This window comes from Juglans regia, chromosome 10 (assembly GCF_001411555.2).
Source record: "Juglans regia cultivar Chandler chromosome 10, Walnut 2.0, whole genome shotgun sequence".
NCBI lineage: Eukaryota > Viridiplantae > Streptophyta > Magnoliopsida > Fagales > Juglandaceae > Juglans > Juglans regia.
In genome coordinates, this window is record NC_049910.1 from 24078923 (window position 1) to 24151011 (window position 72089).

General features: G+C 37.2%; 4 protein-coding genes, 1 long non-coding RNA gene and 1 other non-coding gene across 8 annotated transcripts; 3 read left to right on the forward strand and 3 right to left on the reverse strand.

Moving 5' to 3' along the window:
- The first annotated feature begins 11641 nt into the window (after positions 1-11641).
- Positions 11642-11747, forward strand: LOC118349810. Its single transcript, XR_004802723.1, has one exon. It is a non-coding gene; the product is annotated as a small nucleolar RNA R71 (small nucleolar RNA).
- Positions 11748-12323: 576 nt separating this feature from the next.
- On the forward strand, positions 12324-17392 carry LOC108987536 (protein LAZ1 homolog 2). 2 transcript variants are annotated; one of them, XM_035694368.1, is made up of 9 exons: positions 12324-12474; positions 13297-13499; positions 14106-14162; positions 14320-14428; positions 14910-15094; positions 15169-15257; positions 15728-15977; positions 16843-17076; positions 17166-17392. In XM_035694368.1, exons 2-9 carry the CDS (start codon positions 13350-13352, stop codon positions 17325-17327), a joined length of 1236 nt encoding a protein of 411 aa, XP_035550261.1. In that variant the 5' UTR covers positions 12324-12474; positions 13297-13349; the 3' UTR covers positions 17328-17392. The 2 variants fall into 2 exon arrangements, with proteins under 2 accessions (XP_035550261.1, XP_035550262.1); XM_035694369.1 differs by lacking the exon at positions 14106-14162.
- An 8622-nt stretch (positions 17393-26014) lies between these two features.
- LOC118349676 lies at positions 26015-26536 on the reverse strand. Its single transcript, XM_035695198.1, has one exon. The coding sequence runs from the start codon at positions 26534-26536 to the stop codon at positions 26015-26017; it is 522 nt and encodes a 173-aa protein (XP_035551091.1).
- Positions 26537-28885: 2349 nt separating this feature from the next.
- LOC108982917 (protein trichome birefringence-like 16) lies at positions 28886-33614 on the reverse strand. Of its 2 annotated transcripts, XR_001994780.2 has the most exons (6): positions 33454-33614; positions 32934-33085; positions 31615-31857; positions 30793-30988; positions 29468-30430; positions 28886-29159 (listed from the first exon to the last, which is right to left on the reverse strand). XR_001994780.2 is itself a non-coding variant. In XM_018954400.2 (5 exons), exons 2-5 carry the CDS (start codon positions 33082-33084, stop codon positions 29602-29604), a joined length of 1419 nt encoding a protein of 472 aa, XP_018809945.2. In that variant the 5' UTR covers position 33085; positions 33454-33614; the 3' UTR covers positions 28886-29601. The 2 variants fall into 2 exon arrangements, 1 of the variants encoding a protein (XP_018809945.2); XM_018954400.2 differs by having other exon boundaries at positions 28886-30430.
- Positions 33615-40115: 6501 nt separating this feature from the next.
- LOC108982916 (protein FAR-RED IMPAIRED RESPONSE 1-like) lies at positions 40116-42584 on the forward strand. Its single transcript, XM_035695199.1, has 5 exons — positions 40116-40632; positions 40824-41752; positions 41996-42148; positions 42336-42401; positions 42537-42584. The coding sequence occupies exons 1-5, from the start codon at positions 40116-40118 to the stop codon at positions 42582-42584; spliced, it is 1713 nt and encodes a 570-aa protein (XP_035551092.1).
- An 898-nt stretch (positions 42585-43482) lies between these two features.
- Positions 43483-46065, reverse strand: LOC108986015. The gene is made up of 3 exons (XR_001995287.2): positions 45211-46065; positions 44535-44630; positions 43483-43874 (listed from the first exon to the last, which is right to left on the reverse strand). It is a non-coding gene; the product is annotated as an uncharacterized LOC108986015 (long non-coding RNA).
- Positions 46066-72089: the final 26024 nt, after the last annotated feature.

Below are 72089 nucleotides of genomic sequence, written 5' to 3' on the forward strand. Positions count from 1 at the left end.
CCTAGATTCCACTTGGGATAGATGGACTCTTAAGCGTCGAGATATTCAGAACAAGGTTACATGTCCCCATTCATGATAAATAATGATGCAATGCACCCAACATGCATAAAAACAATATGCAATATTAACAATGATTAAATTTTTTCTTTGAGTAATACTATGTACCAGATAAGATATATCCCAAATTAACGTAAGCATACTTCAGAAGAGTCAAAAGATAACTGATATCCAATAGGTTACAATACTTTGTCCATAATATCTGCAACATCACTAGTAGTGGACATAGAGCTCCTCATGTACGTAATCAAATGAATATTATAACTATTAGGCTATCCTAAGGAGTAGCTCGCGCAACTCGATCAGGGTAGCCATAATCCTATATACAAATTTGAGAATCGAAGCGATGAGCTCCATGTCGTCACGTCATGGTCTAATCAACCTCCTCAAAGTGATCCTTTGCTGGCTCTCCATGTTCTGACACATGATCTACCATTCCAGGGGGGATGGTAGTTATGACTACCAAATGAGATTTGATTAAGCTAACAACCAACTTAAACTAGCAGTATATAAATGCATGCATGAGAGTAAAAGACATGAATGTTGACATGTACAAAAATGATCATGACATAACTTGGAAAATAGCATGACATGTGCTAACATAACCTTAAGTTAACATGAATTGAAACTGACATGAACTAAACTTGAACTAAACTTGAATTGAAAGTGAAACTGAACATGAACTGAACGTGAACTTGACTGAACTGTATTCTGGTGTCATGGGATTACCACAATGTCCTCATCTCATGGGGTTGCCATGAGGTTCTTGTCTTATGGGATTTCCATGATACTATTTTCTCATGGGGTTACCATGATAGCTTAGTCTTGTCTCAGGGTGTAACACCACGCCTACTTACCCTTATAGATTAACTCTTAGATCCACACTAGAATTTAGAAGACTAGCTCATTAGAGTAGTCCATGACCCTAAGAGCTTTAGAAAGAATTAAATTAAGTTTAGAATCTTGGTTAAGAGCATTGATTGATCACCACACAATTAGTGATCTTGAAACCATGTTTTAAACTTGATTTTTATTCTTATCATTTCTTATCCTTTTGTTCTAAAATTTCCTTGTCTGGTTATCCATTTCCATTACTCTTAGATCATATTATAATTTTATATAAACCTTTACACATGTCATTTAGGGTAATGGCATGTCTGACCCTAAAACCATACCAATTGGCACCCTTGTATACTTTTGTGTGCACAAACTAATGTGCCCCTAGCCCGAATATTTTATACCATTTTTATCAAGGACATTTCAGGCATTTTCCCATCATTTTTATTCATGAATTTCCTACCAAGCTTGATGTTCGAAAAACCTAGCTAAAACCCCAAAATTTTGTCCAATCCAAAATTTGCCCTTGAAGTTTTGGCAACCACCCATGAAATTCTCCATTTATTTGGTTTTAATTGATTACCACTTCACCACCCAATCCCCACCGTCTACCACCTATGGAGGATACTCAAGTGTGCCTTTAACTAGCCACATATTGCCAAGAAGGTAGCCCAAATGAATAAGACAAAAAAAGTTTTGCCTTGTGAAATTCCCCATACTCGGTAGCACAAATAGCCCTTAAGCCTTTGCATTAACTGCACCACCCTTTCACCACTACCACACAGCAGCCCCTCTCTCCCCCATAGCCATTGTAGCCTACTCTAAGGTGCAATGATCACCAAGTGAGCCAACCACCCAAGGAGGATCTAGGCTAGGCGACATCATCACCACAGCCCAAACCCCCCAATGGGAGGTCACCTTGCCAACGCCACTCTCATCCCTTGGAGCCTATATAAACTCCACTCCACCCTCACTTCTTTCTCACTTCATTTCCTTAAACTCCCTTGAGTGTTCTTAAGAGTTCTCATCCTTTAGTTCTTTGAAATTCTTAAGTGTTCTAAGTGAGTTCTTGAGTTTTGAGCTTTGAGTGGGAAGCTTTAAAGGCTACGGAATCTTTGTAAGTTTTCTCTCTAGATCTTGTTTCATATGTTAAGTTGTGTTTTTGAGTGTTAGCATTAATTTTGGGTGAATATAGCATGAGATACCATGTTTATCATCAAAGCATGTATGGTTCAACTTTTAGTCATGCTTCATTTGAGAAAATTAACTTATTTTACTTAGGCTTGAAATATGAATATTTAGAAAACCTTTTAATTGGGATAAGAAGAATGCATAATTTAGTTCTAGCATGTCATTGATAAAAAGTTCATATCATGCATCACTTGAGGTTTAGTTAGAATTTAAGGATTCTATTAGGCATGACTAAGTGTTGGGATGAACATGCTCAAGGTTAAGCTTTTATTTGGTCATTGAGGATTTCTAGTGATCATCTTTTATTGGAGGGATTTTTCATGCATGTAGTCATGAGGATCAATAGTCAAATTTTCATATAGGCATCAACTAGAGAGCATGCCACAAATTGAGGATGAATAGGCTAAGATCCTTTTGAATTTTAGGGCATAGACAGTCTTAAAACGTGCAAGATATGAGGACTATGAATTCTGGTTAACTTTGGACTTTGGAGAGCATTTGCATTAGTAACAATATTTGGAAGTTAGAGGTATTTCCATAATTTCCCTTTATCTAGAAGATTTTATTTTTCCTTAAGATAGTATAGATTATAACTTAGTGCAACTTTTATCACAACCACTACCTCACTTCCAACTTCAACAATTTGTAAGTTGGCCTCGAACTTACACTTTGATGATAATCTATGATTTATTGATAAATGTTGCATTCATTTTATAACTACCATTTTGAGCATGAAAAGTCATATCTTATGTTCCATTTTTTTTTTCATTTCACATACAACTATCATTTTTAAATTGTGCCACATTTATGCATATCATGAAATTCTTTTTCTTTTTTTTTTTTTTATAGTTTTGCATGAAAAATTATTTGATCATGACCTCAAAGGCTAGGATGGGGAAGTATCCTGGTGGAATTAATATGTCCACTCTAGAGTGATTAAATATGGAGTAGTAACTTCTGGGTTGATGAAGAACAGTCAACAAGCTTCATGGGTTTTTTTTAATGAACCTTCGAGTGAAGTCATATGTTTTGACACCTAATATTGGTGAGTGTACATATTATGATTTTTACGATGTTATGTTATATTACAAATGTATTGAGAACGAGTCTATAGACAATGTAGTTTCAACGTGAGTTGTACTATGGTCGCCGGCTATTACTCACAGTGCATATGGGGAATTGTGACGATACCACACGTTATGTTAATTCTATGATTTTATGTGATTCTTGATGAAAGACTAAGTTTTTACGACGGAAGCAAAATTATGTTCTCTGTAAGAAAATGTGCATCAAAAAATCTATATTCTTGAGAAACCTGAATGGGAGACAAATACAGTTTTTTTGTATTGCATGCATTTTATATTTATCATTCTTCATGCATAATCTATCTTTGTGCACGTTGGTTATCTAACTTATTGAGATTTTAAGTAAATCTCACTCTTTGTGGACCCACTATAATTTCGAAATGATAGAAGTTGTAGATGCATATGGACCCAATGGACTAGTGGATCAAGAGGATCGAGGAGGAACCAGACGTCGACAGGAGACTTGATCTTATTTTGATATTTCTAGACTTGACCCTTCGTGCCATAGAGTGCATGAAGCAGCTAGTTTAGATTTTTTTTTTTTTTTTGAAAGCTTTGTATTTTGTACTAAGATTAAGCTACCTAATGATTTGAACTTATGTTTTAATCAATATTATTGGAATGATTTTAGTTATTCTGGCATAAGTTCATTTTCACCCATACTTTCCGTTGCGATTATTGCATACTACAAATTGCATTTCTAGGATGCATTACATATTTACTATAATGTACGGAGGTATGTAACCTTGTGTTGCATGTCCCAACGCTCTAATTCTCCATTACATCCCAAGCGAAGGTTGGGGGCATCACACATGGGGTTATCATCATAACGTAGTCTGTTCTCATGGGATTGCCATGATTCAATAATATTGACTTGAACAATTACTTGACTGTACGTGGATGTGATATGACTAGAATTGGGAAGTATTTCTTGATGGACTTGTATGACTCATATGACGTGACATATTTGTGTGACTAATGACATGACATAATATCGCGTATAACAAATAAACATTTCATGACATGGCATAATATGTAACAGGTGAACATTTTGTGACATAGAATTATGTGCAACAGATAAACATTTTGTGACGTGGCCTAATGTGTAACATATAAAAAAATTCATGACATGGCATGACATAGAATATATATATATATATATATATATATATATATATATATAATCATAACCACATGAATGATGGTTTCTTACCACCATACATATACAATATCCTAAAAGTAAGTTAGAGACTAACTTACAGTGAGTGTAGCATGACGAATAAAATGTGCGAATTAATTGGAAACTATAAGACAACATTTCTAAATGTTAGAAAGTTCTTACTAACAAACTTAGAAACATATCAACACTGACTTAAATTAAATTACCATTTTACCCCTCTACCTGAGGAAAAACAACCATTTTACGCCAAACTTTCACATTATAATTCCAAAACTCACCAGAATTTATATTTCTCATGCAAATTTTATTCTAAATCCAAATAGCTAATTAGAAAATTTTAAAACATAACACAACTAGGTGAGACACGCATAGGATGAAACATGAACATGCCGAAACGCTTTCAAATTCTATCATTCGTGCTAAAACTGAAATATGCAACATACAAAATCCCATCTTATCATTAAATACCATACTAGAACAACCAACAAAACGTACATCATAAAAGCACAAATTTCCTCCATATTCAAAACTTCAAGTATTTTGACCTCAAGAACAACCCTTAACATACTCTCAATATGTTCACAAAACATTCCTAAGAACTATCATGTTTTGAATAATTAAGCCGAAACCACAAAAAGTCCCAAAATCATACTTAACACACTCGGTTTGCACCCATTCACCAAACTATTATATCCAAAACTGTTATGTGGTTTGGTTTCGATCAAACCATTATTTCCAAAGCTTCTATGAAGTAAATAACATCACATGCTTGTCATGCAAGTTCTAAAAGAGATCTTAGCATCAAACCTAAGATCACATGGAAAAATTGCATAAAAACATAGATCCATCTGACAAGCTCAAATATAAGACCTATCTGGACGTTTGCAGGCATAAAAATTCATACCTGAGTCTGAGGAGTAATGACAATAAGAAAAGAAAAGATTATAGGGAAAAACATAGCCTGCAAGACAAATTAGTGAAAAATAAGGGGCAGGAAAAAAAATACAGCAAAGAGAAAAGAAAACAAAATTAAACAAGGTAAGGAGCTAAGTAGTTTCAATGTGAGTGAGATCATGCAAAGGGATGGTGGAGTTTTCTAGTGAAAAATTCCCCAGAACAGGCTTGAGCCTTTGGCCATTTACTTTGAAAGTATTTCCATTTTGAGGGTTCACTACCTCAATAGCACCATGAGAAAAAACTATTTTTACCACATAGGGTCCACTTTATCGAGATCTTAGTTTACCAGGGAACAAATGGTGTCTAGAATTATAAAGTAAAACTTGCTGGTTGGGCTCAAAAGATTTTCTGAGAATACTCTTATCATGCAAGATTTTCATATGTTCCTTGGTTAACTTAGGATTCTCATAAGCAACCCTCCTTAATTCCTCTAGTTCAGAAAGTTGTAGTTTTCTCAAAGATCCAGCCTTTTCCATGTCAAAATTAAACATTTTTACTGCCTAATATGCTTTGTATTTCATCTCAACAAAAAGGTGACATGCCTTACCATAGACTAGTTTATTGGGAGACATGCCAAGAATGGTTTTATAAGCAGTTCTATAAGCCCACAAAGCATCAGTGAACCTTAATGACCAATCTTTTCTGTTTGGGTTGACTGTTTTCTCGAGGATATGTTTAATTTCCCTATTCACTAATTCAGCTTGGTCATTTGTTTGTGAATAGTAAGGGGTGGACACCTTATGATGGATCCCATACTTTTTCAAGAGGGATCCCATTGGTTTATTACATAAACATGTCCCATTGTCACTGATAATAGCTTTTGGCATGCCAAACCTAGATATAATGTTTTCTTTTATGAACTTAAGCACCACTTGATGATCATTCCTTTTCCATGGAATAGCCCCTATCCATTTAGAGACATAATCCACTACAACTAGAATATACACATGCCCAAAGGATGAAGGAAATGGCCCTATGAAGTCAAGATCCCAACAGTAAAAAATCTCAAGAACTAAAACTGGTTGTAAAGGCACCATGTTCCCTCTAGTGGTTCCACCTAATTTCTGACATGGTTCACACATTTTATAGAAATTGTAAGCATTTGTAAACATGTGTGGCTAATACAACCCAGATTGTAGGATTTTGGCAACTGTTTTTTAGCAGAAAAATGTCCACCACAAGCTTCAGTATGACAGGTAGTAAGAACAGAGGGTATGTCAATGTTTGGGACACACTTACAAATAATTTGATTAGAATAACACTTAAACAAGTAAGGATCATCATAAAAGAAATACTTAACCTCTGTTCTGAATCGCTTTAGGTCTTAAGCAGTCCAATGTGAAGGTTTTTGCCTATCATTAGAAATTTAAAATGTCAGCAAACCAAGAGATGGACTCAACTGAAGGAATATGCTCATTAGGAAAAGAGTCAGATATAGAAAAGGAAGGCTTAGTTTCTGTGAAAGTGAGTCTGGACAGGTGGTTTAGCCACTACATTTTCTATCCCCTTTTTGTCTTTAATGGTGATGCTGAACTATTGGAGGAGTTGTACCATCTGATCAATCTTGGTTTGGCATCTTTCTTGGACAAACGGTATTTCAAAGCTTCATGGTCAATGAAAATAACTATAGGAGATCCTAGAATATAAGCTCCAAACTTATCCAAAGCAAAAACAATTGCAAGCAACTCTTTCTCTATGGCAGAGTAATTCTTTTTAGCTCCATTTAAAGTTTTGCTTGCATAATGAATGACACAAGGAAATTTATATCTTCGCTGTCCAAGTACAGCTCCTATGGCAAAATCACTAGCATCGCACATGATTTCAAAAGAAAGAGACCAATCAGGGGGTTGCATGATAAGGGCTATGGTGAGCAAGATTTTAGTTGATCAAATGCATTTTGATGTTCAAAAGTCCATTAAAAAATAGTATCATGTATGAGCAATTGACATAAGGGCTTAGAGATAGAGCTAACGTTCTTTATGAATTTCCTACAGAAACCAGCATGTCCTAAGAATGATCTAATGTCTTTCACTGTTTTGGGAGTAGGAAGCTTAAAAATCAAGTCAATTTTGGCTTTATCGACTTCAATACCCCTAGATGAAACAATATGACCGAGTACTATACCCTGTTGTACCCTAAAATGACATTTTTCCCTGTTAAGCAACAGATTCTTCTCCTCACACCTAGTCAAGATAGCTTGCAAGTTAGTTAAACAATTTTCAAAAGTACTCCAAAAAATAGAGAAATCATCCATGAACACTTCTAAGCTATTCTCAATTAAACCGTTGAAAATACTAAGCATCCATCTTTGAAAGGTTGTTGGAGCATTACACAACCCAAAAGGCATCCTTCTAAATGCACAAGTTCCAATTGGGCACATGAAAGTAGTTTTTTCCTGGTTCTCAGGTGCTATCTCAATTTGATAATAGCTTGAAAACCTATCCAAAGAATAATAAAATGCATGACTAGCAACGTTTTCCAGGACTTGGTCAAGAAATGGCAAGGGGAAGTGGTCCTTTCTTGTGGTTGCATTAAGTTTTTTATAATCTATACACATTCTCCAACCTGTGGTCACTCTTGTGGGAAGTAACTCATTCTCCTCATTTTTTATTACTGTCAGTCCATATTTTTTTTGCACTACTTGGATAGGACTGACTCACCTACTATCTGAGATATGGTAAATAATACCCACATCTAGTAACTTCAGTTCTTCACTTTTCACCACTTCCTTCATTGTGGGATTTAACCTCCTTTGCATCTACCTAGAGGGTTTGGCATCCTCTTCCAAATAGATCTTATGGGTGCAAACTAAAGGGTTGATGCCCTTTCTGTGAGTCAATGTCCATCCAATGGCTTTTTTATGTTTTGTTAGGACCTCTAATAGTTTATGTTCTTGCCTATCAGTTAAATGGGAGAGATTACCACTGGGAAGGTGCTGTGAGGTCCCAAAAAGGCATACTTCAATTCTGATGGTAGGGGCTTGAGATCCAAGATTGGTACCTGTTCCTCTGAAAGTTTTATTGCTACGGCCATTGGAGGGAGTTGTTCAACTTTGGGCTTCCACTGCAACTCTGCTTGGTTCCCTACAAATAAAACAGAGGGAAGTTCATTAGAACTGGTCATTTGCTCAAAATCTTCTTCTAAATCAAATGTTGAATTGTCTGCTCAATAAGATAATGGAAAAGATTATGAAAGGATGCTCTACAACAAGTTCACTTCTTGGACTTCTTCTACCTCTTGGGGCTGCCTGCAGAAGTTAACAATGTTAGCTCCAATGTCATATTTTCAAAACTTAATTTTAGGACTCCATTTCTACAATTTATCAAAACATTTGAAGTGGTAAGAAATGGCCTTCCTAAAATTACAGGAGCGTGAAATATAGAATTGGCTGAAAGTTGCATGTCAAGAATGATAAAATCTACTGGGTAGTAGAACTTATCAACCTGAACTAAAACATCTTCTACTACCCCTTAAGGCATTTTTATAGCAATCCTGCTACAGGAGGGGCGTTGGTACTTTTTGAGGAATTGGCTTACATCAGCGATATTATATTAAAAAAAATCAAAATCAATTTTAAAAGCAAATCAAACCCATCCAGCCAGCGCCAAAAATCTCAAAATTCATAATTACCAGAATAGGCTTGTTGGATTGCCAGGAACTTTTTCTTTGCTTCTTCCACGAATTTTGAGTTCCCCGAAGCTGAACAACAAGAAGAAAAATATGTTTCTTACAGCAAGGTTCTACAATTCACACAGTTTCTTGCATATCCTAGTAAAAATTTATCGTTTCTGAGCCCTTCTCTTTTTCTTTTACAGGAAATCCTGTAAACCAAAATCCTCTTATAGTTAGAAAATTATCATAAAAACAGAAATTTTTTAATGATCCGGAAGGAACCCATATGTTCATTTGAGAAACTAAGCTCAAGAAAAGTTTTGTAGGAGATGTTTTTAGATTTAAAAGAAGACCCATTTGATTGAATCATGAAGAAAAGCCTTTGAGAAAAGCTAACAAGAAAGGATTCCAACGCTAAGCAGTGCAAGTTTCTTATAAGCATTCCTAAGCTCCGACAGAGTGCATTCCTTTTTCATCCCTAGGACTGCATAGAAGTCGTCGATTTTCTCTTCTCTGTTTTCCATTCTCCAATCCACCAAACAAACACACTGAACTCCTAAAGGATACGTATCAAACAATCTCGTAAACTCCAAAAGGATATGTATGCATATTATGAAACTTGGACTACACCTTTGTGGGTTGGAACACGGAACCTTAGCATTTGGTTTTCATGGCAAAGAAAGGGAGAGGAGAGAAGAAAATCAGGCTCAAGAACACTCCAAAAACTAGTCTATTTTTATATAAGCATTCACTTTTACATTTATTGCTTTTTTTTTTTTTTGGTTATTTTCATAAGACTACAATAATTTAATATCCCCATTTTAACAATTAATTTCACTTCATTATCTGTTGACTGTGTGATAAGGACATGGACACGATGTGCGGTTGAGATTGCAGGGTGGATGGTCGTGTACACGGGGGTTCCCCAACCCAGGATGCGAGTAGAGTTTTTATTTTTATATATCTATCTGCTAGCTACAGGGTAATCGAGGTGGGTTTCAACTCTCTTAGGCCAAGCTTTTCATACACAGTATAAGGCAGCAGGTTCACACTAGACCCTAAATCTAACAATGCATGACCAACTTTTGAGTTTCCAATTATGCGGGCAATAATGGGTGACCTGGGTCCTTATACTTGGGTGGGGTATTACTTTGTATGATTGCACTAACCTACTCCGTAAGGATAGCCTTCTTTTTCACAATTAATTTCTTCTTAATAGTGCATAAATCTTTTAAAAAATTTCCATAAGTGGGAATTTGCTAAATAGCATCTAATAGAGGTATGTTCATCCTTACTTGCAACACATCTAAGATCTTAGCATGATTCTTATCTTTGTGCAAAGAAGCTAACCTTGTAGGAAAAGGTGCAGGTGTGGGACAATAACTTTTTTCAGCTTCAATTTGAGGTGGGTTAGAACCAAAGTTTTGAAGTTTGTACCATACCGGCCGGAATGGTCGAAATATACCATTTCTATGGTGTAGCCGGTACAGAGAAGGGTATTGTTTCTTACAGATCAAAATATCGGTCATTTCGGCCCGTACCAGCCTATATATCGGCCTTTACTTTTTTCTTCTATTTTTTTTCATTTCTTAAAACTGCAAGCTCATTTTTTTACCTCCCAATTTAGACCAGACTATTTATAATTAATATATATAATTTATTCATATATAGACTATTCCGAAATGGTAATCGAAACGGTACCAGTACCGAAATAACTTGTTTCAAAGCCTAGACCGGAACGGTCACCAGTACGGTATTCAAAACATTGGTTAGAACTCTTACCAGTGTTGTCTGACCTTGGAGTGTGAGTTTTCAGTACGCTACTACTCCTCAATGTGGTGGCAACTTTGACTAATTTAATGCTTGAACCTTCAACTGCATCAAAACTTGCTAGACTTGGTCTTGTGGATTTGGTTGTGGCTCTGCAGGGAATTTCCCTTTCTCTTGGATACTCAATGTTGTGATCAGTCTTGTAAGGGACCCCCTGATGTCATTGATGGCTTCTGAGTTCTAGTTATTGATTGTGGCTTGTCCTTTCATAAACTGTTGGAAGTTTACTTCCAGCTGCTAGACAGTATCCTCAAGATTTCTCTTCTATAACAAAGGTGCTTGTGCAAGGTATTGAGGAGGCCTTGGTGCTACTGGATTTGTGTTGGTTGCATACTGAGAGGGTCTAGGTGCATGGGGTGTCGAGTGAGCTGCTTGATCATTTCTCCAATTGAAGTTTGGGTGGTTCCTCCAGTTGGGGTTGTAAGTGTTGGAATATGGACCTGAAAAGGGTTTAGAAACCATATTAACAGTGTTGGATTGATCTAAGAGGACTTCTTTAAAATCTGGAATTGTAGGGCAATCATTAGTTGAATGCTCTTGATCCTCACATAGATTGCATTTTTCAGGCACTTTTTGTACAGCTTGTATTTCATTTACTTTTTTCAAATCAATGGTTTCTAATTTCTTAGAAATCATTGATAATCTAACCTGTAGATCATCCACTTCCCTTAGGCTATATTTCCCTCCCACAGTTATGGTCTTTAAAGGATTAGCCCTATCATATACATCTAAAGTGTCCCATGATTGGGCATTTTCAGCCAGATAATCAAAGTACTCAAAGTCTTCTTTAAGTTCTTTGTTAAAGAATTCTCCATTGCACATTATTTCCACAAACTGCCTCATCTTGTGTTATAAACTCTCATAACAAAAACTTGTGATTCTCCAATTTTGACACTCATGATGAGGGCAAGCATTAAGTAAGTCTTTAAATCTCTCCCAGCATTGATAAAAGGTTTCGGTGTCCTTTTGAGCAAAATTCATGACTTGCCTTTTCAGTGCATTTGTTCTATGCATGGAAAAAAGAAATTTTAGGGATTCAGTTTGGATTTCCTGCCACGTTCCTATAGATTTGGCCACAAAGAGTTCAACCATGTTTTGGCTTTGTCTTTCAAGGAGAATGGGAACAATTTTAGCCTGATTACTTCCTCATTGCAAGTCTGATCCATGAAAGTTGAACAAATCTCCTCAAATTCATTAATGTGTAAATAAGGGTTTTCAGATTTCATTCCATGAAAATGAGGTATCAAGGGAATCATGTCAGATTTGAAGTTAAAGTTATTTGCATTCAGAGGTTGGATTATGCACGAGGGTGAGCTGGTCCTAATAGGTTGTAAGTAATCTCTAGGAATTCTATTATGGTTGTAAGTAAATTGAATAAAATATTATTAAATATTATTTTTTAATAATATTTTATTTAATTTTTAATTTTAATTTTAACTTATTTTATCTCATCTGAATTTACTGATTTTTATGAAAAATTACCAGCCGAGTCAGGTCAGCGTGCAATTTCAGGATAAGGAAAAAAGAAGAAGCTATACGTGTCGTAGATTTAACTGCTAAAATTCCCAGACAGTTGAACGTGTCTACCTTGGACGCAACTCTATTCCTTCATAACCTCTGCCTATTTGACATGGAAATGGCCGTTGTTTTGTGCCCAACTCATGTAGTGATTTAGAAGACGCCGTATTCTTCTGCAGCCATTTCAACGGCAAAATCTTTTCAGAGGTCAGCGAGCTTTACGTTTCATGGACTTCAATAATCTTTCTTCCCACCTCTTACCATCCTTTCTTTGTCATTTCTTTTATGAGTACAAATTGAGCATTCTCAAACATTCTAACTGAAGCTTGATGTAATGTTAGGAGAGTTAAATGTGCTCTAAAGTCGGTTTCAATCTACAATTAAAGCATTTTGGAAAAGAAAGCTTAAATTTTCCTTCTCGTGTCGAAGTGTAAGAATCTTTTGTGAGGGTTGTTATTGTGTCTCTTTAAGGTGGATGCTGGTGGGAGGAATGATAGAAACTGTAGAACATAGAATTTTGTGGGTCAGATAGCATCAATCCTATGTCATAAGCTCTTTTCCCCCCTTTTCCTGGTCCGTGAGTTCTTCAAATTGCTTATGGGGGGGGGGGGGGTTCTCGGTTTTTTTATGGTAAATAAGTGAAAATGAAAACAAGAGTGAAAAATTCAATAGAAACAGAATTGAGCGAATAAAATCTGGAAAAAAGTTCGATGATAAGAGAATCGAAACAAGGGGAGTTAAGACGATGGTGTTAGCGGGAAACAAATTGCTGCATAAGGATGCGAGTCCTAATGATTAACATGGTTTTTATGCTACTTGGAAGCATGGGCTTATTGAAGGACAATGGATGTCCATGTTCTGCAATAGTGGCATGCTTTTTTTACGCTCCCCGCCCGCATTTTAATCAAGTTTGACTAAGTTGATGGGTTTTTATTCTTTCTTACTAGGAAGTTTACTATCTAGTGTTTCATATGCAAATTTTTGTGGTAATGTATCTCAGGCTTAGTAATTATATTTATGGATTCACAGCATAAAGCTTCTGTACAAGTTGTAGACTGCTGCAAGTGGAAGATGCACGAGTGATGGCATCAAATTTTATCTCAGCCCATGAAGAAATATATAGAGAGTTTTATCAACCAGCCCTCATAATTGCAGGATGCTCTGTACTTGTAGCATTGATCCTCTCCATCTATCTCATTCTCCAACATCTCAGATCATACACCAATCCTGCTGTTAGTCTGTTTCTGCAATAAGCATCCTAACCATTCTATGCAATGCCCTGCTTTTATATCAATCAACTTGTGTTTCTTCTCATTTCATACTAGCTGTGTGATGCTGAAATTTATGGTTTTTGATCTATTGGTTTTTCTTGAATAAAATTTAAGAAATGGGCAAAATCATTTCATTAAAACTAAACAGCTCTATACAAGAGCATAGCATGTTTATCCGTTAATGCATACTGTTGATAGTATTCCTAAATGCATCCTATTGACTGGATCTGTCGGCACTGATGGTGCTCAAACAGTTTCATCATTTACCCATAAAACATTATTACAATGGTTTTTCATTGCGATTAACATGCTTTTGTGCCCAGAAAGGATCAAAATGTCTTTTAATTTAGAAAAATTCAAGGCTGGGCCCTGCAAATGTCAATTTTGATGTGTATCATGCTTTCATACTCGAGATTCTACAATACTTACGGTCTCAATTTCTCTTTGTCCAACAATATATGCCTTAGTGCTTATGGAAACATTCATAAATCCATAAATTGAGTTTAAGAAAATGGAAGTTATAATTTAGATAAAAGATTTACTCTGTCTTATTTGATTTTTATCCAGGAACAAAAATGGATTGTCGCTATTGTTTTCATGGTTCCCATCTATGCCGATGAGTCAGTGAGGTTCTATCTATCTGAAAGGAAATTTTAACCCGTTATATCGCAATCTGGAAATGGCATTTGCAATTTCATGTCGTGATTCACTTATGTTATTTTGATGACTTTGATTATTTAACCATGTGGCTTTTAATGGTTTCTTATGTTTTACTGTCCAGATAATATCCTTGTTGTTTCCAAGGTTGTCTCTTGCATGTGACATTCTGAGAAACTGCTATGAAGCGTTTGCCTTGTATTCTTTTGGGAGTTATTTGGTTGCTTGCCTGGGTAAGCTACAAATTTCTGTGATGATCTAGGTACATTCATGAAGTCTGACCTCCATGCAATTGTGACATTTTCACTATCTCCTCCTTCTTTATAACTTTAGTATCCTTGTGCATGAATATTTTCCTTAGAGGATTTGATTAATGGTTTATAATATCCAAAAACATTTGGAAAATTCATTGGATTTTAACATATAGCTGTTAGATTTATATTGTTAAGTGCTGTAAGTTCGATGGGATGCATCTTTAACTGTATTGACTAGTGTTGCAATAATTATGTTTCTTTTAGATGCGAAGAGTGTGTGAATAAATATTCTTGAATTTATGTGCATGAATTTATATGTGATGAAAGGAGATTGATCGAAGAGAAAATGTTATCTTTGTGTGATATAACATTAGCATCTTTGCATTAGATCACACTTCGTGAAGTTATATTCTGCCAAGTTTCTAATGAAGATTTTTTCTTGAAATCAAAACTTTGGTAGGTGGTGAAAGTATGGTCATAGAACTACTCGAAAATAATTCAAGGAAACAGCTTGGCAAACGACTGTTAGAAGGGGCAGATGAGAATCATTCAGTGCAGCAAAAGTCCTTCAGAAACTTCTTCTTTCAACCTTGCATTCTTGGGAAAGACTTGCTTGTGATAATTAAATTCGGCCTTGTGCAATATGTGAGTCCCTATATTTTCTTAATGCATGGTTTGAACTGACTATTTAAGATTCTAATGATTTCTCAATAGACCAGATGATTCTGAAGACAGTTTGTGCTTTCTTAGCTTTCTTGTTGGAAATCTTTGGTGTTTATGGTGATGGGGAATTCAAGTGGTTCTATGGGTATGTATTTCTTATGCAAGTCTAACATTGTATCAGTTTTATTATGGTACATCACTAAATATAACCTTGCTGTTAATTCTGTTTTGGGCATTATCTAGTATATTTCATGCATGCACCCTTATGCTAGTCTTATCCTGTTTGGTGTTTGCCAAAATTTTCTCAACTTTTTCATTTGATCCTTAGTAATTTCATGTATTAAAGCATATTGATTTGTTTTTTCATTTTGTTGGTAGAAAGCAATGGTCAAGCCCCAAGAATTTCTAGGATGATTTTGTTCTGTTTTCTCAGTGTTAAAAAATCTTATAGCGGGATAGAATACATTGTTCTGCCTTATGTTTGTTCACTCCGAATGTTGATACACTCATATTTTTTATATCCATATACACAAAGGTATTTTATAGCATGGCAGAATACAATGTTCAACAGGGTTATCCTTTGCTAATTGTTGTTGCGACACTGTCATATCGCAGTTATCCATATATGGCAGTGGTATTAAACTTCAGTCAGATGTGGGCATTGTATTGCCTTGTGAAGTTCTATAATGTAACTCATGAAAGACTTCAGTCAATAAAGCCACTTGCAAAGTTCATCAGCTTCAAGGCCATTGTTTTTGCCACTTGGTGGCAAGGTGTGGGTATCGCACTATTGAGTGCATTTGGAGTGCTGCCAAAGGAGGTGAAAGTACAAGCTGGACTGCAGAATTTCTTGATTTGTATAGAAGTAAGTTGCTTCCATTGCTGTGGTATTCTAAACTCCATTTTATTCCTTAGAAATCATTGTTCTTTATAGATACCCTCTTTTATAAGCAATGCTATATTAATAATGTCAAATTACAAGATGAGGAGTTGGGGGACCCCAACAAATATCTCCATTGCAATTCTCTATGGATAACTTTCCAATAATTCCTAATTGATAATATATAGTACCCAAATCAACTACAATGAGGGCAGTCTAGCATATACTCTTATGTGACCTTCATCAATCCAAAATGGACCTCCATCAATCTAAAGTATTTATTAGTTCCAAACCCTAGGGGTTGGCTCAAGTGGTAAAGGCCTTGGGCTTGGGGGTGTGCTCCCCTTAGGTCTAAGGTTCAAATCTTCTTGGATGCAAACAATCTCTTAGTACCATCGGACTAGAGGATTTTCCCCTTGAATTACCCAAGGTGCACTTGTGGGAAACTCATTGCCGAGGGCCTGTGCATCTCTGGGATTAGTCGGGATGCTGTTCCTGGACAGCCGGTGCCAAATAAAAAAAAAAAAGTATTTATTAGTTCCATTTCTGGCTGTAGTCACCCGTCAGGAATGGAAAATTAGGATCTTAGGAGGAAAGGGGCACACTGATTCATCTACTTGTTAGTCATTAGTTGAGTTCAGATAAGGCACTGTGCTGGGAGGTTATTTCTTTCTAATAAAAGGTACTTTGTTGTATTGTTTTTATTTAGGTTGTTGCTGATCATAACCAGTCCAGTAGGTTGTCCTTGTGCAGCATATACTGTGGTTGAGATAACATAATGAACATAGCATCATATTGGCTTGTTGGTTTTTCTTGCCATGATCATACAGTTATCTCTCTTTCATGGCAGATGGCCATTGCAGCTATCGCTCATGTGTATGTTTTCTCGGCGGAACCATACCAGTTCCTCCCTGTCTCCGAGAATGGGAGAGTCACTACTAAAACATCCAAAGAAGCACTGAAGTTAGAGAAAGGTCCTGAGGAGAAACCAGCCATGCTTGAAAGGACAGAAACTAAGGTCAACGCTCCCGGAACAAGTGTCACCGAGAGTGTTCAGGACATTGTTCTCGAAGGCGGTCAACATGTAAGTTCAGCCTGAGCTATGATCGATCGTCTAATTAATTGTTTTCAACCTGCCTTGAAATCACATTTACACAGACACTCTGAAAGCAGGTTGTCAAAGATGTTGTACTGACCATTAATCAAGCAATAGGGCCAGTGGAAAAGGGTGTGACAAAAATCCAGGAGAGGTTCCACCGCAAATCAGTGAGTTCGGATGGCCAAGAAGAAGAGTCAGAACTAGAAGTAGAGCAACACGTTGACAATAATCTTTAGAGAAATTTAAAAGTTATGTATGCGTCTCCCTCAATTTGAATCTAATCACATTTTCTTCGGTATCACATTCACAGTTTTATTGGCTTAAGAAAAATTACTTTATTAAAAATTAAAAAATTACAAATATTATTCTTCTTTGGGTTAACTTACTTTTCTTGGTCACTTTTTTACTTTTTTTTTCTTTTAAAATAGAAAAGAAAATAAAAGAAATATGGTTACATTATCCATTTGAAAATTGTTAAGAGGTACACTGGACTTCTTTCGTAGTTTGGTGATGATTACCAAAATTGGTAGTTTAGGATTGTGAATCCAAATGATATGGTAGTTTGAGAGGGTCATATATATGTATTTTTCCATTATATGTGACGAGATTGCATTCTCGTACCGGCATAACAATCACATAATATAAATAGAAATAATATTTACAGTTATAGGGATGGCGGGATGAAATTTTCCATAAAGTTATAATATTTTGTACTTAAGTAGTAGTTATGTTATCTAGCAGGCCGTAGAACTGCGAGATGGAAAGAGTGAAAGAATCATGGGTTAGAAGCCAAATGATTCGACAGCCAAATTTGGGTTTTTAATTTTTTTCCTCAGAAAAATATAGGAATTAATCTAACTCGGTTCCATGTGCTTGAGAGCACTGGCATTGCTAAGCCAATAATACCAATGAAAACAAAAATATGCCTCATTTCACACAAAATCGTTGCATTGGATTAACTAAAGGGTGACAAGTGAAGCTTGCTTGGAGCTGCAATAAATCACAGGAGCTTTGCTACACAACCTCCACCACACTCTGTACTTTTTTAAATTTTTTAAATTTTTAATATTTTTTTAAAATTTTTTTTTAAGTTTATTCTTTTTAAATTATTTCAAATTTTTTATTTATTATTCATATAATAAATATTTAATAAAAGAAAAAAATAATAAAAATTAAAAATAATGTGGAATGTAGAGGTTGTGTGAATAGTAAGAGGTTGAGTAGATTTTTTGATAAATCAGACCCACCAATCATATTTGGCATGCACTGCTTAAAAACTAAATGTGTATCCCCGGGGTTTGAGCGATTGTCTCTCTGTTTCTTGCTACAAAATTTTTTTCTTCCGTTCCCTTGAGCGATTTTCTCTCTTCCCTTGAGCGATTTTCTCTCTTCCTTCGACAGCTAGGACAATCGGCAAGGGTTTCCTTCGCACAGTGTGTGCTGATTTCCTTCGCAATCAGCGAGGGTTTCCTTTCTCTCAGTTATATCATTTCCATTGTGTGGCAAGGGTAAAAATTCGTGCTTTGTGTTAATCTCGTTGGTGGTTTTTACTCCATTGTGTGGTGGGTTTTACTCCTTGTTGGTGGTGATTTTGTATGAATTTTAGATTTTAAGATTTGTTCAAATGTTTTTAGTTCAGGTTTCAGTATTTGTACTTCTGGGTTGAGATAGGTTTAATGGTTTGTTCTAAATTTGTGTTAGGGTTTATGGATTTTAGATTCTACGAGTTGCTAACTCTATTGATCAAATACATATACTATGTTGTAGTTGTAATTCTGTTTATACATTAAACATGCATAAAATCAAGTGAATATGACATCTATGATTGTCTTGTAGTTGTTTTTGCTACTTCGAGTAATGTTTGGTTGTTTTTTTTTTTTTTCCTTTCTTGCTTTGATTAATGTTTCTTAATATTGAATGTATGTATATCAAATGAGCTATATATGACACAAGTGGCTGCTACAAATATGGTTTGTGAGTCTAGATTTTGATTTATCGCCAGTTTTTTATTCCTGTTTATAGAATAAAATTGAAAATATTAGGACCTAACTTGCACAAAAATGAATTTGGCAACTGATGTCTGAAGTGTTTACTCAAGGAGCATGTTGTATGCTATAAACTTGATTCATATAATTAATAACTGTAGCAAGTATTGTGAATGTTTGTTGAAAGAACAGTTGTATTTAGTACCTAAATTAATTATTGACAAGGTAGATACACATTCGTTAATTTTGTTTATGCCACAAGCTTGTGTTTGAGCATATCTTATGGTCAGTTGCTGGCTCATTTTGACTATGCTAATGAAAAGTCATTAATGCTATCTGGGCTACGATGTTGAAGTAGAAAAAACTATGCTAAGATGTATTATTTTTGGATTTTTTTACAAAGGAAAACTTTTTGACCATAGCCAAAACTTATGACACAAAAATTTGAAAGAGACCTGGGTGTCCTAAACCAATTCAGATAGTTTTTTATTTTGAACTTTTTAGGCAACCAATTGAGATAGTTTGATTAATATAGCTTTGCTTTTGCTACTTCTTGAACATTGTGGCACCATGCTATCTTGGTTGATTGCTGTATATTTTTTCTCTATTGGTGGAAACCTTCCAAATTTAAGGAAGATTTTATGCTAGTCATAAGTTTTGTGTGATATCTAGGAAAGACTGAAATTTACCTCCCTATCTGAGTGGTTTGGAGTAAAATAATTGAATTTATTTTTCTAATTTAGGGATTATCCACATTGCTCATTGCTGGACAGTTTTATAAGTTAGTATTCAAGTTGTTTGATTCGTTAATAATTATAATTTCTTCAAGGATGGACACACCATTTGGTGATGATCCTTTCTTCACCACTCTCTTATAAAGTGGTGGACAAGGTTGTAACAACACCTCAATGGATAGCTCGTACAATAATGTTGTGTTCCAAGCATCACAAGTCAGCAGTGAAAAAATGCCACCCACTAGGAAATCTCAAAGATGTGCATCCTTCGATGGTGAAGTAGGGTTGGCAAAATGTGTTTGTTAGTTTCAATAATTGTATATATGATTGTTGGATGAAAGGATTGGCAAGAGAAGATAGTTGGAAAATAATATTTTGATTATTAATTAACATATGATCGATAGAATTGTAAAATATATTAAAAAAAATTAGAAAAAAAATATTATTACTAAATTAATAATATTTTATTATTATTTTAACTAATAGATGGATAATCTAATGTTAGAACCTCTCTTGAATGGAATAGGCAAAATGCAAAACATGTGACATTAGCCAAATTTTAGTTTTATCTTTGCCTATTCCAATGCTAATGCTCAATGCCAAATGCCCAAAGCCTAGTATTTGCTTAGGGCCAGACACATGTCATCCCTTAGCCAAATTTACTAATTTGCTCTATATTTTTGTCCATGGATTTGACTGCTCATGTATTTTTTTTTTACTTAATAGTTAAGGAAGTTACTGCTAATATATTTATGTATTTTTTTTAAATATTTAAATATGTTTAAAACATATATGAAATAAAAAAAAATAAAAATATAGACATGTACAACTATGCATGTTGAGTAGAAGGATCCTTTGCCTTAATAACTTATAAGAATGTGTATGTATGTCACAGAATGCGTAAGTGTTGTTGTGATATAATGTTTTAATATAATTTTTATTTTAAGATTCGAAAAAGTTGAATTTTTTTTATTTTTTAATTGAAAGTTTGGAAAAATTGTTGCAAAGGATGTGTTTTACATTACCAATCACTCGAATGACCTGCAATGAATAACTTGGCAGCATTGGGTGCCCATGATAAACTCTTATGCTTAAATTAGAGAAGTAGTCTCAATGTAAAAGATCTCAAGAAGTTCAGAGAAACATTTGTTACCTTCATGCACCATTTATAGAGTCACATGACGTGTCAAGGGAGTCAATAACCATCAGTCTCATGAGTTTATCTCTAATTATCCCTTATTGAAGGGGGAGGGGATAACAACTCTTATTTATAGAAGTTATCCATACTATGATAACTACCTTCATTTATGGGCGTTATCCTCTCGCGCGTAATGTTGGTCTCTTATTGAAACCATGCTCTCGTGGGCCCTTGGGCCATAAGTCTTGTAGGTCAAAGTGGTAAGTTGGGCCTGCCTTTCAGCCTTAGGCTTGGCAGCCAGAGGATCCAAATATCCCCTTCAGTTATTCCGTTAATTTTCTTTGTATCAGTACATAGGAAATTAACTAGTTTTGTGCCTTTTATGCCCACGTGATAACCTTACCTCGTTGGCTTACAATAGATGGGCGGTTAGCCAAATTTCAACTTTTCCTACCCCGCCGAGGGTCAATGTTTGTGGGTTTAAGTTTATACCATTCCTCAAAATGTGGCCCACGTCAGCCATAGCCGTTTGCGCACTTTCAATGTCCTTTATTCGAAAGAAATGGTAACTGCCGACGCAGCCAACCTTTCGGATTCCTAAGAACCCTCATGATTAACTTTTCTGTTCTCATTCTTGATTCACTTCCTTTTGTTTGAACTCTCTCTTTTTGTACCTCTTCTTCCTTCAACCTCCTCCTCTCCTTTTTCGAGCCCTTTGTTAGCGTTATCAAGAGCGTGTTCCGATCGCAATGGCTAGTCGTGGCTCCTCCCGTACTCCCATCCGATCCTCTGACCAAACTCCGACGAGGGCCTCTCCTTCACCTGTCACTGAGTCTTCCCTCAGCTGGATCCCTACTTCCTTTGAGGGCCTTTCTTGGAGTTCCACCCTAACCGAGCAGGACTTAATGAAGCTAAGGTCTACTTATCGAATCCTAGATTCGGTGAAACTCTCTATTCCCGAGGCAAGGTGCATCGATGAAGAATGGTTCGCCACGACTTGGACCTCACAGTGAGTGCCCTGGCGCACGAGCTGCGATTCCCTTTCATATGCCTTACACGTGATGTTCTGGACTTCTTGGGGTTGACCCCCACCCAACTTCACTCGCACGTTTGGCATGTTCTCATATGTTCCTACGTGGTCTTTCGCATGGTTTTGGAGCCCCTGGAGGAGGCTTACCCAGATTTGATGGCGAAAGAATTTCTTTCTTTCTATGGAGTGAAGTCGCTGCCGGGCAACATCTGTAGTTTCCACATTTGGTTGCAGTGCTTGGCGGCCTTCGAGCCTCGCTACTCCAACGTCAAGTAGTGGCAAAACAAGTTCTTTGTTTCTGGTAGGGATTGAGAATTTCCTGGCGACGAGATGAACCTTCAAGATTACCTAGTCCGTGCTAATTGGGGAAGTCCCCGACGACAAAAGCTTATTGTTGGACTTAACTCATAAGGAATGCCCTCGCGTTGACATAATCCTTAATTGGGCGAAGGAGAATGATAAGAGTGGTTTGGCGATGGAGGATCTGCTCTCCGCCACCAATATTGACAGGTTCTTGGTGGTGCCCAGTCGTGCCCATGTCAAGGGATGTAAACGTAAGGTCGTGGTGCCTCCAACAAAGAGACGTGCTGCCCAGCTCGACGGGAAGAGGCATGCTCCTAAATTTGGTGGCTCTTTGCCCAAGCGCCCTCTTAGGGGCGTTGTCGGGGGTGAGTTCGCTGGATCTGCCACTGGGGCGAAAATGGAGGTGGATTAAGGAGTACCTTTTGATTCCAACCTTCTTGTTGGCGAGGGGGCTCCTGATGCTTCCCTTGGAGAGAAGACGCCCAAAGCTTCTCTGGTCAGGGTCTCCTCACTAGTATCGCCAGGTCTCGACGACCTTATTGGACTAATGAGCCAAGCCCTTGCTAACTTGGAAACAACCTTTGATTTTGACTTGCCCGCCAAGGGTACTGAATCAGTGAGCATGCCGCCCTTCGAGTTTCCTTCTCACCTCTCTCCGACTTCAATTTCTAGTGTCAGCGAGGCTTTTGCGGATATGTTTTATGCATTCTCCATGGGTGTGTCTAGGGTGGCCACGCCTGAAGTTGTTGAAGCATGTGGTCGGCAGGATTCCACGCCCAAGTCCCTCCCAGCAACTATCTCGAGGGATGAAACCACCCACAGATCAAGAGAGGGTCTATATTCCCTCCCCTTCCCCTTCATTTCTTGGCGGTGATGGAGACTCTTCAACTCCCCTAGAGGGGGTTGGCTCATCCTTGGAAGAGGAGAAATGGAAGAGAGATGAGGTTAGTTCAATTAGAATTGGCGGCAGAGGCCTTGGCGACTATGGCGAGAGGGACCAAAGTGAAGGTCGGAGTGCGTTTGTGTCTTGCCAGAAGTTCCAGCCGCCCCTCTCGCGCCTTTAGTGTATTCCTTCTTGGAGAGAACTCAAGCGGAAACTAGAGCAAGCGAGGCCAAGGGGGTGGAGCCCAGGTGTCCCCTTACTTCCTCCAGGCTCGTGGCGGAGATGTCTCGATATTTGAAGAGTTTCTTGTCCACGGTATTGTCATGCCTTATATATGTTCTTCTTATTTGGTTGTTGTATTTGGTTGTGTTTGGCCTTTGTGCTTGGTTGCTGGATGGTTCTTGTTTATAATGGCTACCTTGTTTGGCCTTTGTATTGCGTAGGGAGTGGACGACTTGGTAGCTTGGATTGTGAATGACCGTGCCCACTTGGAAAATGAGGTGCGGGAGAGGCGAATTCAAGGGTTCTTTGCCAAAAGAGAGAGAGAGAGAAAATCCTTTGGTTGAGAAGACTGAGATCAAGGGCTATATGGATCAAGCCGATGGGCACATTTGTGCCTTAGAAGTCGACCTCGAGTCTCTCCATGAAGAGTCATATGAATTGAGAGGAGAATTGCTTCGTGCAAAGTCCCTCCAAGCCCGCGATAGTTTTGCTCTACAGCTAGCGAAGTCAGAGTGGGTGTCTGCCAAAGCACAAGTATCCTACCTGAGTGAGGCGCTAACATCCTCTCGAAATTCGCAGGCGGAGGCTAAGCAGCATTCCCAAGAATCCGCTTAAGCTTGTCTTCCTCTAAGGAGGAGCGGAAAAAACTTGCCCATGAGCTATCGAAGGTGAAAGTATCACATATAGAGGAGCGCAGGCAGCTCAACCTCCAACTGTCAGAGGCCCAGGGGAATTACAAAATGTTGGAGGCACAATTTGCTGCCTATAAGAAAAGCCAAGAGGATGCCGATGCCCATTTGGAGAAGACGAACAAAACTATGATACGCTTGGACTCTACAAACAAATAGCAGAGGCAAAGATAAGGGAGTTGGATTCTGAATTGGCTTCTACCAATTGTGAGATGGTTCGTCTGCATCCTCAAGTGGCCCCGCCATGGCTATTAGAGACCGGGCCTTTGAGTTTGGCTATAGGGCTGTGTTGGCTCTTCTATGTGCCCATCTGTTGGCAAACCCTTGGGTCAACCTGGGGAGGCTGGACTTGACCGCTTTCCAACCTGATGTGGTGTCGTGCCAGTTTGTGGACGCCTTAGGGCGCAATACCAAGCCTGAGGCCTTTCTTGGCTCCCCCTCTTCTTCCAGACCAAGTGGGACTCCATCGGCGCAAAAGTAGCATCTGCCCACTTACACCTTGGTTGATAATATTGGCCCTTGATTTTGCCCTTTTTGTAATTGATAACTTTCTCCTTTGGTTTTTTAAATAGAACATTTGATGTGTTTTGTAAATGCAATGTGGATGTATCTCTTTTGTGGATTATATCTGTTGTGGATTATGCAAGTCCTTTGGACTTGCACGAGGTCATAACCAAGTGAGGGGGTCGTGGGGTTTTGTGCCCTCTACTGACCTTCCCGCTTGTTGGTCGCACCACTAGCTTTTGGACTTGGAACTAATGGTTAACAATTGTGGTCGTAGGGTCTGGTGACCTCCACGCCTGTTGGTTTGCACTGCGAGTATTGACTCGACACTAGTGGCTAAACTGTTGGTGGGTTGTGGGGTCTTTTGACCTCCACGCCTGTTTGCTTGCACCACGAGTTAGACTCGACACCGGTGGCAAACTTTTGGTGGGTCGTGGGGTCTTTCGACCTCCATGCTCGTTTGCTTGCACTACGAGTTAGACTCAACACCGGTGGCTAACTGTTGGTGGGCCATGGGGTCTTTTGACCTCCATGCTTATTTGCTTACACCGCAAGTTAGACTCGCACCAGTGGCTAGCTGTTGGTGGGTCGTGGGGTATTTTGACCTCCATGCCCGTTTGCTTACACCTCAAGTTAGACTCGACACCTGTGGCTAACTTTTGGTGGGTCGTGGGGTCTTTTGACCTCCATGCTCATTTGCTTACATCGCAAGTTAGACTCGCAACAATGGCTAGTTGTTGGTGGGTTGTGGGGTCTTTCAACCTCCACGCCCATTTGACCGCGAGTTAGACTCAACACTGGTGGCTAGTTATTGGTGAGTCGTGGGGTCTTTCGACCTCCATGCCCGTTTGCTTGCACTGCAAGTTAGACTCGACATCGGTGCCTTACTGTTGGTGGGTTGTGGGGTCTTTCGACCTCCATGCTCGTTTGCTTGCATCGTGAGTTAGACTCGACACTGGTCGCTAACTACTGGTGGGTTGTGGGGTCTTTCGACCTCCATGCATGTTTGCTTGCACTGCGAGTTAGACTCAACATTGGTGGCTGACTCGAACCTCAATCCACTTTATTGATTTCTCTTATTGAAAATGTACATCCAGGAAAGAAAAAATAAGTGCGTAGAAGTAACTTCTTAGGGATAAAGCCTATTTTAAGTGCTTGACGTTCCATGGGTGCTGCAACTCCTTTCCTTGACTGTCCTTGAGATAGTAGGAACCTGGCCAGTTGCAGGCCATGACTATGTGGGACTTCCCATTGTGGGCCGAGCTTTCCCTCGCCCTGGGTTGTCACGTCTATCTCCCTTAGCACCAAGTCACCAACCCTGAAAGACCTGGGCTTGACCTGTTGGTTGAAATAGTGTTCGGTCTTGCTTTTGTTGAGGATGTTTTGGCCTTGCGAGGTATAGGGCCACAATTTATAGAGGCTCATTTGCTTCAGCCTAAACTAGGTAGTCTTCATTCCTCGCTTTTATTTTTTGGCTATCTTCGACCAAGGGCGGGGGTGGCGACTGTTTGCTCCCATTGTCCACTGTGCACACAATAGGCGCACCCACCTTAAGCTCTTGAACGTAGCACTCCCGTGCCAGGATTTGCTCACCACGGACCTCGTTTAGGCTCGTTTCAGTTGGGAGTTTCATCTTCAGATGGTAAGTGGAGGTGACTACCTTCAAGTCATTGAGGGTCGGCCTTCCTAATATGGTGCTATAGGACAATGGAGTTTTAACCACCAAGAAATTCGTCATTGTGGTGGCCATGTGGGCGCCTTGGCCAATTGTGAATGGCATCGCAATGGAGCCCACAAGTTGAACAGTTTCTCCCGAGAACCCCTTCAGTGGATATGGTGATGGACGCAGCTTACCAGGGCTAATGCCCATCCTGGTGAAAAAGTCCCTAAATAAGATGTCGGCTAAGCTTCCATTGTCTATCAAAATCTGTCTGATCGTGTAGTTGGCTATCAGCATGGTGACAACTAGGGCGTCATCGTGGGGGTACAAAATCCTTGGCAGTCTTTGTCTCCAAATGAGATAGTAGGGGTTGCATTTAACCTAGGATGCTTGGGAGGTTTATCCACCATGTAAACTTCATGATATCTTGCTCTACGGGCGTGAGCCTTTCTGCTGGATGTTGTTACACCCCTACCGGCAAACTCTCCTGCTATGGTACGAATCTCTCCAATGGGTGCCTGGTCCTGGCCCCGTGGTTATCGAGGGTGTTATTTCTTAGTTCCTCCTCCAGCCTTTGGCGTTTGGGGCTTCTGCTTCGCCTACTTTCACAATTACGACCTTATTCCTTCTTCAGCTTGAGATAGTTGACCAGCATTCTTTCGAGCTCCCCGCATCCTGCAAGGCTAGCAAGCCTCTTCTTTAATGTAAAGAATTCATCAATCCAATGAGTATCCGATTGGTGGTACTTGTAGTAACGGTGTCCCCTTATAGGAGGATATTCTTCCTCTCTTGCTATCTTATTATTTTCCTGTACACTCAGGTTATTGTGAACGAGGCAGCGCCCCTGGTCTTGTTGATTGGAATACCTTTCTCGTCTTTCATCCTGATGACCCTACCCAGTCTTCTTGTCTTTGGAACTATTCTAGTTCTTGGCTTTCGACTTGATCTCCTGCTTCCTTGGCTCTAGGAGAGCCTGTAGCGTGTCCTCAGCATTTACGATGTTTTCTGCTTTGTCCATAAACTCCCTCAGGATGGAGGGGGTATTTTTGGCCAACTCAGCTATGAACGGGCTCCAAGGCCAAATGCCCCCCAAAAAAGCAACTAACGTGATCTTTTCGTCCTAATCGTCTGTGGTCAGCCTCTCCTTAGTTAAACGGGTCAAATACGCTTTCAAGCTCTCTTCTTCGTTTTGCTTGATGGTCAACAGGTAGGCGATTGGTCTGCAGCGCCTCCTACTCACCATGAATTGTGTAACGAACTATTTGGCCAGTTTCTCAAAGCTGCTAATGGATCCTAGGCGCAAAGTCCTGAACCAGCCTCGCGTTATTCCTTTCAACGTCAATGGAAAAGCACAGCAAGCCACCTCCCCGGGAAACCCGTGGAGGGTCATGTGTGCTTTGAAGTTTTCATGGTGATCCACAGGGTCTCGTGACCCGTCATATAAATCAAACTGAGGAGCTTTAAACCTCGATGGGAGGGGCACTACCATTACTTCCTCGTTATAAGGAAGGTCAGTACGGGTGAGCAACTGTTTCACTGAAGAGGATCTCTCATCCTTCTTGCCATCTCTTCATATTTGTCAACAAGGATGCATACTTCATCGTGTAGCCTCGTCTTTTCCAGGTCTTCCATGTTCATACCTCCCGCATTGTGTGCATCTCATTCCACTTGCCCATTATTGACAGGTGGTACGACGATGTTTTGCCACTTCAATTCTTCGTTCTCCTTTTGTAATTGCTCCACTACCATCACAACCTCTCTCAACTTCTACTCGGCCTCTGCCAGCCTCGCTTCTATATCTATCACATTCATCTCTTGATCACGGGTTGCTTAAGATCCCATAATAGTTGGCATGTGAAAATCATGATGAAGTCTGCAAAGATCTCACAGACGGTGCCACTGTAAAGGACGTGTTTCACACCACCAACCACTCAAATGACCTGCAATGAATAACTTGGTGGCACGTGGTCATGCCCTCCTTGTCTCTCATTTCTCTCTCTTCATTTGTCTTTTAGTGATAACCATTTGGTAGACATACGTTTGGGTAGTGAGAATACCTGATAAGTGTTGAGAATGTTTGTGAATAGTTATGAGTAGAGATTGAAGTGGGTTTGTCGATCCCATTGAGAGTATTTTGAATTGTTTGGATGTATGAAATATATTGAGTTGACTTTTGGATAGATAATTGAAAAAGGTGTGAGTCTTTAATGATGATTTTATTTATATATAATAGTAATAAATATTATAGTGATTTTATTTTTTATTTAGTAATAAATATTATAGTGATTTTATTTTTTATTTATATTTAATAGTGATAAATATTATAGTGATTTTTTAAAAAACTTTGGTACAAAAATGGTTTACTGTATTTGGCATGTGGGGTATTTTCATCTGTACAAGAATACTTAAAAAGTGTTGAGATATCTTGGCCTGCCTAGGCTTGGGATATATTTTATCCCCTTCATTGAGATTTTATTTGTTTTTTTTTTTTAACCCTATTCGATAATTTTAGATTTTCACAATTGTTTTCGGCTTTCTAAACTACCATACGTTATTATTTTACAATCATTTATGAGGCGTGAAAATTTGTTGCGTGGCATACCGCCTTGACTCGAATCAACCGTTTGCCAACTTTGAACACAGAAATTAAGGATTAACGAATCAAATTTATGAAGCTAGTCACCATTTTTCAAAAAGCTACAAATGTGTAAAGAACAAAAACAATGTCTTTTGTATTGGCCAAAGAAACACAGATTTGATCACCAATAGAGACGGTACATCACCAAGCTTAGGATTCCATGATACTTTTCGCCTTGAATTCAAGCACATAATTCAAGTCCAACGATCTCTGTTCTTTGCTCTACTGTAGCCTGTAATTCTTTTTTTGTTTCTCCACTGTAAGGATTTGACATCGACGAATCTGTCCAAAAAAGTCCAAGACTCACTTCAAAGGAAAGGCCTTCTTACACTTAAAAGTGGCATTCTCAGGCAAACTTCTCAATGCAACATCCAAAGACAGAATAAATAATGAAATAAAATACAAACAGAAGAACCAGCATCTACAAACATGAAGATTGCAGGAACTTACAAGGTCCCCAAAAAGAAGAAACCTAGGAATAATTTGGATGCAAGTTCGTCAACAGATCAAAAGTATTTATTTTTATTTTTTAATCAGTGAGATCAAAAGTCTTTAATATGGAACTCAGTTGGGAGATATGTCCCACTCACCTTGCTGCATCCCGTGGTGTAGTGTGGGATTCAGAATCTTCAAATGGTGATCTTTACCCGGGCCACAGAAAGGAAGAGCCAAACCTTTTCAAGCACACTTGCAGAGTTCTTCATTCGGCACCTATTATGCCAGACTAAATTTGTGTAAAGAGCATTTCATTCCATGTATCAGGAACACCAGGTAGGCACCAATGCAGGCAATCCTGCACTCCTGGTCCGGTGTTTCTCCGGAACCGGGATATATGACCCTCATCTCTAAGCTGTGAAATAGCTGTTATGTCCAAAAGCTTAACCCCAGTTCCCTTCACCGCACCTGCAGCACTTTGATCACTAGACTCATCATTTGATAATTCCTTTCCCACTGACATAGGGGTAGTATTGTCACAGCTCCCACCCGTATTCCATTCCCCACCAACAAAATGCCTAGGTGAGATGGTTCTGTAGAAGGCTTTCAACCCTGGATATCTTGGAAGCTGTAAGTTTACCCAATTGACAATGCTATGAACTGTGAAATTTTTGGCCTTCCAAATCATTGCTAACTTCCTATCAGTATTTCTCACACCCCCAACATGCATAACCCACTTATTAGCCTTAAGCTTTCCTCTATTCCAATGGTGTCCTGTATTGAGTACTAGAACATCAAATTTGTGAAGAAATTGATGCAAGAATGCTGGTGGTCGATCAAGATGCATGGCATAATCAGTGGTGGTGTTTGTCTTGTCAATTGGTTCCACATCACAGAGGCATGTTGACCAGTAGTAGAGTATGGTTGTATTGGTGCCTGGGAACCGATACACCCAGCCACCAGGGCGAGCATCACCACGAGCTTGGACTAGTCCATACTCCTTTCCCACATCTATGACATCATGTCTCTCCTTGCCACCTGTAATCATGCACATTAAGGATTGGAACTGCTGCCTGCCCAATGAATCTCCAACAAAAGCTAAAGTTTTGTCTTGCATCCTGTATAGATACACATCATCGCCTTGTTAAAGATATCTGAACTATACCCTAGAAGAGCAAAATATAAAGCACCGATTCCTATAAACTGTGACTAAAAGTGGAAGGAGATTGGTGAAATCACATTACTTCCTGCCAAGTGTCAACCCAGGCAAAGACTACCCTTTATCCACCAAAACTTGATATTTAAAAATGGTGTTTCAGCAAGAATTGATTGAATCTACAGGGAATAGGTCATAACAGATTGGCTTCTTCTGCATTTGTTAATGTGGTTAGGCAAGACATGAAAAAAAATTACCTCCAAAAAAAAAGTTCATTTTTGTAACCTATCGTATTAAAGTGTTTCAGTAAAAATCACAACATACTTTCTCAAGAATTTCGATCCTTCAAATTCTTCCATTTTACAATTTTTAGGCTGCCACCGAAGCTTCTCGTAGGCAAAATCTGTCCGCTGCATCAACCGGCAGGCCCACATTGCTGATAGCCATTGCTTACAACCAAACCCAGAATAAAAGGGCCGGTTGTTGTCTGGAACCCATTTTCCTTTTGCATGGTTACAATCTAGAGTAAGGTCAGGAAAGGCACAATCATGAATCAGTAATACTGGCAAATAAATATTTTTCTTTGTTCAACAAATATGAGCATGAAAACTGTCAGCGCAGAAGAATTACATTGATTGATTCCTTCTTCTATGGAGCCAAGTAAAAGCTTTTACATAGAATGGAACGAGAAAGGTCTTTATGTCGTGATTTGTAAGAGAGCCAATGGTAGAATTATGTAAACTTGTGTAGCAGAAAAGTGTCAACACCTGGGCATCAAGGTCAAGTACATTGCTCTACTCTAATGATTTATTTGCTTCCCTCATATTCTGCTGTTGTTACATGGAAGTCAACTGATAAATCAAGCTTTCAAAACGACGCAGAAAAAAATTTTCCATATTGGGGTCAATCAATTATCTCACATATATCTCTAGGTTACGGTTAGCTACACTCATCTATTGCCGCATTCAATGGAGCCCCAAACAGCGTCAATGCTAACAACAAAGTTTCCGAAAGGTAACACACCTACAACAAACTACTCATTGTATATCTCTTGATCAAGTTTTCTGTAAACATATGAGGAAAGCAGGAACTGGATTTCACAAAAACAAAGCAATTACTATAATAAATATAAATAGAATATTCCACCTTGTTTTTCTATAGGTAATGTTAAATTCCAGTCATCTTTACCCCTAACAGGGGAGCTTGTACGTGGGGAACTTGCAGGTGCTGCCATATCGACTTCTGTTAGGTTTGAAACTAGTTCTACCGACTTTTTATTATCTCCTTCAACTCCTATTAGACTTGTAGGACCTTGTGCACCAACATCTGTTTTTGCTTCCTGAATCTGTTTGTCTTTTGTTTTTTCTTCTGATGGACTTGTGAGGGTTTCTGCATGAGCAAAATAAAATATAAAGATTAAATAGCAGCTAAAAGGTAAGGATGGGGAACGTGAAACCAAGAGAACAAGAAAAGAAGAAAAAACTAAAAGATTTCAAACTAAAACAAATTCATTTTCCGAGTAAAAACATTTTTTTTTTAAATATTAATTAAGAATACAAAGCATGAAAAGTCTCGAGAAAAAAAGAGATTTTGGTAACTACCGATCATGCCGAAGAGATGGCCATAATAGTATGATAATAAAAGACATACAGAGATATCCAATCGGGAAAGAAATGCCAAGTCTATCTCTCCAGAAAGGGCATATCACAAAGAGGATAAAACAAGTAAAATAAACAGTGAACGTTAGACCTTAGATCAAATTTTTATCCCACCAAAAAGAAGAATAGAAAAATCTTGCCTACATTCTGATCTGTGTTGGTCACAAAATTGCTCTTAATCAAACAACTATGAGTAGAGTTTTGTGCAGAACTAATGCGATTTGTTTGGGCATTTACAATCACCTTCTCCACAAATAATGGCCCACCTTCGCCCACATATATTTTTTATGCAGAATCCAACAAGCTATCTACTGGTTTTACTCACAAGAATATCTACAGAACAGTTGGAGGACCGTAAAAATAAAACAAAATTGTGAAAAAATAAAAAAAATAAAAATAGCATAATTGCTAGTCAATGTAACCTTGCTAATCATTCCATGCAAAGAAGAACAATGACCAGAGACTACTCCAGTTTAACAAGGATCACCTAGTATTCTCAAATTCAGTCAGATTTCTTCGTTCTTTAACAAGATCCATCGACAAAGCTTCAATCACTACAGCTCAACGATAGAATCCATATGTATAGCCATGCGGCTGTAGTTCTAAAGGCTACCATCAAGCACATATGTATGGCACCAACCTTCCACACATCTCGACGATTTTTTTGCAACAAGCCCTTGACAGGTTCATTCAAATTCGAATTTGTGTGATTTTATTATGCATTAGTGTATTAACATGTCTATTTCATCGCCAGTAATTACAAGAACAACAACGACAACAATGTTTACAAGTAAACTGAAGGGAAACCTGAAGACAGCTTCAAGCCGGTTTGCGGTGGCATCAAGCTAGGAACAGACGGGGTTTTCTTCCATGCCCAAATAAAATATGTTATGCACAATAGAAAAATAGTAATTAGAGCAAGTTGTCTGGCCCTCAATCCATAGAAACCTCCTTTCATCCTATATCATCAAAGATTCAAAATACAGTTAAAAATCATCCAAAAAATGCACTTTCTTTTCTAAGTAAACATGTGATTAACTCTGAATTTAGAAATTCATAAAGTTGAGCAAAAAAGAATTTATTCTCAGTGTAATTTTCCCAGAAAACTCGGCATCTTTATTAGCATGCAAAAGCAGAACAATACAAATAAAATGGGACAAAAAAATAAAAGAAAACCAAAATCAGAATCTGAAGTTTGAAGCTAACGGTGAGATAAAAAAAGAGTTATGCCAAATTAATTTGGGGACGATCTAGCATATGTAAACGGGGAAAAATAAAAATAAAACTACTTTTATTTCTGGATGATTTAGGGCAGGGAGAGATTTACCTTTGGAAGAGTGACAGTCACCCAGAATTCCCGAATACAAGAACAAACATTCACCCCCAAAAAGAAAAGAATCTCTGAAGAAACACCTTAGCATCTTTGAAGACGACGACTTGGAGTCTTCCGCGTAGCCTCCGTTTCTTTTTTGAAAAATTTTCATTAGTTTTTTTTACTGTTTCTCATTCTTTAGTTTTCTTGTATAAAATGAGTAATATTGAAGAAAAAAGCTTGCATGCCCACCATAGTTGACCGATACAGTATACCGCTCTGAATTTATTTATTTAGTTTTTAAATTATAATTAAAGAAGTAATTTTAAGTATATTGTTATATTTTTTTAATTTTTTAAAAGTATTAAAATATATTAAAAAATGTGAAAAGAAAAATAAAAATACATAAAAAGTGACTAACGATATAAACGAGCAGTACTACTCAGGCGGCAGAGTAGCACCGCTCAATATTATATATCACATTTTCTTTCTATTATAAAAAATGTGACATATTTATTATTATTAGATAATAAAAAATTATCTATTAAAAGATTATTCTATAATAATAAATATATCATATCTTATATAATGTCATAAAAGTATGATAATAGTGTTGTATAAAATTTTTTAGATTAAATACTAAACCGATCTTTAAACATTTCTTGTAATTAAATTACTCTTTATTTCTTTAATTTTAATTTAAATTGATTCAGATAAGATCTCGTCAAGATTCGGTAAAGCGAAATTGGTTACAAGTCTAATAAGTTTCGTATAGATTTTTATAAAAATGTGAATTCTATTAAAAAAATATATATTTCCCTTTTTTTTATATAGAGTTCACTTCCAAAAAAAAAAAAAAAAATTGGGTGAGATTTATCTGTGCAAAATTTATAGAAATCATTTAACTTGTTAAAACCTTACACGTCACCGATCAAAAAAATTTCTAAAGGGGTTGCCTTGCTTGATCTTGAAAGTGACAAGGATTTTTTTTTCTTTTTGATAAAGAAAACTAGTGTTAATTGATTTGCATTAAAAATACAAGAAATTGAATTATTCAGGAGCAATTTTAGTTTTTACTTAAGCACTGCTTGTTTATAGAATTTGTAGGACGGCTACAAACATAATAAGATCTCACCCAAAAAAAATTAATAATATTCTTACCATCCAAATACTATCTATCTACTACTTAAGCCCACGTGTTATTATTTTTTTTCCTTATGTGTGAAATCCTCACCGAGCAATTCTATATATAATTGTAAAATACATAAACATAATGTAAGTAATTTAAAAAAGAATAAAATCTATTATTAAGAAATTAATTTTTTCATATAGATATCATTTTTTATTCATTTTTTTAAAGCGATTACACAGACAAATCACAGTTACAAATATCTATTTAAAAACAAATCTAAACTCGCACCTTTCCCCTACTCCCTACTCCCTCCTCCCTCCCCTCCTTCACGTCGCACCTCTCCCCTCCTCCGTCCTCATCCCTCAGATCTCGGTGAGGACTCGCCTCACTCTCCCCTCTCCAACTTCAATTCCAGTCGCATACGCCCAACCGGCAACCAACTCCTCTGCAACTTGCCACCTACCCAACAGTCCAATCACTGTCCACCACCACTCCACCTCAAGCAAATTCTCTCACTGTCATAGCAGTGCATTTGGTGGTCACTCGAGTTACTAGAATCATTAAATCAAGCTAAGGCAGATTTCTATTGAGTTGGCATGAAGAGGGATACTAAAGGGTTCATTACGGAGTGCACAACATGTCAAAGGTGTAAAGTGGAGGATTTGCAGCTTGCTAGGTTGTTATAGTCTTTACCAATTCCTACTAAATCTTCAAGTGAGATCTCCGTGGATTTTATTGAGCCTCTCCCACTATCATAGGGATTTTTAGTAATTTTGGTGGTAGTCATCGATTTACTAATTAGGCCCATTTTTTTCCATTGTCCCACACCTACACTGCTGCTAAAGTGGTTAAGCTATTTATTTCCCAAGTTATTAACGTACATGGGATACCATCCACAATTGTTATAGATCGTGATGTTACATTTACCAGTAGCTTTTGGAAGGAGTTGTTTAGAGCACATGTGACATAATTGAACTTCAGCTCTGCATACCATCCTTAGTCAGATGGTTAGATTGAAATTTTCAATAAATCAATACAGTCGTATATGAGATGTTTTATGCGTGACAGGCCAAAACAGTGGGCTCATTGGCTTCCATGGGTAGAATGGTGGTACAATACCACTCTTCATTCCTCTACTAAGATCACCCCTTTTAAGGCTTTTTATGGCATTTCCCCTCCATCATTTCTTCAATATGTTTCAAGTACAACAAACAAGGTTACGGTAGACTCTAAGCTTAAGTCCAAAGAGGAGATATTTGCCTTCCTAAGGAAAAATTTGTTAGCTGCTCAATTAGCTATGAAACAGCAGTATGATGAGCACCATACACCAAGAGAATTTGAAGTAGGGGATTTGGTGTACTTGAAGTTGCAGAAGTATAAGCAAATCAGTGTAGCCTCTCTTGCTAACTCAAAACTGGCTCCAAGTTATTGTGGGGTTTTTAAAGTTTTACAGCGTATTGGGAGTGTAGCTTACAAGATAGAGTTGCCACCAGGTTCTTCCGTGCATCCAGTCTTTCATGTGTCAAAATTGAAGAAACACATTGGGCCATCAGCTAATGTTTCACAAACATTACCAATTACAGACTCTCGTGGCGCCTTTAGAAGTGAACCTGAGTCTATACTGCAAAGGAGGATGGTGAATTTTAACAATAGACCTTTGATTGAGTTGCTAGTCAAATGGAGGGTGCACTTGAAGAGGATTCTTCTTGGGTCTCCGTGGATCAGTTGAGGTTGCAGTGTCTAGACCTTGTGGGCAAGGTCTTTTGAAGGGGAGTGAATTGCTAAGAGTTCAAGGGTGAAAGGAGGAGGAAGCATTTTAAGTAAAAAGTAATGTTAGAGAGAAGCCACTATAGTAGTGCACACTTTGCACTCACTGTGTGACTGCTTCTAGTTGATTATTTTCAACACTTACTTAAGGAGATGTGTGATCTAGATGATGCCATATGATATGTGCAAAATGGATGCTCCCAATAGTAGCTTCTATCTATATTTATTCTTAAGTAAAATGGGTGGAGGATTGGAAAAAGAGTTGCATTAGTTGAAGGGAAGCCTGAAGCACGTGATCTGAGCGTGACCTTTTAATGAGGATGAATTTACGAGAGAGTCCTTAACTAATGAAGTGTAATTACTAGATTGTCGTTGGGTGGGTAGCAACCTGCAGAGGAGCTAGTTGACAGCTTGACGTGTGTAGCTTGAATTGGAGTTGGAGGAGGGGAGAGATTGTACGACGCGAAGGAGAGGAGGGATGAGGGATGAGGGATGAGGTGCGGGTTTAGATTTGGTTTTTGAATTTCAGTGGTAAGAGTAACCAGGTAACTCAGTGAGGGTTTCACAGTCAGAAAAAATAGAAAAAGAAGCCACGTGTGTTTGGGCAAATTATTATCCAAGATTTTTTTGTCATTTTACCCCTCCCTTTCCCAAACCCCAAGGGCCCAAACCCCTCCAAAATCCCATATGAGCAGCCCAGTGTTACCACCCATTATTTTTAAGAAAAAATTTACACAACTTCTTACTATTTATATAATCTTTATACATTATATATTTTTTTAATTTTTTTATTAAATATTTAATATATAAATAATGAATAATATAAATAATGAATAAAAATTTTAAATTATTTTAAAAAGAATAAACTCAAAAAAATTTTTAAAAAATATTAAAAAATATTAAAAATTAAAAAAATGTAGTGTGTGGAGGTTAGAGAGGTTATGTAGCATTGCTCTATTTTTAATCATGTACCGTACTGGCTATTGAACCGGTATATGTATCATATATATTTCGTACCGGCAAAAATATCGGTACCGGCCATATCGGCCAATATTTCGGCCTGTACCGGCCAATATTTCGATTTTTATTTTATTTTTTCATTTTTTCAAACTGCAAACTTATCTTTTTGCCATCAATTAGAATTAAACTATTTATAATTTATATATATGTATTTATATATAATTTATTCATATATAAACTATTATTTTAAAATATAATTTATATATATAATTTATTCATATATCGATTATTCTGAAACGGTATAAGAAACGATACTAATATCGAAATATTTTATTTCAATATCTTGATATGTACGAAATCGGTATTCAAAACATTGCCACCACCATTTCATGTTGACACCAACATTGTTGCCAGCCATCTTCCCCACCCACCAGGTATCTCTCTCTCCACTTTCGATCTTGTTAGTACTCAGTAGATCAGTGTTGGTACTCAGTAAATCAATGAGCAAACAAGTGGCATCAATGTAAATAAGTTCCAGTCGACATCGATACAGGAACTGCCCCCTTTTCGAGCAGAAGTCCTCCTCCTAGAAGAACGACCCCGATGCAACGCTAAGTGCAAAAGCAAACCCAGAAAGAGCAGCTAGCAGATAAGCTCAGTGGTAATAATAATAAAACACACATTTTGCTTTATCAACAATGAGCCAGCAATTCAAGGAATATAAACCCAAAAGATTCTTCCTTGTTATATTCCTTCATGTTGTAGCATCGGATTTTTTTCTCTTTATTTCCTTTTTTTTTTTAATCTGCAAACATAATTTTCTGCAGGAGTAATGCTACGTTTCCCACTTATTTCTACCGTTTAATCTTCCCGCTGTACGTGGCGTGCCAGGTGTATTAAAAAAAAAAAAAAACACAAGTTATCCCCCCCCCCCCCCCCCCCCTTTCTCTCCCCTGCTACTCAACCCAACATCCCCCTGCTACTCATTTTCTCTGCAGAGTTAGAACTCAAAAATCCCCAACCCCGATGAAGAAAGCTTGTGCCTTCATTTCCTCCGAAGAACCTGTCAGAAGTCCACTAGCATCCAGTCCGCGAGGCATTTTCGGTGCCGTCTTCCGGCTCTCCTCCGTCCAACCTCCAATCCGAGAGGTACATTTTCCTAATTTTTTCTATCTTTTGGGATTTCCTTCTTTCCATGGCCATAGCCTTTAGTACTCTTAGCTAATTAGTGTTAGAGTTAGATATTGGGACAAACTCTGGTTTATTTTGAATGAAAAACCATGCATGTGATAACAGAGCATGGTGGAGTGAGAGAGCTTCATGCTTAATCCAAGCCTCAAGTAGCAAAAGTCCAAAAAAGTTATTGTTTTAACATGTAAAAAGACACTGATAATGCATTTGAACCAACTTTATGAAAAAAACGAAATGCATAAACCCACTTCCTTACATTGGTCTTCTGCAAAATGATAAGCGATACTTGAAAAGCATGCTCCTTTATACCTTTCTCTTGAGCTCCTTCATACAAAACATCATTATATAAGCATGCTTCTTTATACAAAAGATAGGAATGATTATTTCTGTAGCATGTAGAAAGATAGAATTAAATATTTATATATTTTTATAAGTAATAAAATTAAGAAATTAAGATCGGTACGAATTAAATATTTATTTTTAAATGTTTCAACTCATGAGTAGTGGGTTTGGCTATTACTGGATCATATAGGATTTCATATAGTGTAGACTCATGCAACAACATCAAAGAAAAGTTAGTTCAACAAACTTACAGTGAAATAAGTGCTTTGCTAATGTATCATTAGGCATGTATTCTGCAACAAGTAACCTCTCATCACCTTCAAAGCAACAACCAAATAGAATAATGCATTGGTCACAAATTATATATTGGACTGAACACAAGTATTTCTCAAGATAATGAGCAGAATGGTTACAAAAAATTATCTTGTATCAAACAGTTTGAAAATAGTTTGTATATGTTAATACAATACATGTTTTAATTATCTTGACCAAAACATTATCCAATGAGTCTTTCATCATATTCATCTGCATGTTTACCATTTCTGTAGGCATATATATCTCATTTAAATTGAATTGCATTATTATATTATTTGAATTGTAAGCATATAGTAATATGTGATTAATAATATATTTTGTTTTGGTACAATAACCAAAACAACACTTCAAAACATCCACACTTACGGTCCCAGACTAAGGCTTGCTTCTTCCACATATATGTGCTATTGGCCAAGAAGAACAAGGGTAGATCCTCACCTAAGCATCTGGATGTGGTGCTCTAAACAACCAAATGAAGCCCAATGGTCATAAATTCCTATGCAATGATTGCAAATGAGACATAACTTCTCTTCGAATTTGGTCTCTTTTTATTTTCCTAGTTGTGAGTGGAAACTGTATCTCCCATAAAATGAACATCTTGGCCACATATCAATGACAATGCCAATTATCCCAAGATGTTGTAATAGGATTGCCTCCACCTAGTCAAAACAGACACCTTTACTTTTAGTGGCCACATATCAATTACAGTTTGAAAATTTTAAAGAAACTGAATGTTATGACCCATTTTTTGCTTCTCTGATCACCTCACCATTCCATAAGTAGATTGTTTATTAGATATGGATTTTTGACCCGCAAATTTTAAGTTGATATCTTTTATGATTTATCTAAGAAGTTGATTTCTGATACTAATTGATTTTCTAATTTCAAACTATATTTGCTTGTTCTGACAGTAGTAGTATTTTTTTCTATATCTTTTTGTATCATTGTAGGCAATTCGAACGGAAGTACAATGGATGTCGACATAGAACATTTTGATCGTGAGTGTGATGAGGTAGGAATTGATAATGACATTGAATGTGATGAAACTATTGAACAACCTACGGTTGGAATGAACTTTTCATCTGTAGAACAAGTTTTGTCTTACCATATGAAGTATGGTAAGCAGAAGGACTTTAGAGTGTGTAAAAGAAATTCTAGACAAGATGACGATGGGAACATCAGATGGATTTGCTTGGCATGTGTGCGAGGAGACACATCAAAGAGTAAGGCTGCCAATGTTATGAAACCAAGACAGACAGAGAAGATAGGGTGTATGGCTAGGATTAACGCGATACTGAATAATGAAGGTGGATATACCCTATCTAAGGTAATCTTGGATCACACACACGTTTGTAGTCTGAGAAAAGCAAGGCATTTCAGATGCTTTAAGAAGGTTGATCCTCGGGTGGCTAAAAGGCTTGAAATTAATGATGAAGCAGGAATACGGTTGTCCAAAAATTTCAAGGTTGTGGTTGTTGAAGCGGGGGGTACGAGAATGTGCCAATCGGGGAGAAGGAGTGTCGAAACTATATTGACAAAGCTAGACAACTTCGCCTCGGGGTTGGAGGTTCTACAGCTCTATGTAACTATTTTCAAGATATGCAAAAAAGAAACCCAAATTTTTATTATAAGATAGATGTTGACAATGGCATGCGATTAAATAATGTGTTTTGGGCAGATGCCAGAAGTAGAGCTGCGTATGAATCATTCGGGGATGTCATTACATTTGACACAACATATCTGACTAATGTGTATAAGATGCCTTTTGCACCGTTTGTGGGTGTTAACCACCATGGACAATCAATTCTATTCGGATGCGGATTGATATCCAATGAGGATGCAAATACATTCGAGTGGTTGTTTGAGTCATGGTTGAAGTGTATGAATGACCAACCACCAAAGGCAATCATTACAGACCAAGATAAGGCCATGAAAATTACAATTTCAAGGGTGTTTCCAACGTCTAGGCATCGTTTCTGCTTGTGGCGTATAATGAAAAAGCTTCCTGAAAAATTTGGATCACATTCTCAATATGAGGAAATTAAGAGTACTCTACATAAGTACGTTTATGACTCTTTCAGTGAGACTGAATTCGAATCACATTGGCATGATATGCTCGATACCTATGATCTACATGAGAATGCATGGTTGGTATCACTATATAGTGATCGCCGTTTTTGGGTGCCAGCGTATGTTAAAGACACATTTTGGGCTGGTATGTCAACGACACAACAGAGTGAAAGTATGAATATATTTTTTGATGACTACATTAACTCTAAAACAACTTTGAAACAATTTGTTGACCAGTACGATTCAGCCCTAAGGAGGAAGGTAGAGAATGAAGCAATTGCTGACTTTAATTCATTTAATACGGAGATTCCTTGCATCGGTCGCTATCCTCTTGAGAAGCAATTTCAGAAAGCATATACAATTGCTAAATTCAAAGAAGTGCAAGAGGAATTGCGAGGATTTTTATATTTGACTACTTCATTAGTGGGATGTGAGAGTGGTAGAAATACGTTTGTAGTTGCCGATGAAGTTCAAGTTGGTGATGACTTGTTAAAACGTGCAACTTTCACTGTCAAAGTTGATGAAGATCCCCTTGATGTTAAATGCAGTTGTAAATTATTTGAGTTTAGGGGCATATTATGCAGACATGTTCTTTGTATCTTGACCCAACTAGGCAAGCATACAATACCATCAAAGTACATCTTAGATCGGTGGAGAAAGAATGTAAAGCGAAAATACACCTTCGTGAAAAGTAGTTATGACACTAGTAGCATCGATGATACCCGAAGGTATGATAGGATCTAGAATTGTTTCTATGAACTGTGTTCCAATGCTTCAAAGGCCGAGAGCAGTACTTTGAAATTGATTAGCCAGATAGAACAGTTGAAGGTACAGTACCCTGGTACTCCTGATCCAGCTACTTCCATGGGAGGCACGACAGTTCATCCAGCTACTTCCATGGGAGACATGACAGATAGAGTGCTTAGTCCGTTGGTAGTTCGAAGTAAAGGAAGACCATCATCTAAGAGAAAAGAACATCCTATTGAGAAGAGTCTTAGAAAATCTCGTACAAGAAGACGATTACACCACGACTAACCTGAGGTTCCTTTTTTATTAATGTTGTATATAAAATATTATATTTCTTATGATGATAAATTATTATTTTCATTCCAATGAACAGCGGAGTAGTCACGCTCCAGATGAATGCATTGTCCGTGGCACACATCATGAGGCTCCTCAAAGCCAGGTACTTTTTTTGCTTTTCACAATTCTATGATTTGTAATTAATATAAACACGTTAAAAATAATGTACTTTTGCTATAGGATATACAAAGTCAAGTTTAGACAGATGGTCCAGATTTTTTTGCTACTCCTTCGACAGGTGCGGATTATTCTGGCATTGGACGGACTGCTCTTCCCTCACAGGTAATTCAAACTACATTATGATGCAGAAATTGTTAATACAATACATTTAACAATTTTATGCCACTCACAGTACACTCCTCATCAAGTATACACTACAAATTTTTTTGGTATTGGACAGACTGCTTCTCCCTCACAGGTAATTCAAACTACATTATCCATTACACACATTTTTAACACGGTTTATTTAACAATTTTATGCCACGACCAGTACACATCTCATCAAATATACTCGGAATTTTTTGGTATTGGACAGACTGCTCCTCCCTCACAGGTAATTCACACTACATATTATATATTTTTGGTATTATTTTATAAAAAGTGTGTTACCACTTTTAACATGTTTTTTATGCCCCCCTTAGGACACAACTGATGAAGTATACACTTGTCTATTTTTGTGACTTTAGATGCAATGGAAAGGATTGCATGTCTCGGACCAAGATAATGATCCAAAAAATTAATCATACATGATACAAATGTGATGATTGGAAGAGGGCATGCTTCTGGAAGAATGCTGATTGCTTTTGTATATTTTGAAAGGGGCCAATGATATATTTTATATATTTTGGGAGGGACCAATGGTATATTTGCTCATATATTTTGTAATTAAATTATAGTTTTATGGGAGGGACCAATAGTATATTTGTACTCCATTTTTCTGGTTCCTTTATATTTTGTAATGAAACACCATTTTCTGGTTGATTAATGAAAGGAGGGACTACATGGTCTAATTCTGGTTGATTAATGAACTATGATTCTTTCTTATTCCTTTTTATTAATTTTGAAATGAGATACTGTTATTTGGAAGAAAGTTTAGAAGTGCAAAATTTGGGCAATAACACAAAGTCTATTCCCACTTGACTTTCAGCTTGCAGGAACTGGTTAACTTGAGCCAATGCCAAATTTATAAATCCTTTAACCATCCAAAATTTAAATAACATCTACTCCAACAGATTTATACATCATTCAGTTTTTACTATTACAAAAAATAACCAACCAACCAACCAAGCATAGTCATATATTACATCTACCAAGCAACCAACATCTTTTTTCAGAATTTCCCAAAAACCATGCCTAAACAAAGTACCCACGACATTAAAATTACTAAAACTACACTGAACCTCTCAAACTTTCTCTTGCGCCTCTCAGTCTCTATTTCTAGTTGATGTCGATTTGTTTAGATATCCATTGCAAGTTGTATCTTTTGAATTTCGGTTTTTAAATGGTTGATTATATTCTCGCCATATGGTAGAATTTCCGGGTCATACCAACAAAAAAACCCGGAAGAATGCCCAACCTACAAAATCAATGAACATATATTAGCAAACAAAGCTTACCCATATGATTTTCCAAAAACAAACCATATTTCGGTATGAATAAGCATAATATTTCTTTTGAAAAAGATTTCAAATCATTCGTGGCAATCAGAAAACAACATTCTGAGTGCATTAGCTAAACTTCCATCCAAAAATTCACTATCAGTATTTAAAAAATACCCACAATAAAACAAACTCCCTATAGTGATAAGAATGCCATAAACAACTACAACATTCATAAATTTGGAAAACTGAATGGAATGCCAAAATTTGATCCAAGTAGGGAAGGCAAAGCAAAAAAGAGAGCTACAAAACTGTTAAACAAGCATATAGGTGGGTATAAAATGCCACATGAGAACATTATACTGGTTAATGTATTCCATTATGGTACCTTACTTTCATATTTTAACACAAACTTTTTGAATTGTTTTCACTTATGTAATAGAAAGCTCACCACCAAAAAACCAAGTTTAGATTTTAAAGATTATGCACTAGGTTGCACACAGACAATCTAAAGTTAAGACTCCGGCATAAGAATTGACAAACCCAAAGAGACAACTTGCTCTTCAACCTCCAACAAACTAAAAATATATTTACAAGAAAAAAGAAAAAATATCAGACCACCATGCATTAAGAAGTACCTGGTTAGCATCATCTCGCAAAGCGGTCAAATGCAAAGAACCTTCCCTAGTCATTTGCTTTGAATCATCAATCCCAGACAAGCATTTGCCATAGGTCTATTAATGAAATACGAACCCATCTCAACATTTTTATTTTGCCAAAAACCATAGCTGAGAATTTTGGGCAGCATAAAAAAAAATCATTATTTAAATTTAAAAAAATAAAGCTTATACAGATTAGGCATTAGCATGCCTAGAGAACTTGTTGATTCAAAAGACCTAGAACTCCAATCCAAGTCCTTCGCCTGGTCAAAATTGCTGACCGTGGTTAGTGTCCTTGCACTTTTCCCTTCTAGAACCATGTTTAGACTCAATTCCCAGAAATTAGGCATACTCAACTTGTGGATTGAATGCTACTTCCCAGAGTTAATATCAAGAGAAAGCTATGAGTTGGTAGGAAATTATTTTCACACGACTCTTTCTTCACCGATAAATATGCTTCGTGTTATATTCAAATTTCTAATTATCTGACATATATTTTCAATTTCTAACTATTAACCAATTTATGCAGAGCAATAGCATATTGCTAACAAGATTACAACCAAATTTTGGAATTTTGGAAGAGCAACCGCTTCACTTAAATTTACAATCAATATTACAAAGATTTCAAATAAAATGTTAGCTAGAATGTCCTTACCCCTTTTGGCGTGACAATGGTGAGTCGACGGAAGCTTTTCGAACTGGGATCGAGGCTTGAACGGGAGGCCACAGAATGGGTCTGAAGGGGTGGCGACCGAAGGGCGAGTCGACGGAAGCATGGGTTTCTCGAACTGGGAAGGAGGCTATTTGAAGGAGGTGACGGAATCGGTTCTGAAACTGAAGGTTTGAAGACAAAAATGGAGGCTTGGCTTGAAGATGAAATGAGAAATGGATTCTCTTTGGTGGGCAGAGTGGGTTTCTCTGAACGCTTGAAGATGAAACAAAAGCTTGCCTTGAAGTGTTATGCGAAGACGAAATTTGAAATGGGTTCCTCTGGCTTGAAGACGAAGCTGACGAAGACAGACGAAGCTGACAAAGATGAAATTTGGACTGGGTTCCGGTTGGCTTCTAATTTTTATATTTGAAATGGGTTTCTCTGAAAAAAAAAGACGAAGCTCGAATACGTCGGTTGGCTCGAAGACGAAGGAGGTTATAATTTTTAAATTTGAGATGGATTCCTCTGGCTTGAAGACGAAGGTGACGCAGACAAAAGTTGAAAGTTGAAATGGGTTTCGGTTGGCTTGAAGACCAAGCTTGAAGACGAAGACTGTTCTAATTTAAAAAAAAAAAAAAAGCTTTACTTTTTTAATTTTTAAAAACAACAACCACATATAGCGGGAAGGGATAACGGGACGTTCTGAGCGGTGGGCATAGTATTTCCCTTTTCTACAGAAGCCAGAGAGAAATATATGTACCTTCCGGTTGTTGTTTGCTGACACTGGCTCTGACAAATGACAACCTCTGTTTTGCTGGGGACGGGGAATCAAATGTAGGGGGATGCTTTTCCATACCTCCTAATCCTCTTGGCCTACACATTCGCGCACAGTGTCATCATACACCTTAGCAATGGACTTAAAAGAGAAATGCTAAACATCGTAAATTCGGACTCAAAAAGTGTCTCGAATGTTGTTATTATTTTTTTATTCTTTTTATTTTGGTGATTAAAGAAGTATTTTTTAATAATATTATAAATTTTTTTATTTTTTAAAAAATATTTATGATGATTAAAAAAATATATAAAAAATAAAAAAAATAAAAAACTGAAATGTGCTATTTGGAAAGTACATTCAAAAACTTTTTTCGAAAAATGTAGCAGTGCTTTGGACTTAAAAGCCTAAAGGATAATTCCAATCTCTAACTTCATATAAAATAGTAAATAGAACTTTTCACATAATATAATAACTTGATATAATTAGCACATTAAAACTCTCCAAAATCCGTGGCCTTTAATCTCACACTCGATTTATGAAAAATATTCAACTCATGATCTTTAAGAATTTATAGTTCACAATAATCCTCCAAAAGCCGAAAGTTCATAGCCACGAGCTTTACGTCCCAAGTGACCTCAAGTTAACTAATTTTCAGTCCTCCAGAAGTTTATTCTCAAACTATCATATTATAAAAAACCATGCTTCCGTTGCACACTCATACAACTTTGTTAGCAACCGACTTCTTATCTCCCAACCGACTTTTTTACGATGAAGAAATCTCAATTACAAGTTAATGCACGTTGAAACCCGACTAGAAGAAATTTCATGAGTACGTCCCAATTAGAATTAAATGAGCTCAAAAGTTCTATCACTATCCCAACAAACGCATTTATAGATTCAACCCAACAGCATATACTCAGGAACTCATCATCCCAATTCCAACTCGCATTTAAGCTTGTGGCAACACACATCAATCTCAACGACCACTAAGGTCTAGTCATAACAAAACCAACTTGGATAAAGGCTAATCTACCTAATTTAATACTCTACATAGCTTGACAATATCCAACAACCTATCAAAACAAATGAATCAGTTTCAATGGTTTGCTGGAACTATGTCTTGTGCACCTACAAAAAAAAATTATTTCATGAACTTTGTACAATCTATAACTTCAATCTAAAAAGATCCATTTCTTAGAGATCACATAATCTAATATGTCATAACAATCATTTCTTAAAAACCAGTTGAAATTTAAACCTTGGATTTTGTAGGACACATTCCTTAATGCCTGTAAATTCTAAAACCTTAAATCTAAACAAAATCATCTCTTGCAATCCGCAAATGTCTACACTTCAAATCTGGAAATTATTTCCTAAGGCCCACAAATATCCAAACCCCAAATCTTATAGTCTACAGCACCTCAAACCTGACTCTAATACCAACTGTAATGCCCCAGTCCCGAATGGGTCAGAGAATTACTTATTGTCAATTAACATATTGTCAATTAAAATCATATATTCACAATATAAGTGATATTTCTAAATACTCCATAAACATAAAATTCAATCCATCTCTTATAATGCAAATCACATTTATACGGTTATACCTGTTCCCACACAACACAAAAACTTATCCATTGAGTTCAACCACATAAATTCCTCTACAAGGTCTTCCTTAATTAATCATAACCTAAAAACTAGAAATTCGTAAGTCTCCATACATCAAATTTCACACACTAAAATCCAACTACTCAGAAGATAACTCTCTATTAATAAAAGTATATTTAGGTACTCAACTTCCCACAACCAACCAATCTTGCTAAAACTTCTATTCCTGATCACCAAGCGTATTCTCTAAATCATTTGAAAAATATTATGAAGATAAATGGTGAATTATCAACAACTCAGTAAGCAGATAATATATACTAGTATGAAAACATGAGCATTTATGAAGTACAGTATGTAGAACAAGAATATATTTCAAAATTAACATGCAAAACAATACATGTTTTCAAACGTAACAGAACGATGGTTTTAAGACACATAAAACCTGAAGTACTTTAGCAAAACGAAGCTGAGCATCATCATCATATCAAAATAGAGCATCTCACATTGCAGAGACCATGTTTAACCCCCGTGGTAGGGTTGTGCTATCTCCAGTGGCCAAACCGGCTAGAGACAGAGGTGAATCTTCCCTTTATTATTCTCGGAATCTTGAGTGTGCACACAGGAAAGACCACATAAAATTACTTTATTTTCAAAGTGAGTGCACTCAAAGGCATGTAAGTTGGTACGAACCCAAGTGAACCAAAGCAGAGCAAAGATAGACTCAGATATAAAATCAATACACCATGCCAAAGGTTTTCAGATGCCATATCAAAACAAAACAGAGTATCGAAACATATTCAGATCATTCTCACATATTGAAAACAAAAGTCAGAGCATCTTTCTAATCAATGCACAAATTCTCACATTTTCAATATTGCTCTTTTTCACATTCCAGAGTCAACATGATAAAATAAAGCTCATGTCAATACAATGCATGTCAGAAAACATTTTTCCTCTTTCATATAGATTTTATGAGTAATGCAAATAAACGACTGATATTTTTTTTCCCAAGTTTTCATTTCATTACAAGACATGCAAAATTTTTAGAAGTTAACCTCAGTCTAAACATTTCGTGTAAAGCCTAGTATAGGAATCTCGCTTACCTGAATTTCTTAACTTTTTTAAAATTTTCCTCAATAATGCTGAACAAATATTACTCATCACCTATAAAATAATTACGTAATTTCTATAAATTTTCAATCGTACATGTATTTCAAAATTTAAACCTAAAATGCTAAAATTAACCTATTTTAATTCCTCAATACCTAAAATTCTTGTAACTCTAAAATACCATCATTTCTCAAAACCATCAATACCGACTTAATTTCTCCAACTAGGATATTAAATCCTAACTTATTTACTATTGAAGTCTAAATATAAAATTTAATACTAGATAATATAATTATATCAAAATCTATTAAAGTAAACCATAAATATTTAATAAAAATAAACTAAATGAGGTTTAAAGCTTTCAAAATAAGTTACGATTTACTTCTAAAAATAAAAATGTAAAAATCTATACTTAATAACATAATTTAAATCGTATAAAATATTTTTTTTAAACAACTTTCAAACTAATTAAAAGTAAGTAGAAGCACCCTTAAAAAAACAATAGTTTTCTATAATAAGGCTACAGGCCCAACGTAAAAATAACCCACTGAAATATAACTTTAAAGCAACATGTTTTAAAACTGAGGGCAAAATTGTAATTCCATAGATGTAATCCTTCCTACCTACATAAAGGGCCTTACGTAAAAACATAAACATAGCTTAGTTTGTAGGGAGGTATTCGCTAGATCTAGGGTACTCGTGCAGCAGAGACTCACCGTGAGAGCAGCTGCGAGGTGGTAGAGACATGGGCGGAGCTAGCTGTTGAGCACTGAGAGAGAGAGAGAGAGAGAGAGAGAGAGAGAGCAAGCTGAGACAGAGAGTGATAAGTGTTATTTTTATGTGATTTTTATCACTCTTTTATTTATGAAAATTGTTATTTTCCCTTTAATACTATTGATTTTAATTTATTTCTACATATTTCTATTTATTTTCTTAGATTTGAAGGAATGAGAATATTTAGTACAAAATAAGAACATTTTGGTATAAAAGAAAAGACTACGAATCCAAACTAATGAGAGGCAGCGGGATCTGAAGAGAGCTGATAAGATTTGGGAAAGAAGCCTTGTCCCTTGGGCAGCAAAGAGATTTCTCTCACCTAAAGGTGTGAACACTTACCTCTCGGTAGGCGAGGAAACTCGCGACCAGAAGGTGGTTAGATTGGGCGATTAGTCTAAACGACCTACATAAAAAACCAACTTAAATGACATCATGGGCAACAACTTGAAAATGGCGAGAGGAGGCTTTCTTCTTGGTCGGGAGTCTTTCCACTCAGTAGGCGAGGAGAGGGTCGTGTAGTCCTTGTGACCTCCACGCCCGTTTACTTGTGACCTCCACACCCATTCATTTGTGACCTCCACGCCTGTTCATTTGTGACCTCCATGCCCATTCAGTTGTGACCTCCACACCAATTATATTTAGCGCACACGACATCTACTCGGTGGGATAATTCCTCTCAACCAGGATAAATCTACTATTGACCACCAAATTCAAGTTCCACAATGAATCTGTTGGTGACCAAATCCTCCCGAACTTCGCAATTCAAGCCGCATATAACTGAATCTTCCATTTTAGATAATCCTGTTATTTTTTATATAATTTTCTTTTATGTTAACATCTATCTTTAGAAATTATTTTTTAGATTTTTAGGCTAGATTGTAACTGCATTTATCTTATTTCCATATTTGAATTTCAACATCTATTTAATCTCGACTTGTGGGATGAATAACAGGTTTGAGTTCTGAATCAGAGTTGAGAGTTTTATGTTTTAGAGTCTAAGTCTGAGTTTAGAGTTTCAGTTTTTATTCTTGAAGTGTTCTTCCGAGAAGGCGGCACTGGAGGGCAGAGGCGAGAGTCGGATGCTTCATTAACCGACTCCAACAAAGAACACCCATTTTATTATTTTTCTTTTCAATTTCATTATGAACCAATTCTATTTTCTAGAACTTTGATGTAGCCAAGCACTAAACACACAGTTTATATTCCAAGTTATTTTATTTTCATGATTGAGTGTTTATTCCTTATTTTTAATGCTTGCAATTTTCTAGCTAACTATTAGTCGATCTATTGAATCACAATGAAACCGAGAGGTGATTTATGATTAAATCTCTAGGATTAAACACCATTAGTTGAGCGAAAGAATAGATGCTTTGCCACACCTAGTGTGATTTTCAAGAAACATCCAAAGAACTTAATGAGTCTCCAATTAATTAAATTCACATAGAGATATGGAGTTATTAGTTGGAGATATTTTTTATATTGTTCAAGAGAAAATATTGAATAGTTAAGGGATTTTTATCATCAACTTGGGATAATTGAGATTCTATAACAAGGAAGAATAAATTGTGTGGGATTTGCTAGGTGAAGTCAAACGCTCTAGATCTATTCTTATTATTTTTTAAAATCTTAATTTTAAAACTTCTTTTTTTCAGTTTAGTTTAGATAAACCACTCTTCAAATTTTGGTCTTCCAAATAGTAATTAATTTAGTCAATTTTAATACTCAATAGCATAATTATTCTCTGTGGGTTCTATATCCGTTTTCTTTAAAATACTTTGCTACTCTTTACGATTATGTGCACTTGCAGATATATTTTTATGCGAACAGAGACAAATGGAGAGGATGACAGTGGCTTACCGAGAGGAGGACGATGAACTTGAGGTGGCAACGATTGGCGCCGCTGTAACTCCCTTGTCGTGGCTGGTGGCACCAAATTGGGTTGAAGACTAGGGGTTGCTTTGTTTTGATGGAGCAAAAATAGGGGTTGTGGACGAGGCAACTAGGGTGGTTTTTATGATGTTTGGCCTCGGGTGCTAGTTGGGTAACATGGGTCATGGTGTAGGGTGGCATCGTAGTGGGGAAGATGGATGCGAGATCTACTTAAAGTTGTTCTGCAAGCCTTTTGTTTTTTCTGCACCCTTCCAACTACATCTCCACTTCCATCATCTCGATTCCATTCTTCATCCACAACTCGAACACAGTCTTCCTCTAGAACCCAACAGTTTTCATATTTGAACTTGCCTTTATGAACAAAAATCTATTCATAACCCTTACTACAATGTAATAAAATAGGATTATGGTCTGAATTGCATACTGCTAATACCTCAACTACAGAATCAGAGAATATCTTTGACCATTTTGGGTTGGCTACTACCCTGTCAAGCCTTTCTTTTGTGAAAGATTCATCAGCATGATTATTACACCATGTGTATAAGTAGCCTTTCCACCCCAGATCACACAAACTGTAGTTAAACAATGTCATTTCGAAAACTTCCATTTGATTTTCATTCCTCATTCTGTCTCTAACCTTCTCTACTTGGGAAATAATTTCATTGAAGTCCCCCACAACACACCAAAGATGATCATCTGGTGGTGGAAGGGTCTCCAACAAGGTCCAACTCTCGTTTCTCTTACTCACCACTGGATTACCATAAAACCAAGTGAGCATCCATCTAGTATTATCTTCTTTGTCAAAAACCTAGCCACTAATATGACTTTGTGAGTAATTAATGATCTCCACATCTTCCTTTGCCTTCCACAAAATAACTTATCCCCCACTCCTTTCAACTGAGTTAACCACAAAGCATCCTTTATATCCCAACTTGACTTTCAAGAAATTAAACCTACTAGCAGTAAGTTTGGTTTCCATCAAAAAGACCAAAAAGGGTTTCTTGTACTTTACCATGAGGTAAAGCTTTTGAACTATTAGAGGGTTCCCAAGCCATTGACAGTTCCAACTTAAGATTTTCATTGTTGTTGGCTGGGTTGCTGAGCAACCTCTGCCAATTCATCAATATTATCAAGAATTGAGACCACCTTTGCATCTCTCACTTTCTTGAATTGAGACTTGTCACTGTCATCTTCCTCCCTTTCTCTCAGATTACGTTTCTTCCTTAGCTGGATAGAACATGTGACTGGGGGTATACCTTTCTCACGTGCCTTCCATTTCCAACCACCTTTATTCAAGTTTCTTTGATCTTGCAGTCTGTCTTGTACAAGCAGTGCCTTCCTGGTAGTTGGTATCACATCACATAGTTGATCCATTCCCTCAATGGGCTTACTATCGGCTTTCAGCACAACTAGCCCACGTTGAATGGCCCCTAACTCCATATCTAGCACATCCTCACATATCAGAGCCTTTTCACCACAAGAAACCATATCAGCAACTAAACCCTTCCCATGTAATCTGCTTCCATCCTTATTTGTGATAATTGCTCCACTATTTGAAACTTCCGAGTAGTTTATTCCTTTCCCTCTTATCTCTGTAACCTCTCCTTATTTTCTTGGTAGCTGCATCTTGATTCTTACCTATAACCGATTCTGGAGAAGTAACCATCCTAACTGCTTCCTCAACACTAGTCTCCACCATAACTGCCTGACCGTGAACCACCTTCATAACATTGAAATTCCTATTACTGGACTCTGCAACGACACTAGGTTTCCCTGAAATACCATCAAAATCAAAAAATATACGGCACCCACCAGCTTCTGCTCGAAGCCATGTCCCAAACTGAGTAGTATTATCATCTCCCTTTCCCTTTAGAGAATTCTCATTGGCTTGGCTAAATTCATCTTCAAAATTTAGCCAATATCACCCTTTTTTACATTTGCCTATTTCATTTAAATTCAACCCCCACATTGGATGATCCATTCATTCTCTATATAACAATAAAATATTATTAATTTAATAATTTTTTTATTTAATTTTTTTATCACATTTTGTATCTCTACCAATTAAATGTTAATAATAATTATATTCTAATTAAATTAATATTAAAAAAAATCATATTTTCAAAAGTCATTTAATGTTAATAAAAAAAATATTTGATTAAACTCATTTAAAATTCTATCTAAATTTTTTAATTACAAACCAAATAGTATTTTACTTGGAGTGAGAAACTAATATTTTAATGTTTGTTTGGAGTGAGAAATTAGTATTTTAATGTTTGGGGAATCAATTGTGGTTCTCTATATTTGGCCAATCACTGTAGCAAAAGTCTAAATTATTTTAGATTTGCCCAATTCAATGTGGAATGCTTTTGACATCAATTATGTAAATTTTAGCCAATCTCCTCATTTGGCCAAGCCAATGAGGATGCTCTTAGACTTTGACATAACAAAGTGTTATGCAAAATACAACCACAAGGGAAACATAAACGTGGTAGCTTCTCATACTTTATGGGTATCCAAGCCTTAACACCATTAACACACACGGTTCTTCCTCTTGCAACTGGCTTTGTTAGATCAAAATCCACTTTGATCTGGAAAGATTTTCCCCACCCAATTCCGTCATCATCGACATCAACCTCACCACCTTCCCTATTGAATTTCCAATCTTCAACTAGTATTCCGGTTCTTATTAGCCAGTGGAAAATTATACATTTGCACCCAGAAAGCTTAATGATCAAAAACCATTTTATTCGGCTGGGAATCCCCATCAAACTCACGGATTATGAATAGGCTATTATTGAACAACCAAGGTCACCCCACCTCTATCTTTTGTTTATCAGCATGAGTATTAAAAGCAATGATGAATAGATTCGAGCCTACTTCAATAAAAGTAGCCAGTTCCCTCAATTGCCATACTCTCTCCATTGTTGAAGCTATCATTGTCTTACTTATAGCCTTGTCAACATAGACCTTTCCAATCAAGCATTTCTCACCCTTCTGCTGAATAGCCTCTGCTTCTCCTGCATCCAAATCAATTGTCGGCATCTCTTCCTCCGTGAGGGTCATTTGTTCCCATTGCTTTTCTAGTTCCCCCATCGTATCCTTCCATTAATGGCTTCGTACCACAAACAACCCAAAGTTGACTCCTTTACTCAACCTCTTGTTTTGAGCGAAAGAAAAACTCTCAAGAGAAAATCAGAGAAGAGACTTTTCTTTTCAAAGATGAAAAGTACTTTAGCAAGTCTAAATCTCATTGTTTATTATATTTCGGCTCCCTCTCTCTCCCACGGCTCTTCTTCTTCTTTCTCTCTCACGTCTCTTTTTTCTCTTCTTCTTCCCTTTTCTCTCCCGCATCTCCTCCTTCTTTCTCTTCTTCTTCCCTCTTTTCTCTCACGTCTCATTTCTCTATTCTATTAAAATAATATTATTCTATTATTTCTTTATTACTTTTTATTTCTCACTTCTATTTCCATTCTTAAAATAACTCATTTGTCTTATTCTCTTCTTTCCAAATATCACATTCTAATAATTTTATGAATACTTATATGATTTTCTTTCCCGAATATAGTATTATTTTTCAATCCAACATCAGTATTAATAATCATAATTTTTCTTTTCATATGTGCATTTTCCAACGCGATTGTATTTTTTAATATGATTTATTCCGCATATACTTGAGTAATATTTGATTTGCATTTGTCTAACGGTAACATTTTTTTCATTTTCATATAACGGTAGTATTTTTTTTTCAGTTTCTCTAAGGTAATACCTATCCACTTATTGATGATAAAAAATTTTGTCATTTCTCTAACGGTAACATTTTGAATTCCTGCCTCCAACGGTGACATGCTTTGTCCTTTCTCAAACGATAACTTTTTTTAGCTTTTCTCCAATTGTAACATTTTTTGTCCTATATGTAATGGTAACTTTTTCATCTATAAATACTTCTTCTGCTTGCATTCACATTCTCAAAAACCCAAGTCTCATTTGATCTAAAAATCAAAATTTAACATTCCCCCCCCCCATCTCGAACTCCTTTTAACAAATGACTCGTTCCTTTTTTTGCAAATTGCTCATATATTTGTCAACTGAAAATTAGTTGGATTTTTTTCTTAATGCCGAGGCTGATGGCGAGCCATCAAGAAATCGTGTCAATTGCCAACGTCATAAGTTTATTCGGCGTGATCATACTGAAGAGCACGAGTGCATTTTCCTCGACTATTTCACATAAAATCCAATATATCCCTCAAATCTATTTCAAAGGAGATTTTAGATGAGTCTTCCCCTATTTATCCATATTTTAAATGAGATAGAGGCTTATGAGCCCTACTTCATCTAGATAAGAGATAATGCCAAAAGACTCGGTTTATCTTCTATACAAAAGATAACTGCAATACTTAGAATGCTGGCATATGGGTTACTAGAGATTTTATGGATGAATACATACATATTGGAGAAAGCACCGCAATGGAGAGCCTAGAAAAATTTTGCAAGGCAATTGTAACTATTTTTTCAGATGAATATTTGTCGTCTCCAAATGCCAATGATATTGCTTGATTACTTGCGGTTGGTGAATAACGGGAATTCCCAAGAATTCTAAAAAGCATTGATTGCATGCATTGGAGGTGGAAGAATTGTCCCGCTGCCTGGAAATGTATGTACTCTAGCCACATCCGTGAACCAACTATTATTTTAGAAGTAGTTGTTTCATATGATCTTTGGATATAGTATGCATTTTTGGGTATGCCTTGTCACAACCCCGCCTAACCTAGGACGGGGCCTTGACCCTTTACCTGTCTTTCCTTATTATATCTATATATATAAGTATATATATATATATATATATTTTCTTTGAGAAAAGATACTTACAACCGTGAATTGCGTAACCGCCGCGTAATCGCTTTGAAAAAAATGAATAAAACATGGGACCCACATGAAAAAAATTAATTTTTTAATAGTGGACCCCACTCTTTTTCAAAGCGATTACGCGGCGGTTACGCACTTCACGGTTGTATATAGAATTACTCATTTTCTTTTCTCTAAGGTGATATGGGATATGCGTGAACATGTCATGCATGTACTTTGCACTTCTTGTTTAAAAAGGAAACACCTGATAGACAATTTGTTCAGTATTTTACATAAAGGACTCTCAGAGTCCATCATTCATTCATCAAACATAACTAGTTCTAAAAAAGGGGACTCAGTTCTTACATTACATACAAAAGGTGTTAAGCCATCATATGGGGGGTTACCATCACCCCACCATAGAAGTTACACCATTACCATTGCCCCACCATAGAATTTACATCATACCCAAAAAATATATTCTCTTAAAGTTAATCCAACAAAATGTCCCAACACGGGGCCCATCCCAAAACATAAAAACCATAAACCATTATCATCAAAAGGTCGAACCGACAGGGGAACACTAAGCATCGGCCCCTCCCTCCTCAGTAGTGCCTGGCTCCACAACCTCTCCATCAATACCTGGTTGTTTAAAACATAAACACAAAGTGAGTCTAATATTCAATAAGCAGTACACCATGCTGTTAACTTATTAATCACATAAGCTTTTCTTTTGAAAACTTGCATACATAGACATTTGCTAATTCTTTTTTTTTTTTTTGATAAAACAATGCATACTATTTTATTCATCAACCAAAAGAGATTACATCAAGGCATCATGCCATATGATTTGTGAGACGTCTTCAGGAAAAGAGTCCCACCAAACCACTAGCTCATCAATACACATGACTGTCTTGCCAAACAATGGGCAACTGCATTGGCCATACGGCCTTTATGTTGAACTATTACTTTAGGAAATCTTTGTAACATCCGCTTGATCTCAGAAACCAAGTTTCCCCAAATAGACATAGACTCTTGTACTTTGTTAAGTTCTTCGACCACCAGCAATGAATCACTCTTCACTTCTAACTCACTGATTCCCAAAGGAAAACAAATTTGGAGGCCTCTCAGAACAGCCAAGAACTCTATCTCGATTGGATCACTTACATCATGTTCTGGTTTGCTTGCTGTTAAGAGCACCTTCCCCCTCTCATCTCGAAGGACCATGCCTACTCCCGATCTGCATTGCTCATGGAATGTAGCACCATCGATGTTAAGCTTCAAAACTCCAGCAGGTGGAGGCTGCCAGCGACATTTGCTAATTCTTGACTAGGCCTTCATGTATAAACAGTTTAAGGAATACACCATATCTTCATGCATAACATTTTAAGAAATAACTATACTTTCATATATAAAAAATTTAAGAAATAACTTTACTTTCATGTTTCACTTTCTTGGGCAAGTACACACTATTACGCCCAGTGTGTTGGGCTTAACGGTCTTTTGGACCTGGATCCCGCCTGTGGCCACAAATTGAGAATCCCTTTCATGGGAGTAGCACTTGGTGCACTATCAGTATTACTTATTGGCATTGCAATTTGTCCATTGTGACGCCCCCAAATTCCTCTTGGGATCGGACGGATATTTGAAGCGTCGAGACATGCAATACAAGGTTACCTGCCCCCGTTCATGACATATAAGATGCAATATTTCTAACATGCATCTAGCATTATGCAATATTCGCAGCGGATAATTTTTTTTTTTAGCAATGCTATGCACCAAACTAGAATATCCCAATTACTTAAAACATATTTTATACATAAATACATACTAAACAACTAAGATCACAACACTAGTCCAAAATGGTTGTGAACAAAAGAGTGCTGGAGATTGAACTCCACAAAATACATGTAGTAATCTAAGGTAACTACATCTACGTCGCCTTGTTGCTTAGTCTACCGTTTCTAGTTGGTCAACTCCTGGTTCTCCTTCTGATCCTGTAACAAGATCTACCATTCGGGGGGAATGGTAGTTGGGACTACCACAGTGAGATTTGATTACAACTCTCAGTAAGTTAACAAAAAAAAACTTCCACACAAGTTAATGATGCATGTATGGCAGTAAAAGTATAAATGCATAATTGAATCAATAGAAAAACATAACTTATCTTGACATATCATGGCATGAAATAATAAACATAATGTAACTTGACATAACATGGAGCTGACATAACTTGAACTGGACTTAAACTTGACTTGACGTGACATGACATGTACGTGAACTTAAAACATAACATGGTCTTGAAACATAGCATAACATGAACTTGAAACATATTCTTGTCTCATGGGATTACCATGATTACGTGAACGTAAACTTGAATATAACATAACGTGGAACATGACTTGAATTTGGATTCTTATTCAATAGACTTAATCATTAAAGTGACCATATGGGTGCTACACAGGTCCCCTTGAGCCGTGTGTCCCTGCCGATTACCGCATCACATCACAGGTGTCTATACCAGCTGTGAGTGCGTTAATACGTACTCCACAGTTGTTGTGGCCCCACGTATTCTACGTGTCACAATTGCTGTGTCTCACGTAGTGTATGCTCCACAGTTGTTGTGGCCCCATACTTCATGCTCCACAGTTGTTGTGGCCCCATGACTTATCTATTTGTGCCACACTTGCTGTGGACACACGTAACATAATGTGTGGCACCATCGGCATTAGTGCCTGGCGCGCTCCGGTGACCAGCTAATTAGGCCCCATTCGCAACCTGTTGACTGTACTTCGTCAACCTAGGGAATTTCACACCTATTTAGACACTCCAACGTGAACAAAGGAGTTCCACTAGGATATTACCCCATCCTAGCGCTTAGGGTCGTGATTAACATGAATAACTTAACTGGCATACATGACATTTCGTAACGTGACGTAACATGAACGTGGCATAAAAGACAGAAGTCCTGACGTAGCATAACGTGACATGAACTAAGACGACATACATGACATACTTCAAGACATAAATGTAACAGAGAACATTTCATAACATGTCATACATGTAACAGTAATCGTAACATAGCATACTATGTAACAGACAACATTTCTTAACATGACGTAACATGTGACAGTGAATATTACGTGACATGAAATACATGTAACAGATGACATACTTAACTTAACACGACATACTTGCAATGTATAGCAATACGTGACATAATATCTTGTGTAACAGATGAATAATTCATGACAGAATAAATTCTGTGTAATAGATAAATGTAGTGACTTGACATGGCACATATGATAACATGCATACATACACTTTAGTTCCCTTACTTATCACACATACACATTAAATTGATAGTAAGTTAAAAGCTAACTTACCTCGATCTTCGCACTTCGAGACAAAGCTCAAGTGCGATCACGAGAAACTGAAAGTAGTGATTTCTAAAAATTAGAATTTAATCACTAACAATTAGGAATATGGAAAAATATCAACTTAGAGTAAAATTATCATTTCACCCTCTACGTATGGAAAAATGACCATTTTACCCCTAACTTAAGGATTTTGCATCCTAACTCCAAAAATCACCAAAATTTACATATCTTATGTAAATTTTGTCCTAAGCTCAAATATCAATTCAAAAAAATTTAAAACTAAACACAACCATTAAAACTCTATAGGTCCAAAACTTACAAGGCTATTTCCATTGATTTTGTTGTAATTCTTTCAAATTTCAAAACTCATGATTAAACCAAAATTTTTCTTCTACTATACTCATAACATATTCCTAAGAATAATCATGTTTTGAATCATGAACAAAAGTCATCAAAATCATTAAAACCATACTTGAACTTTTTGGTTTTTCTTCTAAGTTCAAAACAGAATTTTGTTTCTAACTTGTTTTGATCAACCTCTTGATCCATGACTTATAAAGATGTGATCTTCAAACCCAAAAATCACATGGTTTAAAAAGATGTTCTAAAACAGATCCAAGCATCAAACTCAAGATCACATGGTTAAACGTCAACCAAAACATAAATTTAGCCAAGAACATCATCACTTTGGCCTAACTGAATACCTCCTTGCATAAAATTTCATATCTTCGAAACTAAGATCAAATATCTTCAAAATAACATTCTAACATGTATATAAGATGCTTAGGATCTTCCAATAAAAATATCAAAGCCATTGGAATAAAATTAAACCATAATAGATTTAAACTTTCTCAAAACAGAAACTGTTTTTCTTCTTCCAGTTTCTAAGTTTCTAGACCTAAGAAAATATTTCACCAAAACTTTTAATCATGCAACAAATCCTCATCCAATAATCATATACACATGTTAACAGTGCTCCATAAAAATTTCGGACCAAGATCTATTCATTAGCTTGGTCAAAAACTCCAAAATATAACACACTCTCCAATTTATCGCCCAGAATGACCTTTCTGGGGTCTAAATAACTTTTAACCAATCAAATGATCTCCAAATGGAAAGAATAAGATATCCATGTAAACTAGACGCCAAAAGCAACAACTTTCATGAAGGAAACGTTGCGATAAAACACTTACAAAAGCTTCGAAACAGGCGTTCAAAAGAGGTACGAAAAACTGTCCGAGAGTATCTTTTGTATTCTATGAAGGAAAAGTGTAAAGGAGAGTTGCTTTTCGTGGGAAGTGGACTGGAGAGCTTCTTACACAAGTTATGGAAAGTGATAGGACTGAAGGGAAGGTTGAGTGTTGGCCTTTTCTTCTCATAAAAATCAGTCCAAGATCTTTTCTTAAGGTGGAGTGTAAGAGTGAATGAGTGAGGTGGCCCTTTTGCTATGTATCTCAAGAACCTTCTAGGCCCTTCTTGTACAGATCTGGACAGCCAAGTGGGGGTACAAAACTTAGCCATGAAGCAATGCTAATGGTGACCAATTTCGTGGGCCTTAATGGGCCTAAACCGAATGGGCCTAGATTTTGAGGTTTAAAGAGGGTTTGGGTTGCTATCAAGCCCAAATCCAATATCACTTGGCCCAATCAATTTTTCAAGGTTAACAAGGTTGGATAATGATGTTCTAACACAAATTTGAAGGATTAATAGCATGTGGAAGTGATTTAATCAAGTGATTAAACACAATGCTAGAAATCGGATTAGAAAGGATTTGAAGGCCAACTTTAGGGTTTGGGAAGCCCAAGCTTTTGGGCTTTCAATTGGATTCCCACCATTTAAGATTTTACTAGGATTGAAGCCCTCTTTGATCTGGCACAATTTGGTTGAGCAGATGAAACAAGGTTTTGCTTAAGTGGCATGATCTCACACCTTGATTCCTTCAAATCCAACAAACATTCCTCATGGTGCCAAGTGTCTAATATTATTCACTAAGTCTGGCTAAGATCTTGCCAAGTGTCCAAATAAAACTTCTCTAATCTAATTTGGACATTCCACACTATGATTTTGAAACACTGCAATTGGTGCGCTTATCGAGGTTACTATACACTCCAAAAAAGTGAATTATAAACTTAACACTAAAAATTCCTAAATATTCATATTAACCTACAGTGAAAATATTATTCCGAAATTCAACCTCGAGGTGCTCTTAAAAAAATTTCACAATTTCCAACAGACGTTTCATCCGGAATTATGAAAATAGGCTATTTCGCCATAAAATCCTAAATAATCTACCGAGTCTAATGGCGTAAACCATAATGCATTCTGACACTTCAACCACCTCAAATAAATAAAACTCATATTTCTAACACCATAGTGAGTGATAACACCGACTATGTTGACAGACTAAAACCTATAAGATAGGTTGATTCGTAAAAACTTAAGAGGTTTTTACGATATTCCTAATGTAAAAAAAAAATTCCACCAATGAATTTCTAGCGGGTTGTTACACTCATTCCTTTGGTGCCCTTTTCATTCATATGGCTGTTACGTAACTTCATACCTTAACCTTCATTTCATTTCATTCCTTTCTTTGCAGTCAACGTTTTCATTATCTTTCCTTAGTCCAAATGCATGTGCGTTTCTTGGAAAATAGCATTTCATGTCATGCTACATATAAGTAAGACGTAATTATTAAGAGAGAGCATGTATGAAAATCTCATGATGCATTACCTTATACACATACACACAATTATAATAAACAGGGTGCTTAACAGGGGCTACCAAGAAAGGCATGTACATAATATATACCTTTATTCTTTCTTTATAAGAACATTTGAAAAGAGAGAGGCATTCTTTCATAAAAGAACTTTGTGTAAGGAGCATGATCATAACTACTTATCTCGATGCTTTACTAGAGGTTTCCTTCAAACTTGAAAATAAACTCCTACTCAATGAAATAGGATAAACGCATTAATATTCATCTCACTTTAAGCTTTACTAACTGACACCTTAACACGCCCACTTTAATTCTAAATTAATTCTAATTTAGAATTAAAGTGTTTTCTTTAACCCATTTAGCTACCCACCATACATGGCACTAAGCCAAAATATTGAAATCCTCATTCCAAACATTTTAATGAAACTCATGAAAGTACATAACTTGCTTACTGTCCCTTTTAAAGGCCATCGTTTTCTATATGAAAAATAGATGGAAATCATAGGTTAGGAATGTATAGATGGTAAGAATTTATTTAAGAATGGAAGGGAACAAAGAATTGCTACAAGTCTGAACTTTCATCAAACAAGCATTTGATAACTTTGTAATATCGTATGGAAGGAAATACAACAAGGGTCAATGCTCACAAGAGAGTTGATTTTTGTCACTTTTTTTTTAATGGTTTTTCATACTAAAATTTATCTTTGGTTGAACAAAAGGGTGAAACTGAACAAGGAAATGAAATTGGTTGGTTTAAGCCAGAAAATAGAACACATTGCAGAAAATTCTACAGTGCATGGGCAGCAAGCAGGTCTTAGTACATTCATGCTCTTTTTTTTTTTTTTTTGATGAAAGAACTGATCTCATTAATCAAAGATGTCAAATACATCAAACTCCAGGAACATAATCGAGTAAAAGAAACACTACATCATTTCTTTTGTGACTATATGTAAGATATACGAGGGGCATGTTTCAAAAGCATAGATATCCTCTGAGCAACCAAAAGCAGTTTTTGCTGATGATGTGCTGCCATATTAGCTTCTCGGTTTGTATGTGTAACTGACCAACAAGCATATGAATTCAGAATCTCTCTTGCATCTTCTACCAGGCAGCCACCCAAACTCCAATTCTTTGTGTAATTCTTCAATAAATCCACCACTTGCTTTGAATCACCCTCCAGACAAAAATGTGTAATGCCAACCTCTTTGCAAAAAACTGCAGCTAGGAGCATACCGTATGCCTCAGCATCAAAAGAGGATCCTTTGAGATTTCTGTGAGCCTGTAAACTTCCAATAAAAAAACCATGGTGATCTCTGATGAGGACTCCAATTCCAATTTTCCTGTCCTTTTGATTTACAGCAGCATCCCAGTTGACTTTAAATAACCCCTCCTCAGGCTTTGACCACCTTGGAAACCCTGCATTAGCTGTGAGTTTGGCCCCTATGTCCTCTGCGAGAGCTTCCCTATATAATACCAGTTCTGTTTTGGCCAGTTGGTGGAGGGCATTTGGGTGTTTGAATTCTTTTTCGAGAAGAGTATTGTTCCTTCTAGTCCATATGCCCCTCATAGTTGCTGCCACTTCTTCAAGTTCCTCTAAACTGAGTATCTCAACGAGTCTGGACCATATATCAAAAATCAGATCACTTTGCACGGATAGCTTTTGCACCTTTTTCACTCCCTGACCCCACACATCTTTAGCAGCAATGCATCCCCACAGAACATGTCCAGAGGTTTCTGCCTCCTGCTTGCAGGTCAAGCATGAACTGTGTTCCACCACTTTCCTCCTTCTTAGGTTTGCTAGAGTAGGTAATGCCTCATTACATGCTCTCCATAGGAACATCTTGGTAGCAGGGGTTACTCTTAGCTTCCATATAGTTTTCCAAGCCTGTTTTTCTTTTTCTTTACCTGAGGTCTCCCCTTCCTGAGCACACTCCAAAACTTTACTGAGATGGTACCCACTCTTGACAGCATAGAGCCCATTTGTAGTGAATTGCCACACTAATTTGTCTTCTCTCCCCCTCATGCTAATCGGTATTGATTTAATATCAGTTATTTCTTGTTGGGTGAATAGCTCTTGTAGGAGGGGTTCCTTCCATTGCTGCACTTGGTGGTCAATCAGATCACTAACCTTTTCACACCAACAATCCACCTCTCGGATAGACTGAATCTTATATGGAGGTGAAAAAGGTAGCCATTTAGCTGACCATATGTTAATATGTTGGCCATTCCCCACCCTCCATATGAGACCTTCTTTTAACAAGCTTAGCCCTGCATGAATGCCTCGCTAGGCAAAGGATGGCCCTGACCCCACTTTAGCTTCTAACAACCCTTCCTTGCAGAAGTACTTCTGCTTTAGGATCCTGCCCACCAAGGAGTTTAGATTTTGTAAAATTCTCCACCCTTGCTTAGAGAGTAAAGCAAGGTTGAAACTCCTCAGATCTCGAAAACCAAGACCTCCCATTTCTTTGCTATGACTGAGTTGCTTCCAATTTACCCATTGAATTTTGGAACTATCTTCATTGAAGCCCCACCAGAATTTCCTGAGTAATTGATTTAGCTTGTTGGTGATGGAGATTGGTATCAGGAACATACCCATAGCATAGGTGGGAATGGCTTGAAGAACTGCTTTGAGGAGGACTTCCTTGCCTGCTATAGAGAGGTATTTGTTTTTCCAGTTGGAAACTCGACTCCAGGTTCTATCAATAAGAGTATGAAAGGATGCCACCTTTGCTCTGCCCACCAAAGTAGGAAGTCCCAAGTATTTTTCAAAGGTGCCACATGATTTAACCCTTGTAAGCTCCAAAATTTGTTGTTGAGCTGCCTGGCCAGTATTTCTACTAAAGAAAATAGAGGACTTGTCTTTGTTTATCACATGTCCCGATGCCTTCTCATATATGTCAAGTATGTTGAGCACATGCCTGAGTTCCTCAGCTTTAGCTTGGCAGAAGAGCAGACTGTCATCTGCAAAAAAGAGATGGTTCACTGATATTGGACTTCTTCCAATAGGGACAGGGGTCAAGACACCACAGGCTTCAGCTTGGTTTAAAAGTGTTGTGAGGGCTTCTGCACATAAGATGAAAAGGTAAGGGGATAAAGGATCCCCTTGCCTAAGGCCCCTTGAAGGCAAAAAGGACTCTTGAGGCTCCCCATTTACAAGTATAGAATATGATACGGACTGGAGGCAGGTCTGAATTAAAGTAATCCACTGGGGAGGGAACCCCATCTTGATCATAATAGCTTCCACAAACTGCCATTCCACCCTATCATATGCCTTACTCATATCTAGTTTCAAAGCCATAAATCCTCTTTTACCTTTCATTCTTGAGTTCATGGAATGTAAGATCTCATAAGCTACCAGTGTGTTATCAGAAATGAGTCTCCCAGGAACAAAGGCACTTTGGTTGAGGGAGATGAGTTTAGGCAGAATAACCTTCAGCCTGTTGGCAATGGTTTTGGAAACAATTTTGTAAACCACATTACACAAACTAATGGGCCTGAAATCAGTAACTCTCTTGGGGTTTTTAACCTTAGGAATGAGGGTAATGAAGGTATCATTAACCTCCTTCAATGAACCACCTTGGTTAAGTACTTTGAGTGCAAAATTACACACTTGCTCACCCACCACCTCCCAATGCTTTTGGTAGAACTGAGCTGGGAATCCATCAGGGCCCGGGGACCCTAGTGGATTCATCTGAAAGATAGCTTCTTTAATATGTTCTTTGTTGAAAGGGGTCATTAACCAGGCTTGCATCTCTAAGTCCAGTTTTGATCCCAATGCAAATAGGCAGTTTTCAAAATTAGTGGGGTGTGTAGAGGCAAAAAGGGAAGAGAAAAAACCTGTGAATACACCTCCAATCTCTGCTTGCTCAGTTACAATCCTCCCTTGTGGGACCTCAACCCTTTTAATATAATTGATCTTTCTTCTCTGACTTGCCTGCATATGAAAGTAACGAGTGTTCCTGTCTCCATGTTTGAGCCAGTGTTGTTTTGCCCTTTGGCGCCACTTCAAATCATTTTCTGTCATAGCAGACACCACATCCTCTTGGGCCTTTTTCATGCAAGCAAGATGATTGCCTGAGCCAGATTCTTGTAATTCCCCAATGCTTTGTAATCCCTGTGTGATGTTCAAGTTCTGCTGCTTCTTTGTTTTCTGCTTCCAAGCCAGCAGCTCCTGTTGACAAGTATCTAGTTGTTTTCTGTAACAGCCCGCTAGAAATTCATTGAAGGAATTTCTATTGACTTTAGGAATCTCGTGAAAATCCCATAAGTTTTTACGAATCGACCTATTGCATAGGTTTTAGTCTGTCAACATAGTCAGTGTTATCACTCACTATGCTGCTAGAAATATGAGTTTTATTTATTTGAGGTGGTTAGAAGTGTCAGAATGCTTTATGGTCTACGCCATTACACTCAGTGGATTATTTAAGATTTTATGGCACAATATCCTATTTTCATAATTCCGGACGAAACGTCTGTTGGAAATTGTGAAATTATTTTTAGGGGCACTTCGAGGTTAAATTTCGGTAAAAGATTTTCACTAAAGGTTAATATGAATATTTAGGAATTTTTAGTACTAAGTTTATGATTCACTTTTTCGAAGTGAATAGTAATCTCGATAAGCGCACCAATTGCAGTGTTTCGAAATCACAGTGTGGAATGTCCAAATTGGATTAGAGAAGTTTTATTTGGACACTTGGCAAGATCTTAGCCACACTTAGTGAATAATTTTAGACACTTGGCACCATAAGGAACGTTTGTTGGATTTGAAGGAATTAAGGTGTGAGATCATGTCGCTTAAGCAAAACTTTGTTTCATCTGCTCAACCAAATTGTGCCAGATCAAAGAGGTTTTCAATCCTAGTGAAATTCTAAATGGTGGGAATCCAATCGAAAGCCCAAAAGCATGGTTGAAATCGAAACCCTAAACGGTTTCCCCAAAACCCTAAAGTTGGCCTCTAAACATTTTCTAATCCGATTTCTAGCATTGTGTTTAATCACTTGATTAAATCACTTCCACATGCTATTAATCCTTCAAATTTGTGTTAGAACATCATTATCCAACCTTGTTAACCTTGAAAAATTGATTGGGCCAAGTGATATTGGATTTGGGCTTGATAGCAACCCAAACCCTCTTTAAACCCCAAATTTTAGGCCCATTCGGTTTAGGCCCTCTAAGGCCCACGAATTTGGTCACCATAGGATTGCTTCATGGCTAAGTTTTGTACCCCCACTTGGCTGGCCAGATCTGTACAAGAAGGTCCTAGAAGGTTCTAGAAAGACAAAGCAAAAGGGCCACCTCACTCATTCACTCTTACACTCCACCTTAAGAAAAGATCTTGGTCTGATTTTTATGAGAAGAAAAGGCCAACACTCAACCATTCCTTCAGTCCTATCACTTTACATAGCTTGTGTAAGAGGCTCTTCAGTCCACTTCCCACGAAAAAGCAACTCTCCTTTACACTTTTCCTTCATAGAACACAAAAGACACTCTCGGACAGTTTTTCGTACCTCTTTTGAATGCCTGTTTCGAAGCTTTTGTAAGTGTTTCCTCGCAACGTTTCCTTCATGAAAGTTGTTTCTTTTGGAGTCTAGTTTACGTGGATATCTTATTTGTTCCATTTGGAGATCATTTGATTGGTAAAAAGTTGTTTAGAACCCCAGAAAGGTCATTCTGGGCGATAAACTGGAGAGTGTGTTATATTTTGGAGTTTTTGACCAAGCTAATGAATAGATCTTGGTCCGAAATTTTTATGGAGTACTGTTAACATGTGTATATGATTATTGGTTGAGGATTTGTTGCATGATTAAAAGTTTTGGTGAAATATTTTCTTAGGTCTAGAAACTTAGAAACTGGAAGAGGAAAAACAGTTTCTGTTTTGAGAAAGTTTAAATCTTTTATGGTTTAATCTTATTCCAATGGCTTTGATATTTTTATTGGAAGATCCTAAGCATCTTATATACATGTTAGAATGTTATTTTGAAGATATTTGATGTTAGTTTCGAACATATGAAATTTTATGGAAGGAGATATTCGGTTAGGCCAAAGTGATGATGTTCTTGGCTAAATTTATATTTTGGTTGATGTTTACCCATGTGATCTTGATTTTGAAGCTTGGATCTGTTTTAGGACACTTTTTTGAACCATGTGATGTTTTGGTTTGAAGATCACTTCTTTATAAGTCATGGATCAAGAGGTTGATCAAAACAAGTTAGAAACAAAATTCTGTTTTGAACTTAGAAGAGAAACCAAAAAGTTCAAGTATGGTTTTAGTGATTTTGATGACTTTTGTTCATGATTCAAAACATGATTATTCTTAAGAATATGTTATGAGTGTAGTAGAAGAAAAATTTTGGTTTAATCATGAGTTTTGAGATTTGAAAGAATTACAACAAAAAGCAAAGGAAATAGCCTTTGTAAGTTTCGGCCATATAGAGTTTTGATGGTTGTGTTTAGTTTTAAATTTTTATGAATTGATATTTGAGTTTAGGACAAAATTTACATAAGGTATGTAAATTTTGGTGATTTTTGAAGTTGTGATGCAAAATCCTTAAGTTAGGGGTAAAATAGTCATTTTCCCACATGTAGAGGGTAAAATGGTAATTTTACTCTAAGTTGATATTTTTTCATATTCATAATTGTTAGTGATTAAGTTCTAATTTTTAGAAATCACTACTTTCAGTTTCCCGTGATCGCACTTGAGTTTTGTCTCGAAGCGCGAAGATCGAGGTAAGTTAGCTTTTAACTTACTATCAATTTAATGTGTATGTGTAATAAGTAAGGGAACTAAATTGTATGTATGCATGTTATCATATGTGCCATGCCAAGTCATTACATATTTATCTGTTACACAGAATTTATTCTGTCATGAATTATTCATCTGTTACACAAGATATTCTGTCACGTATTGCTATACATGCTATACATTGCAAGTATGTCATGTTAAGTTAAGTATGCCATCTGTTACATGTATTTCTTGTCATGTAATATTCATTGTCACATGTTACGCCATGTTAAGAAATGTTGTCTGTTATATGGTATGCCATGTTACGAAATGTTGCATGTTACATGTATGACATGTTATGAAATGTTCTCTGTTACATTTATGTCTCGAAGTATGTCATGTCTGTCGTCCTACGTTCATGTCACGTTATGTTACGTCAAGATTTCTGTCTTTTATGTCACGTTCATGTTACGTCACGTTACGAAATGTCATGTCTGCCAGTTAAGTCATTCATGTCAATCACGACCCTAAGCGCTAGGATGGGGTAATATCCTAGTGGAACTCCTTTGTTCACGCTGGAGTGTCTAAATAGGTGTGAAATTCCCTGGGTTGACGAAGTACAGTCAACAGGTTGCGAATGGGGCCTAATTAGCTGGTCACCGGAGCGCGCCAGGCACTAACGCCGATGGTGCCACACATTATGTTATGTGTGTCCACAGCAAGTGTGGCACAAACAGATAAGTCATGGGGCCACAACAACTGTGGAGCATGAAGTATGGGGCCACAACAACTGTGGAGCATACACTACGTGAGACACAGCAATTGTGACACGTAGAATACGTGGGGCCACAACAACTGTGGAGTACGTATTAACGCACTCACAGCTGGTATAGAAACCTGTGATGTGATGCGGTAATCGGCAGGGACACACGGCTCAAGGGGACCTGTGTAGCACCCATATGGTCACGTTAATGATTAAGTCTATTGAATAAGATTCCAAGTTCAAGTCATGTTTCATGTTATGTTATGTTCAAGTTTACGTTCACGCAATCATGGTAATCTCATGAGACAAGAATATGTTCCAAGTTCATGTTATGTTATGTTCACGTTTACGTTATGTTCCAAGTTCACATTTATGTTATGTCATGCTCAAGTTCAAGTTCAAATTATGCATGTTCATGTTTATGCTATGTTTCAAGTCCATGTTATGTTTCAAGTCACGTTCATGCTAAGCTTTAGTTTCAGTTTAAGTTATGCCAGTTATGTTATGTTGTATGTCAAGTTATGCCATGATTACTTATGATTTGATTTTGCATTCATGCTTTTACTGCCATGCATGCATCATTAACCTGTGTGGAAGTTTCCTGTTAACTTGCTGAGATTTGTAATCAAATCTCACTGTGGTAGTCCCAACTACCATTCCCCCCGAATGGTAGATTTTGCTACAGGATCTGAAGGAGAACTGGGAATCGACCAACTGGAAACGGTTGACTAAGCGATGGTGTGACGTAGATGGTAGTACATCAGTTACCTCAGATTACTACTTATATTTGTGGAGTTCAATCTCCAGCACTCTTTTGATCACAACCATATGGACTATTATTGTGATCTCAGTTGTTTAGTATGTCATTATGTATGAAGTATGTTTTAAGTATTTGGGATATTTCGGTTTGGTGCATAGTATTGCTAAAAAGAAAAATTATCCGCTGCGAATATTGCATAATGCTAGATGCACGTTAGGAATATTGCATCTTATATGTCATGAACGGGGGCAGGTAACCTTGTGTTGCATGTCTCGACGCTTCAAATGTCCGTCCGATCCCAAGCGGAATTTGCGGGCGTCACATTTTCTCAGGTCACTGTCCTCACAACTTGATCTATTGTCCCTCCTCCATGCCTCACTGACTACCTTATGGCATTCTTCCTTTAACTCCCATGCCATCTCATATCTGAAGCACACTCTTCTTTTCCTTCTCTTGTGGCTTGTTCTGCATGTTTCAATGAGGAGTGGTGAATGGTCAGATTTAACTGCTGCAAGAGCAGTGCACGAGCTATGTTTGAAAATATCATTCCACTCCTTATTTCCCATTGCTCTATCAATCTTTTCCTTTGTGAATTCCCTGCCAGCCCTATTATTAGACCATGTAAAGCTTAGTCCCTGCGAGTGAATGTCATTAAGGCCACAAAATTCAACTGCTTGCCTAAACTCCTCAATTTGTTTATAGGGTCTGCTTGCTCCACCCATTTTCTCCTTTTGGTGAAGGATCTCATTGAAGTCTCTAGAGCACAGCCAGGCCATGGGCCTAGGGGGTTTGATCATCTTCAAAAGTTGCCAACTGCCTTTCCTTTTTCCAGTATCTGGGTGACCATAGAAACCAGTAAATTGCCATGTTGGTCCACAATCATCTTCCTGAATCAGTGCATTGATATGCCATCTAGTGTAATTAATCAATTTTACATTCCATTTATCTTTCCATAAGAGAGCAATACCACCACTTAGTCCCACACAGTCAACTGCAAAGCAACCATCCATCATTAAAGTTCTCCTAATCCCTTCCATTCTTTTTGTTCTGCTTTTAGTTTCCACAAGGAAAACTAACAAGGGGCACTTTTCCTTAGATAAATTCCTAAGGACACAAACTGACCGAGGGTTCCCAAGCCCTCGGCAGTTCCACACCAAAATACTCATTGATTTTGGCAGGGCTGGAGACCAGCCTCTGCCTGAACCAGTGAGTCTTCATTTGTGTCATCAAGTCCTTTACTCTTTTTTGAGACCAAGTTGCTATGTGTCTTCCTCCTCTTGCATCCCCTCTGGTAGAAAACTCTGGCTGACCTGTTAGGGGTATCAACCAGAGGGGTATCACCATTGTCTTCCTCATGAGTGTCTCTTTCCCGAGCCTTTCTTTTCCACCTTCTGACAGTGCTTACCAAGTCAACCCTACCATGCTTCACGTGATCATTTGAGCTAGCCAACTTGCATGACTCCCTTTCTTGTCCCGAATCCTGCTGCCTAGGAACCTGCTGCCTAGGGACATCAAACCTCCTAGTAGGAGCCACCCC

Bases quoted from the DNA above. Each gene is read 5' to 3' on its own strand.
- LOC108987536 (XM_035694368.1), top strand. From the start codon at position 13,350: ATGGCATCAAATTTTATCTCAGCCCATGAAGAAATATATAGAGAGTTT. The intron at 14,163-14,319 runs GTGAGGTTCTAT...TTTACTGTCCAG, and splicing joins CCATCTATGCCGATGAGTCA to ATAATATCCTTGTTGTTTCC. The intron at 14,429-14,909 runs GTAAGCTACAAA...AAACTTTGGTAG, and splicing joins TTATTTGGTTGCTTGCCTGG to GTGGTGAAAGTATGGTCATA.
- LOC118349676 (XM_035695198.1), bottom strand. From the start codon at position 26,536: ATGCTGATAGCCAACTACACGATCAGACAGATTTTGATAGACAATGGA.
- LOC108982917 (XM_018954400.2), bottom strand. From the start codon at position 33,084: ATGAAAGGAGGTTTCTATGGATTGAGGGCCAGACAACTTGCTCTAATT. The intron at 30,989-31,614 runs GTGGAATATTCT...ACCTTACTCTAG, and splicing joins ATTACCTATAGAAAAACAAG to ATTGTAACCATGCAAAAGGA. The intron at 30,431-30,792 runs GTATGTTGTGAT...GTATCTATACAG, and splicing joins GGATCGAAATTCTTGAGAAA to GATGCAAGACAAAACTTTAG.
- LOC108982916 (XM_035695199.1), top strand. From the start codon at position 40,116: ATGGATGTCGACATAGAACATTTTGATCGTGAGTGTGATGAGGTAGGA. The intron at 40,633-40,823 runs GTACGAGAATGT...TGTTTTGGGCAG, and splicing joins TGTGGTTGTTGAAGCGGGGG to ATGCCAGAAGTAGAGCTGCG. The intron at 42,402-42,536 runs GTACTTTTTTTG...CTCCTTCGACAG, and splicing joins ATGAGGCTCCTCAAAGCCAG to GTGCGGATTATTCTGGCATT.